At 42.6% G+C, this 66,369-nt stretch overlaps 5 long non-coding RNA genes across 9 annotated transcripts; 2 read left to right on the forward strand and 3 right to left on the reverse strand.

The window, feature by feature from the left end:
• Positions 1-13,997: 13,997 nt before the first annotated feature.
• Positions 13,998-24,303, forward strand: LOC125906518 (uncharacterized). 5 transcript variants are annotated; one of them, XR_007451894.1, is made up of 4 exons: positions 13,998-14,126; positions 14,225-14,290; positions 20,783-20,874; positions 24,252-24,303. It is a non-coding gene; the product is annotated as an uncharacterized LOC125906518 (long non-coding RNA). The 5 variants fall into 5 exon arrangements; XR_007451895.1 differs by lacking the exon at positions 14,225-14,290 and adding an exon at positions 19,272-19,337; XR_007451896.1 differs by lacking the exon at positions 14,225-14,290 and adding an exon at positions 20,647-20,712.
• On the reverse strand, positions 14,297-23,134 carry LOC125906517 (uncharacterized). The gene is made up of 3 exons (XR_007451891.1): positions 22,364-23,134; positions 20,893-22,288; positions 14,297-14,470 (listed from the first exon to the last, which is right to left on the reverse strand). It is a non-coding gene; the product is annotated as an uncharacterized LOC125906517 (long non-coding RNA).
• Positions 24,304-26,585: 2,282 nt separating the features above from the next.
• Positions 26,586-28,154, reverse strand: LOC120957724 (uncharacterized). The gene is made up of 3 exons (XR_007451899.1): positions 27,437-28,154; positions 27,279-27,342; positions 26,586-27,208 (listed from the first exon to the last, which is right to left on the reverse strand). It is a non-coding gene; the product is annotated as an uncharacterized LOC120957724 (long non-coding RNA).
• A 3,068-nt stretch (positions 28,155-31,222) lies between these two features.
• LOC125906520 (uncharacterized) lies at positions 31,223-32,693 on the reverse strand. Its single transcript, XR_007451898.1, has 2 exons — positions 32,617-32,693; positions 31,223-32,546 (listed from the first exon to the last, which is right to left on the reverse strand). It is a non-coding gene; the product is annotated as an uncharacterized LOC125906520 (long non-coding RNA).
• A 6,206-nt stretch (positions 32,694-38,899) lies between these two features.
• On the forward strand, positions 38,900-39,569 carry LOC125906519 (uncharacterized). The gene is made up of 2 exons (XR_007451897.1): positions 38,900-38,990; positions 39,069-39,569. It is a non-coding gene; the product is annotated as an uncharacterized LOC125906519 (long non-coding RNA).
• The last annotated feature ends 26,800 nt before the right edge of the window (positions 39,570-66,369 follow it).

Raw genomic sequence — 66,369 nt, forward strand, 5'->3', positions numbered from 1 at the left:
TCATACGCACGGACAGAACATTTGTGAATTTGTGTTTCGTGTTCAGTGTCCTGTGTTTTTAGCGCCATCGTTCCATCTGCCATTACGAGACTGATATGGCTAACGCTGTAAATTTGCTGTCCAGACGGCGAACCCTGGAAGAAAAAATTCAGCGAGTTATAGCATTTGCTGATAATTTTGTGCCTGAGCGGGATGAATTTAGGATTGGCTTGTTCATCTCCGACACCGAACGTGTTGCAGCAGAGTTCGATACAGTGCAGCAGTTGATCGAGGATGGAGCAGCACCCGAAGCGCGCGAAATGGAGAGCCATTTTCGCGCTACGACTGAGGACGCCTTAATGGCCGCGAGGGCCAGCCTACAAGCGTTGTCGCGGCCATCGCATAATGTTATTCCCGCCTCATCGACCATTGCTACATCTGGAGTGATGCTGCCAACCATTTCTCTTCCAGAATTTGACGGCAATGAGATGCAATGGGCGACATTTCGGGACACTTTTGAAGCACTAATCCACTGCAACGAAGAGGTGCTAACTATCCAAAAGTTCCATTATCTTCGAGCTGCGCTCAAAGGTGAAGCTGCAAAGTTGCTGGAATCGATTCCGTTGTGTGCATCTAACTACAACATTGCCTGGAAATCGTTGGTGGACAGATACGCCAACGAGTATCTACAAAAGAAGCGTCATCTACAGGCAATGTTCAACATCGGCAAGGTGACCAAGGAATCGAACGCATCGTTGCACAGGCTGGTTGACGATTTTGATCGTCACGTTAAGATGCTGCATCAGCTTGGCGAACCAACAGCGCAATGGAGCACCGTGCTAGAATATGTGTTGTGCACCAAGCTTCCCGATGAGACGCTACGGACGTGGGAAGATTATGCTTCCACCCTCAGCAGCCCGAACTACAGCATGCTAATTGAGTTCCTGCAAAGAAAAATGAGAACATTAGAATCGATTTCTATGAACCATCCGGCAACGAGAGAAGCTACTCATCCTAGTTTTGTACGGCGAGCCCCACAGCACCTTTCTTCCTGCTCAACCATGGCGAGCAGTTCAAAAGGGTGCCCGCATTGCCAGCATGATCATGCCTTAAGCAGTTGCTATAAGTTTTGCCGTCTTCCTCTGTCTGAGCGTTTTCAGATAGCTATTGAGAAGAAAGTTTGCCATAATTGCTTAAGAAAAGGTCATTTGGCAAGGAACTGCGCTTCATCGTCCCGGTGCAAACACTGTGGTGAGAGACATCACTCTCTTTTGCATCGTTCGTCTGCAGTCGGTACGGAACCGAAACTCGTGTATGCGGAAGGACAAGAATCTACAGGAAGGAATGATCGTTACCAAGCACAGTCGCTCAACGTAACTAAGCATCCTATTCGATCGGAGGAAGTGTTTTTGCTCACTGTTCGTTTGAGCATAGTTGATGCTGATGGTAAAGAGCATTCGGTACGCGCTTTGCTAGACTGTGCTTCTCAACCCAACCTCATGACAGAGAAACTTGTCAAATTGCTGCAGCTACAACGGTGTCCTTCTAACGTTAAAATATCGGGAGCTGGAAAGATATCTCGTGACGTTCGGGGATCAGTGTTTGCTGAGATACGCTCCAAGAGGCAACCATTCAGGTGTGGTGTTCAGTTCCTGGTAATGGACAAGCTGACATCCAATTTGCCTTCTGAGACTGTAAATGTCGGTCACTGGTGTATCCCAAAAGGCCTCGAGCTAGCTGATCCCGAATTCAACACATCGCAGCCGGTTGATTTGGTGATAGGTGTCAAGCACTACTATTCATTCTTCCCCAGTGCAGCCAGAGTTCATTTGGGTGATGAGTTGCCGCTATTGATTGATAGTGTGTTTGGTTGGATTGTTGCTGGTTCGGCTACGTTACAATGCCCGGAACCACAGGTAACAAGTTCAAACGCTATCTGTATGATGTCGCTGGAAGAGAGCATCGAACGATTCTGGAAGACAGATTCATTAGTGATGAAGGATGGCTACTCGCCTGAGGAACGAAGATGCGAGCAGATATTCCGTGATACAACGGCGAGAAATGAGACTGGGCGTTATACACGATTTCAGCATCAGACTGGTTGCTTCCAAGGTAAGCGCAGTACGAAGATATGATCTGTTGGAGAGGAGGTTCGCTAAAAATTCCAAGTTGAAGGAAGAGTACCATGCGTTTATGAAGGAGTATCTTGAGCTCGGGCACATGAGTTTAGTTCGGGATGGAGATGCAGTACCTGCTGAGTCGTATTATTTGCCACATCATCCTGTGTTCAAGGAGTCTAGCACCACAACGATAATCAGGGTCGTGTTCGACGGTTCTTCTAAAACCACCAGCGGGTACTCGTTGAATGATGCTTTGTGCGTGGGACCAGTGGTGCAGGACGACTTGCTAGATCAGCTTTTGCGGTTCCGCACGTATAAGGTGGCATTAGTTGGCGATATAGCAAAAATGTACCGCCAAATACTTCTTCATCCTGACGATCGACCGTTGGTGCGAATCTTGTTTCGCTTCGAGCCGCAGCAGCCGGTGCAGACCTACCAGCTGAATACTGTAACGTATGGTCTCGCACCTTCCTCCTTTCTCGCTACGCGCGCTCTTATTCAGCTGGCTGATGATGACTGGCAAACCGTGTAGCGGAAATCCATACCCACGAGCGGGCCCCGCTCTACGAAAGAATTTTTACGTCAACGACTTCATCGGTGGAGCCCAATCAGTTGAGGAAGCCACCTGCCTACGAACTGAATTGGCTGAGCTACTACAAAAGGGCGGTGTGTTAGGTCCGTTAGGCTAAGAACAAAATTGTCAACCATTGTCTTAAAAGGATTCGTAATATACTGACGCGTACGCCAAACGGTCACCTTTAAACCCTAAGCATTTTTCACTGCACTTTAACATAAAATATCACAACGTAGGGCCGATCACGAACAGGCATACTAGTTAAGGTAGAGAGAAGCGAATGGACGACCCCAATAGTCGCAAATAACCAAATCGGCCTTAACCCACTGTAAAGCCACATCAAACCCACGTGGGTTTGTGGTGGTCGATTCAGTCATTAACCAACCAAATTTTAGAACAATTGGAGCTGCCAGTTCCGATCCAATGTATTTATCTTGCCCACCGTTAACCCACCTATTTCAAAAATGCTTTGAGGAAAAGTTTGTACAAGGGTTGGCGAGGGTCAATATGCTGGACAGGATTTTAACTCCTCGATTGATAAAATTCATTCACTTACATCACTGCACTGCAACTTCAGCAATATTATTAGTCTATAAACTATGCACTGACCAGCGAAATGGAGAGATCATTCGCAAGTAAACAAAAACACATATACACATATTACACATGAATGTTTTACAACAAACCAACTTAAACACACACGTTTAATTGTTTCCTTTGCACAATTCAATAACATTTTAACACAGGTGAAACATGTTGAGCAAATAAATTGCCCGTGCATAACAACTGACTTCTGTGGCCGTGTGGCTTAATCCACCAAACTGATAGTTTTTTAGCTTTGTTTGATGGAACTGGATTTTTAGTACAAGAAATTGGTGGCGTTTTCGGTATCTTGGTTATTCATATTCATATTCAAATTTATTTGTCTACCTTTTGGTTACACAAATACTTAAATAATACTTATTACCTAATTTCCTAACCTAACAAAAATGAACAACAAATTATCTAAAATTTGAGAAATTTTTTTTTTAGAAAATTAGAATTTAAAATTTAAAAATTAAAAATTAAGGCAGCACGGGATTATGGAGGGTTCTAATGCGGGATCGGAAAGAAGATAAGGGAAGGTTGAAATCAAACATAGAATATACACAGTTAAATCGACGAATTGCACGAAGAAGGGGGTCATTACGGCCCACTGCAGTTCGGCGGGAAGGGATCACTAGGGGAGGGCGGTTTCGAAGAACACGGTTAGGGGCGTAGAAAGGGATAGAAGAAAGAAGGGAAGGAGAATCAATATTACCAAGGAGTAATGCGGCAATAAAGGTGGATTGGGCATGGGAACGGCGGTTTTCCAATAGTTCCAGGCCAAGCTGCCGACACCTGCCCTCGTAAGGAGGTATGGGGGAGGACAATCTACCCAGGATTTTACATATAGCAAACCTGGTGAACGATCGCTGCACCCGCTCGATACGTTCCACGTGGGTTCGAGCTGTAGGGGACCAGACTACTGAGCAGTACTCCAAAATCGATCTGACCAGAGAGCAGAACAGAGTCTTGAGGCACATAGGGTCGGAGAAATCGCAAGCAATTTTCTTTAGGAGACCCAATGTTTTCCGCGCCTGATTGACAACTGAGTCAATGTGGTGGCTGAAGGTGAGGCCTCTGTCAAGCAAGACACCGAGGTCTTTTACGACACAAACACGATTGACTGGTACAGAATTTAGGACGTACGAGTAAGTGATTGGAGACTGCGAACGACTAAACGAAATGACGTTACACTTATCAGGACATAATGTGAGGGAATTACTAGAACACCAAGACGAAAAACGATCAAGAATATTTTGTAGGGAAATGCAATCTCTAGGAGACGAAACTGGGAGAAAGATTTTGAGGTCGTCTGCGTAGCAGAGGAAACACTCAGGAGGGAGGGTGGTACGGACATCATTAATAAAAATTATGAACAGCAAAGGACTTAGAACACTACCTTGCGGTACGCCTGCACTACATGAAAAGGGAGTCGAAAACATATTATTAAATTTAACACTATAGGAACGATCACATAGAAAAGAACGTAACCAAGATACAAAAAGATTATTGACGTCAAGTTGTGAAATTTTATTTAGAAGTAAGGAATGAGGAATACGATCAAATGCAGATTTGAAGTCAGTATAAATAGTATCAACTTGTTTAACTGACTCTAACTGGGATGATACGAAAGAGGTGAAGGACATAAGGTTAGTTGTTGTAGAACGGTTAGGAAAAAAGCCATGTTGCTGAGGGATAATAGTAGAAGAGGTGAGTTTAAACACATAGGTATGGATAATATGCTCAAATACCTTGGTTATTGCGCATTGTACTGAGATGCCACGGTAATTGGAAATGACAGACGGGTTACCTTTTTTGTGAATGGGAACTAGCCATGCTCGCTTCCACAATAAAGGGAATGAAGACGAGGACAAGGATAGGTTAAACAATTTTACCAATAGAGGGACGAATAGAAAGGGTGACTTTTTTAAAACCGAGGCTGGTATTCCATCCGGTCCAGGGGAGAAGGATGGCTTAAGTTTTTTAAGAGCTTCAGAGACTGTATTAACATTGACAATACCCTCAGCCCAAGCGACGGAGTTTAAACCAGGCCATATGCCCTCAGACTCCGTCAGAGGTTGACTCTCCGGTCTAGACAGACCATTGGCGAAATGCTCAGCGAATAGGGAACAGGTGTCAGCAGCATTGTCCGTAGTGACCGTACCGAGCGACATGGAAGTAGGAAGGGAAGAGGGATTACGACGCTTCTTGGCATAAGACCAAAAAAAAGTTTAGGATTACGGTATAACATGCATTGAAGCCTTCCAAGATACAACCTATAACTGGCCCGATTATAAATACGAAAAGCAGAAGCAGCATATTTGAAAACTCTACGATTATACTCAGAAGGAGTTGAACCGAGTTTTTTGAGGGCACGTGTCCTATCCGCCTTTAATGACCGCAATGTAGCATCGTACCAAGGAAGGCGAGAGGAGGGTTTAGAACGAGGACAACATAAAGGGAGAGCTGCCTTAACAATATTACTAAATTGCTCCACCGCTACGTCCACAGTGGAGGGAGAATCGGTTCTAATTTCTAAAAAATTCCAATCAGAGTTGGTTATGATTTCCCTAAATTTTTCTAAGTTCATTTTCCGAAAATTCAACTCAAATTTGTTATCTCTAACATTATTACCATTATGCGGTAAAGGAACATTTACTACGAATTCCAGAGGTGGGTGATAATGATCTAATTTAACAATAGGGTCAATACTACAAGAAACTGGTGAACATGAATATGTCACTAACTCATTAACAAAAACTAAATCTAGTTGCCTCCGAAAAATATTTACGACCCCTGAAAGTTGACGCAGATTGAATTCAGCTAATCCATCTATAAAGTAGGATGAGGCAGGGTTAACGGCAAGCGGTGCGAAATAATCCTCATTTTGAGACCACGATAGTCCAGGTTGATTGAAATCACCGCATAAGACAAACAAATCCCTATCTTTCATGCGAGATTGTATTAATGTAATTGTATTGAAGAATGAGTCTAACGTGTCAGTATTCGAGCTGAGGTTTGGAGGTAAATACACACCACCAACAAAGAGTGAGTGACCGTTCAGTTTAATTTGAATCCATAAAAGTTCTAACGAGCATTGGGATACTTCAATGTGCAGCGACAAGAGCTTAGCGGAACAGGCAATGAGTACACCACCGCCGCGAGAGCAGGTACTGTTAGCGCTTGAACGATCACAACGATAGACGGTGTACTTTCGGTCACAGAAGAGGGATGAAGGAATCGAATCGTCCAGCCATGTCTCAGTTAGTATTATGACATCATAACTCGCAACTTCGAGAGAGATGCGAAGATCCGAAAGTTTGGTTTTGAGACCGCGAGTGTTTTGATAGTAAAATTTTAACGGAGATTTAGAGTGCGAGTGTGTAAGTAGTGTTGCTATTGCTGCTGTGATGATCGAGGAGGTGACGTCGAGACTGCAGTGTTGTTGGTGGAGGCAGTAATGTTGTTGTTTGTTTCCATATGAATAGATACATCAGTGTTTGTGGTGACAGGTACGTGTGTATTTGTTGGTGCTGTAGTGGTCGTGGTCAGGAGATTTGCCGACAATGTAGAAATAGGAGCATTCCTACGATCCGTGAACTCTTTGAAGACAGTTCCGATCGGCCACGATGAGCATAATAATGCTTTCTCCTTATAATCCGGCGACAAACCGACTTTAAACGAAGAGAAAGTCAGAGTGCGGACATCGCGGTTAAGTGGCACCAGCTTAAAAACGGTGACATCCTCGATGCCGATTTGCTCCTTGACGAAAGTCTCCACTTCTAAGATTGTGGCTGTCGGGCGGCAGCGCGACAGGTACAACCAGAATTTAGGCGTTTCTGGTGGTAGGAGCAATGTGGCATGAGCTGAAGTGGCGATGGGTGCGGTGCCATTTAGAAGCGGGGAGGTGGCGACAACGGACGGCGGAGAACGGTCCATTAAACGACGTTTTGCCGGGTTGCTAAGTTCGGTGGCTGGTGTTGACGAAAGAACTGGTGCTTTGGATGTCGATGTCTTGCGTTGAATGGTGAATGTAGAAGTGTGTGAAGCAGGACGAGTATCTGTGTGTTGATCGAGTGAGGATAGCATCGTGCGTTTTAGCGATTCCGCGGCAGCATCCATACGTGTTTGGAACTCAGCTGACAGCTGAGATTTGAGATCGGTGAGTGCCGCCGTTAGCTCAGCAATCATCACTGAGTGTCCGTTGCGGCGATTCTCCGAACAATTGTGGCAAAGCCACAGAATTTGAGAATCTTCTTTGATGAGATCCTTGACTGCGGCACTACTCACACCAAGACACGAACGATGAGCCCATCGCTTGCAGAAACCGTCGCAAGTGTAAGTAAGTTCCTCGGATGACGAAGCACGGGCGCAGGTCAAACAGTGATCAGCCATGACGGTTCAATAGCCTCACCGCGCCAAGGAGTATACACTTTATATAACTTATACAGGCTTCGAGCACTTGAGTATATGAACAGTTTATTGAGGTTTGCACAACTGATAATGAGAACACAGTGCAATGATAGAACCAGATCGGGATTTGCGAAAATAAGTGCACAAAACGCAAATAACGCGGAGCGAAATGAAGTACGTGCTATCAGTGTGAGTGTAAGCGAAGGAATCTATGGGGTACCAGTTAAGAACACGGGTAACAAATTTAGACTGTGCGGAGATTATAAACTAACAATTAACAAAGGGCTATTAATTGATGATTTCCCACTGCCCACCATCGATGAACTTTTTGCAAACATGAGTGAAGGAAAAAAATTCTCAAAGCTCGATTTAGCCCAAGCATACTTACAAATGGAAATCAGAGAGAAAGATCAACACCTACTAACGCTGAATAAGCACATGGGACTTTATCAACCCACTAGGCTTATGTACGGGGTAGCCTCTGCCCCAGCCATATTTCAAAGAGAAATAACTTCAACTCTACAAGGTATATCAGGAGTAACAGTATTCTTAGATGATGTTAAAATAACAGCCCCAAATGATACGGAACATTTACAAAGATTACGAGAAGTACTAAAACGGTTTAATGATCACAATATGCGAGTAAACTTAAAGAAATGCGAATTCTTAGAAGATAAGATTGAATACTGCGGCTACATGATAGACAAGAAAGGAATCCATAAATTACAAGGCAAAATAGATGCGATAGAAAATATGCCAAGACCAGAAAACAAAGAGCAAGTACGCGCACTGTTAGGTTTGGTAAATAATTACGGAAGATTCATGAAAAACCTTAGCACACACATGTACCCAATCAACAATTTACTTAAAGACGAGGTTGCTTTTGAATGGTCTCCAGACTGTGAGAAAGCTTTCGCATGGATGAAAGCAGAAATGCAATCGAAACAAGCGCTTACACATTACGATACAAAACTACCATTAATATTAGCCACGGATGCATCGCCTTACGGCGTGGGGGCAGTATTAAGTCACGTTTACGCAGATGGAAGCGAAAAACCAATACAATATGCGTTGCAAACTCTTATGTATTGGACGGCCTGTCAAATTTTTATATGGGATTTGACAGATAACGTCGGACGTGCGATTTCGTCGTCCGATAAAATCGCATGCAAAAAAGCGTTGCCACCACCCTAAGTCGCAGCGGAATATTGTAACCTCATGAAGAATCAATTTGGATAATATCCAAAGAAAATTAGATCGGATGGCGGCGGGAGTATTCGAATCTTTCACTGAAAAAGTTTTTTGTAGATAACGGCATCGTTCATTAGCAATCGGCCCCGTACTCACCGCAACAGAATGGTGTTGCTGAACGGAGGAACCGTTATGCAGTAGAATCCGTTCGTTGCATGCTGTCGGAATCTTAAATGGAAAAGAAATACTGGGGCGAAGCGATCAGCACGGCGGTTTATCTGCAGAATATTTTGCCTTCATCAACAGTGAACTGTACCCCTTTTGAACTATGGCATAAAAAGAAACCGTCATATGCACATCTCCGCATCTTCGGATCGACGGCATACGTTCACATTCCACAGGAGAAAAGGCGAAAGCTTGACATGAAATCTGAGAAACTCATATTTGTAGGTTATGGACGTAGATTATGGACGTAAAGCTTATCGTTTTTTGAATCCTATGACAGGTCGCATCACGTAAGCAGGGATGCTAAGTTTTTAGAGCTTTGTAATTTCAAGGAAGCTGTCAATCAGGTACACACAGAATCTGGTGATAATTTTCATGTGCCGCTCATTTTACCACCAACTACCGAAGAGAACAATGATTTGTTTTCAAGTTCACCACCGATATCAAATGAAAACTCAGAATCGAAGCCGTACGACAGTGCATCTGAAGAAGAAGATTACTCCAGTGATTCTCATGATGATGAAGATGTACGACGTTCTCAGCACCCAACCAAAGGAATTCCTCCGGTTCGTTTGATAGAGGAAGCGTACATAATCGGAAATGCCCTTGAAGAAGAGCGTGAACCAAGGAGTTTTAACGAAGCCATTACATGCCCAAGCCATACGCAGTGGAAAGCTGCTATGTTAGATGAATTTAAATCTCACTCGGACAATGGAAGTCGAGATGCCATCAGACCGGAAGGCAGTGGGTTGCAGATGGGTGTATAAAATAAAACGTGATTCGACAGGGAATCTGTTAAAACACAAGGCGCGACTTGTTGCTCAAGGATATTCACAGAAGTACGGTCAAGATTATGACGAGGTTTTTGCACCAGTTATGAGCTATACTACACTCCGTTTGTTGCTGGCTCTGGCTTCTAGAGACAATATGAAGCTCAAACATTTCGATGTAAAAACGGCTTACCTATTTGGCGAGCTTGATCAAGAGTTGTTCATGAAGCAGCCTCCTGGCTACGAAGAAAAAGACAAAGAACACTACGTGTGCAGACTAAACAAGAGTATATATGGGCTAAAACAGTCAGCACGTTGCTGGAATCACAAACTGGGCGGTATTCTCCAAGAAATATCTGATCTTTGCCTATATTTGAAAGGCGAAACTACTAATAAAATATACTTGGTAGTATATGTAGACGACATCGTGGTTGGCGCAAAAGATGAGAAAATCATCAATGAAGTATATGACACACTGAAAAAGAAATTCGACATGATCAACCTGGGCGACCTAAATTATTTTTTGGGTATGGAAATCAAGTACGAAGCAGGTAGATACAGCCTGAGTCTTAGCAGTTACATTGACCATGTGGTGGACAAGTTTGGCCTTCGTGATGCTAAAGGAGCAAGAACGCCTATGGATAACGGGTACATGAAAATTCAAGACAACAACGAAGCTCTATCCGATGGATCTAAATACATAAGTATTGTAAATGTACTCCTGTATATCGCTGTCTGTGCGCGCCCAGATATCGTCGTTAGTGCAGCGATATTAGGTCGGAAGGTTGAAGCTCCAACGCAAGCAGACTACGTGGCAGCTAAACGTGTCATAAGATATCTAAAATCGACACGCGATTGGTGTTTGTTATACGACAAAGCTGATAGCGGTTTAACCGGCTACACGGATGCTGAATGGGCTGGCGACACTAGTACCAGAAAATCCACTTTTGGATTTGTATTTCTTTATGGAGGAGGAGCAATTTCATGGGCCAACCGAAAGCAGACATGTGTGACTTTGTTATCAATGGAGGCAGAATACGTGGCTCTAAGCGAGGCAAGCCAAGAACTTGTCTGGCTGCGTGGTTTGCTAGAAGAGATGGACAATCCCCAAGATAAACCTACACGTATGTTAGAAGATAATCAGAGCTGCAAAACGTTTGTAGGCTCTGAAAAAACCATTCGTCGATCAAATCATATCGAAACAAGGGGACATTTTGTGAAGGATTTGTGTGACCGTGGAGTTTTGAAACTCGAATTTTGTCCAACAGAAGACATGGTAGCTGACATCTTCACAAAGCCTTTAGGAGCTACAAAGCAACGGAAGTTTTCAGGAATGTTAGGGCTATCGGAAAAACATGGCACTATCGATTGAGGAGGAGTGTTGAAACATCAACTGATTTTTGCCATAATCCTGATTGTCATAACAGAGCTGCCAACATCATCTGTTTGACAGATAAACAATGCGGTGTGACGCGCCTAAAGTGCGCATCATTTTCTTCTTCCTTTTTTCTCTCACTTTTGCTTTGAACTATCATCAGCGTTAAGACGTGAATAAACTCGATCCTATTATTTTGTATTGTGAATGCTCTGTAATCATTCATTTATTGTGCAAATACCTCTGCCCAACATTCTTTTGCCTGTACTGGTAGTGATTCAGTCTGATTGATTTGTAAGACATCAATCTTGTCTACCTCGCATATGGGTTCGTCCTTTAACGGTAAGCGAGATATGCCATCCGCATTTCCGTGGTCTTTTGAGTTTCTATATCGAATTTCAAAGTTAAATGATTCTAAAAATACTGCGTAGTGTTGCATGCGCATAGCTGAGAGTGTCGGAAGCCCTTTTTGTGGGGACCAAATCTGTGTCAATGGCTTGTTATCTGTTACTAGTATGAATTTTCGACCGTATAGATATTTGAAAAACTTTTTTATGCCAAAAATTACGGCGTACGCTTCTTTGTCAATCTGTGTATATCTTTGCTGAGTTTTTGTAAGAGTTTGCAACGCATATTGTATTGGTTTTTCGCTTCCATCTACGTAAACGTGACTTAATACTGCCCCCACGCCGTAAGGCGATGCATCCGTGGCTAATATTAATGGTAGTTTTGTATCGTAATGTGTAAGCGCTTGTTTCGATTGCATTTCTGCTTTCATCCATGCGAAAGCTTTCTCACAGTCTGGAGACCATTCAAAAGCAACCTCGTCTTTAAGTAAATTGTTGATTGGGTACATGTGTGTGCTAAGGTTTTTCATGAATCTTCCGTAATTATTTACCAAACCTAACAGTGCGCGTACTTGCTCTTTGTTTTCTGGTCTTGGCATATTTTCTATCGCATCTATTTTGCCTTGTAATTTATGGATTCCTTTCTTGTCTATCATGTAGCCGCAGTATTCAATCTTATCTTCTAAGTATTCTATATATCTACTTGGAAAATATCTATTTTATGAATTTGATCCTCTTCTTTATCCTGACTGTCACTATCCTAGCATTGCTCCACGAGATTTGCTGTCCTACTCACTCGTTTCTTATTGTTCATCCCATGTGCTTTTCCCATTTTGAAACACACGCGTTGTAAATGACCGACCTTCTTACATAACGCACACACTTTCATTTTGTGTTCGCATTTATTCGCTAAGTGGGATGAACTGCCGCATCGAAAACAATACCGCTTGATTCTTGGCGCTGGATATCATTCCATAAAGTTAACTGACTGAGCCCGTTGGGCTAAAATTTCGACACCGTCGTTGACTGTTTCCATCGAGAATGCGATTTGCTTTGCTTTCTCGGACGTTAAGTCTTTTTCGCCTTGTAACGTCGCGCGTATCATTTTGTCACGTAACCGAACACAAACTGGTTTCGCAGCCCTTTCTGTACCCCCAGGACAATCGCATGGCAATCGGATTGAACGCGCAACATTTTCCATACAATCCGCAGTGTTGCGTTTTCTTCGCGCCAACTTTGCCTGTATTTTCAATGAGCCAAGCGATTTTACCCCCTCCTACACGCATTGTATCCTAAAACACGCTTGTCGCGTCAACGTTCACCACACCTTGCGAAAACACGAGGGGGGAGGAGTGGGGTGTGTGTTTGTGTGCTTGCCTGCGTGCGTGCGTGGTTTTGTGTGTGTGTTTTTGCGTTCGCGTTCTCCTACGATCACATTGCGAAAAACACCATGGGGAGGAGCAGGTGTGTGTGTGTTTTCTTTTCTTTGTCGTTTCGCACTCTCCCGCGGGTGCATAAAAAGAAAGTAAGAAATAAAAAAAATTTGAACGGATTCGTAAGTGTGTCTGAACTCATTGCAATCCGAAAGAAAGCGAGGGGGGTCATAAAATGTAGTACACATGCATGCAACATGTATCGCGCCGCCACGACGTTTCTCGCTTTCAGCCCGATACCCAACCAGCATTATCGCGCGATTTTTATGTGTATCTATCATTTTTCTCATTCTAACATTCACAAAATTTTTCATTCTGCCTCGCTCTTCTGGGTGTTCCCAACCAGCATTATCGCGCGATTTTTATGTGTATCTATCATTTTTCTCATTCTAACATTCAAACAATTTTTCATTCTGCCTCGCTCTTCTGGGTGTTGGTCTGTATTTGCTTGCGACTTGGCTGTGTCGCATCAACGATTCGCATGTTTCATTTAGCTCATCCCTTTCCATCGTTGGAGAGAAACTCTTGCGTCTCGCTTTTCTGGGACTTGTCCAAATTCGCTTGCTACACCAATCGTTCACGCAAGCGTTCTCCTCTCGCCCGCTCTTTGTATCATTGTACAGGTACTCCCCGATATACGCTATCAATGCGTACCGGAGGCAATAGCGTATCTCGAATATACAATAGCGAAAGTCGAATTTCGAGGTTTTCAGTCAAATTATAACTAATATCCGTATAACTTTGCATGAAGTGGTAGGTTTTAGCCACTTAATTAGTTATTTGATCTAATTTCAACTGAATTTTTCAATTTTATACCATTTGAAATGGTTTTTAATATTCAACCAAAATGGAATTTATTTTGCATTTGACATTCGATTTCTAAAATTAGTACTACTTGTTCAAAGAACCGTCAAATTTAGAAAAAAAGCGTATAGCGAAATCGTGTATATCGAGTATGGCGTATATCGGGGAATACCTGTATAGGAACACGAGGAAGGCGCTGCTTCGCGTTCACATGAAAATGTGGTAGTGTGAAATCAAGTTTGCAAGCGGTAGGACGCGTCGGTGTGTGTCCGTTTTTTCTCTCGTGAAACCAGTACGGAAAAACTATTTGGTAAGTACAGTTTTTAATAAAGGGTTATATCAATCTTTATCAAACTGAATTGTATTGATAATTGTGATATAAAATCAATTTCGTTTTTTTTTAAAAAGAAATCGTAACACACGCACGAACGGAAGTGAGCACGGACCACAACAGAAGCAATATTCAATTGGTTGGTAAGTATTGTGCTTGACGTTAAATTGAACAGCTGTTGGCAAAATAGTTAATATTTCCTTCTATCCCTAGGAGTGCCGAAAACAGAACAGGAGAGGAAAGAAGGCAGGAACGATTCGATCCTCCAACGTGCTAGCGCCTGGTAGAGGAGAAGCGGCAGGAAGGTAGAGACGAACATCCAGCTCGCTAGTGCAGCACGTGGGATCAGCAAGAGGGAAGCAAGCAGGACGCGTACACACCATTCGACGAAGGCAAAGCTGGAGGAAAGGAAGAACGAGGAGAGAAGGCAGGCAAGACGGGTACGTGTGTATCCCGCACCGGTTTTAGGCAGTGTGAATTGTGTGAGTATGTAAATATGTATGTGCGAGTAAGAAGGTAAAATAAAGAGCGTAAGCATGTGCAGAATGGACAAAAGAGAGTAAGAGTCTTTGTAGGGAGAATGGAGAGAATGAAAGAAATTGAACAATAATGTAGTATACAGAAACTAGATGTATGATACACGCTGTCGCACCGTTGCAGAGACGTGCTCTTTAGTGCTGCTAATGAGCACGATTTGAGAACGTTTTGAGCCCGTTTTTTCTCATACAAAATTTTAAAATGTCGCGCGATAATGTCGGTTGGGTTGGTCTGTATTTGCTTGCGACTTGGCTGTGTCGCATCAACGATTCGCATGTTTCATTTAGCTCATCCCTTTCCATCGTTGGAGAGAAACTCTTGCGTCTCGCTTTTCTGGGACTTATTCAATTTCGCTTGCTACACCAATCGTTCACGCAAGCGTTCTCCTCTCACCCGCTCTTTGTATCATTGTACAGGTACTCCCCGATATACGCTACCAATGCGGACCAGAGGCAATAGCGTATCTCGAATGTTAGCGCAAGTCGATTTTCGAGGATTTCAGTCAAATTATAGCTAATTTTCGTATAATTTTGCATGAAGTGGTAGGTTTTAGCCACTAAATTAGTTATTTGATCTGATTTCAACTGAATAATACAATTTTATACCTTTTGAAATTGTTTTTAATATTCAACCAAAAGGATTTTTTTTGCATTTGACATTCGATGTATCAAATTAGTACAATTTACTCAAAGAACCGTCAAATTTAGAAAAAAAAGCGTATAGAGAAATCGCGTATATCGAGTATGGCGTATATCGGGGAATACCTGTATAGCCACACGAGGAAGGCGCTCCTTCGCGTTCACATGAAAATGTGGTAGTGTGAAATCAAGTTTGTAAGCGGTAGGACGCGTCGATGCGTACTCGTTTTTTCTCTAGTAAAACCACTACGAAAAAAATATTTGGTAAGTACAGCTTTTAATAAAGGGTTATATCAATCTTCATCAAACTGAATTGTATTGATAATTGTGATTTAAAATCAATTTCGTTTTTTAAAGAAATCGTAACACACGCACGCACGCGGAAGTGAGCACGGACCACGATAGAAGCAATATTCAATTGGTTGGTAAGTATTGTGCTTGGTGTTAAATTGAACAGCTGTTGGCAACATAGTTAATATTTCCCTCTATCCCTAGGAGTGCCGAAAACAACAGAACAGGAGAGGAAAGAAAGCAGGAACGACCATTCAACGCGCTAGCGCCGGAGAAGCGGCAGGGGGGCAGGAACGATCCTCCAACGTGCTAGCGCCTGATAGAGGAGAAGCGGCAGGAAGGTAGGGACGATCCTCCAGCGCGCTAGCGCAGCATGTGGGAGCAGCAAAAGGGAGGCAAGCAGGAAGAATTTTTAACGCGTGCACACCATTCGACGAAGACAACGCTGGATGAAAGGAAGAACGAGGAGAGAAGGCAGGCAAGACGTGTGTATCCCGCACCGGTTTTCGGCAGTGTGAATTGTGTGAGTATTTAAAAGTGTATGTGCGAGTAAAGAGGTAGAAATAAAGAGCGAATGTGTGGAATGGAAAATGAGAGAGAGTCTGAGTTTGTTTTGGGAGAAAGGAGAGAATAAAGAAATTGTACAATAATGTAGCATACAGAAACTACATGTATGATACACGCTGTCGCACGGTTGCAGAAACGTGCTCTTTAGTGCTGCTAATGAGCACGATTTGAGAACGTTTTGAGCCCGTTTTTTCTCATACAAAATTTTAAAATGTCGCGCGATAATGTCGGTTGGGTAGGAGCTTCTAAGGGATTATTTTAATGGGCGCCCAGATAGAGCCCGATGAGACCAAAATCGCATGGATAATGGTACCGGGGTTTTCGATGAGCCAAGCGATTTTACCCCCTCCTACACGCATTGTATCCTAAAACACGCTTGTCGCGTCAACGTTCACCACATACACACACCCCAACCGGCATTATCGCACGATTTTTATGTGTATCTATCATTTTTCTCATTCTAACATTCAGAAAATTTTTCACTCTGTCTTGCTCTTCTGGGTGTTGGTCACTTTTTGCTCGCAACTTGGCTGTGTTTCACCAACCATCCTCATGTTGCATATGGTTCTTCTCTTTCCATCGTTCGAGAGAAACTCTTGTGTCTCGCTTTTCTGGGACTTGTCCAATTTCGCTTGCTACACCAAGCGTTCACGCAAGCGATCTTCTCTCGTCCGCTCTTTGTATCATCTTGCAGGTACTCCCCGATATACGCTATTAATGCGGACCGGCAATAGCGTATCTCGAATATTAGCAAACGTCGAGTTTTCAGTCAAATTATAGCTAATTTTCGTATAATTTTGCTTGAAGTGGTAGGATTAACCACTTAATTAGTTATTTGATCTGATTCAACTGAAGATTACAATTGTACCCCTTTTGAAATGGCTTTTAATATTCGATCAAAAGGGAATTTATTTTGAATTTGATATTCGATGTGTCAAATTAGTACAATTTGCTCAAAGAACTTTCAAATTTAGAAAAAAAGCTTAAAGCGAAATCGCGTATATCGAGTATGGCGTATATCGGAGAATACCTGTATAGCCACACGAGGAAGGCGCTGCTTCGCGTTCACATGAAAATGTGGTAGTGTGAAAACAAGTTTACAAGCGGTAGGCTACGTCGATGCGTGCCCGTTTTTTTCTCTCGTGAAACCGGTACGGAAAAACTATTTGGTAAGTACAGCTTTTAATATAGGATTATATCAATCTGTATCAAACTGAATGGTATTAATAATTGGTGATATCAAATCAATTTCGTTTTCTATAGCAAATCGTAACACACGCACGAACGGAAGTGAGCACGGACCACGATAGAAATAATCAATTGGTTGGTAAGTATCATGCTTCGCGTTTAATGGAACAGCGGTTTTCAAAATAGATAATATTTCCCTCTTTCACCAGCAGTGCCAAAAACAAAAGGACAGGAGAGGCAGGAACGATCATTCAACGCGTTAGCGCCGGACGAAGGAGAAGCGGCAGGAAGGCAGGAACGATCCTCCAACGTGCTAGCGCCTGGTAGAGGAGAGGCGGCAGGAAGGTAGGGACGATCATCCAGCACGCTAGCGCAGCACCTGGGAGCAGCGAGGGGGAGGCAAGCAGGAATAATTTTTAACGCGTGCACACCATTCGACGAAGACAACGCTGGATGAAAGGAAGAACGAGGAGAGAAGGCAGGCAAGACGGGTACGTGTGTATTCCGCACCGGTTTTCGGCAGTGTGAATTGTGTGAGTATGTAAATTTGTATGTGCGAGTAAGAAGGTAAAATAAAGAGCGTAAGCATGTGCGGAATCGACAAATGAGAGAAAGAGCTTTGTAGAGAGAATGAAGCGAATGAAAGAAATTGAGAAGGGATGTAGCATACAGAAACCAAATGTATGATACACGCTGTCACACGGTTGGAAAAACCTTCTCTATACCCCGGTACCAAAATCCATGCAACTTTTCGCTAACGGATTGATTAAATGCCCAACCGGCATTATCGCGCGATTTTTATGTGTATCTATCATTTTTCTCATTCTAACATTCACAAAATTTTTCATTCTGCCTCGCTCTTCTGGGTGTTGGTCTGTATTTGCTTGCGACTTGGCTGTGTCGCATCAACGATTCGCATGTTTCATTTAGCTCATCCCTTTCCATCGTTGGAGAGAAACTCTTGCGTCTCGCTTTTCTGGGACTTGTCCAAATTCGCTTGCTACACCAAGCGTTCACGCAAGCGTTCTCCTCCCAACCAACATTATCGCGCGATTTTTATGTGTATCTATCATTTTTCTCATTCTAACATTCACAACATTTTTCATTCTGCCTCGCTCTTCTGGGTGTTGGTCTGTATTTGCTTGCGACTTGGCTGTGTCGCATCAACGATTCGCATGTTTCATTTAGCTCATCCCTTTCCATCGTTGGAGAGAAACTCTTGCGTCTCGCTTTTCTGGGACTTGTCCAATTTCGCTTGCTACACCAATCGTTCACGCAAGCGTTCTCCTCTCGCCCGCTCTTTGTATCATTGTACAGGTACTCCCCGATATACGCTATCAATGCGTACCGGAGGCAATAGCGTATCTCGAATATTCAATAGCGAAAGTCGAATTTCGAGGTTTTCAGTCAAATTATAACTAATATCCGTATAACTTTGCATGAAGTGGTAGGTTTTAGCCACTAAATTAGTTATTTGATGTAATTTCAACTGAATTTTTCAATTTTATACCATTTGAAATGGTTTTTAATATTCAACCAAAAGGGAATTTATTTTGCATTTGACATTCGATTTCTAAAATTAGTACTACTTGTTCAAAGAACCGTCAAATTTAGAAAAAAAGCGTATAGCGAAATCGTGTATATCGAGTATGGCGTATATCGGGGAATACCTGTATAGGAACACGAGGAAGGCGCTGCTTCGCGTTCACATGAAAATGTGGTAGTGTGAAATCAAGTTTGCAAGCGGTAGGACGCGTCGGTGTGTGTCCGTTTTTTCTCTCGTGAAACCAGTACGGAAAAACTATTTGGTAAGTACAGTTTTTAATAAAGGGTTATTTCAATCTTTATCAAACTGAATTGTATTGATAATTGTGATATAAAATCAATTTCGTTTTTTTTAAAGAAATCGTAACACACGCACGAACGGAAGTGAGCACGGACCACAACAGAAGCAATATTCAATTGGTTGGTAAGTATTGTGCTTGACGTTAAATTGAACAGCTGTTGGCAAAATAGTTAATATTTCCTTCTATCCCTAGGAGTGCCGAAAACAGAACAGGAGAGGAAAGAAGGCAGGAACGATCCGATCCTCCAACGTGCTAGCGCCTGGTAGAGGAGAAGCGGCAGGAAGGTAGAGACGAACATCCAGCTCGCTAGTGCAGCACGTGGGAGCAGCAAGAGGGAAGCAAGCAGGACGCGTACACACCATTCGACGAAGGCAAAGCTGGAGGAAAGGAAGAACGAGGAGAGAAGGCAGGCAAGACGGGTACGTGTGTATCCCGCACCGGTTTTTGGCAGTGTGAAATGTGAGTATTGAAAAGTGTATGTGTGAGTAGAAGTAAAGAGGTAAAATAAAGAGCGAATGTGTGGAATGGGAAAATGAAAGAGAGTCTGTGTTTGTTTTGGGAGAGAGGAGAGAATGAAAGAAATTGAACAATAATGTAGCATACAGAAACCACATGTATGATACACGCTGTCGCACCGTTGCAGAGACGTGCTCTTTAGTGCTGCTAATGAGCACGATTTGAGAACGTTTTGAGCCCGTTTTTTCTCATACAAAATTTTAAAATGTCGCGCGATAATGTTGGTTGGGCTCTCGCCCGCTCTTTGTATCATTGTACAGGTACTCCCCGATATACGCTATCAATGCGTACCGGAGGCAATAGCGTATCTCGAATATACAATAGCGAAAGTCGAATTTCGAGGTTTTCAGTCAAATTATAACTAATATCCGTATAACTTTGCATGAAGTGGTAGGTTTTAGCCACTAAACCTACCACTACCGAATGGTTAAAAACCATTTCAAATGGTATAAAATTGAAAAATTCAGTTGAAATTAGATCAAATAACTAAATCAACTAACTAACCAAATAGTTGGAAACCATTTGAAATGGTTTTTAATATTCAACCAAAAGGGAATTTATTTTGCATTTGACATTCGATTTCTAAAATTAGTACTACTTGTTCAAAGAACCGTCAAATTTAGAAAAAAAGCGTATAGCGAAATCGTGTATATCGAGTATGGCGTATATCGGGGAATACCTGTATAGCCACACGAGGAAGGCGCTGCTTCGCGTTTACATGAAAATGTGGTAGTGTGAAATCAAGTTTGCAAGCGGTAGGCCGCATCGATACGTGCCCGTTTTTTTTTCTCTCGTGAAATCAGTACGGAAAAAATTATTTGGTAAGTACAGCTTTTAATAAAGAATTTTATCAATCTTCATCAAACTGAATTGTATTGATAATTGTGATATAAAATCAATTTCGTTTTTTTAAAGAAATCGTAACACACGCACGAACGGAAGTGAGCACGGACCACAACAGAAGCAATATTCAATTGGTTGGTAAGTATTGTGCTTGACGTTAAATTGAACAGCTGTTGGCAAAATAGTTAATATTTCCTTCTATCCCTAGGAGTGCCGAAAACAGAACAGGAGAGGAAAGAAGGCAGGAACGATTCGATCCTCCAACGTGCTAGCGCCTGGTAGAGGAGAAGCGGCAGGAAGGTAGAGACGAACATCCACCTCGCTAGTGCAGCACGTGGGAGCAGCAAGAGGGAAGCAAGCAGGACGCGTACACACCATTCGACGAAGGCAAAGCTGGAGGAAAGGAAGAACGAGGAGAGAAGGCAGGCAAGACGGGTACGTGTGTATCCCGCACCGATTTTCGGCAGTGTGAATTGTGTGAGTATTTAAAAGTGTATGTGCGAGTAAAGAGGTAAAAATAAAGAGCGAATGTGTGGAATGGAAAATGAGAGAGAGTCTGAGTTTGTTTTGGGAGAAAGGAGAGAATAAAGAAATTGTACAATAATGTAGCATACAGAAACTACATGTATGATACACGCTGTCGCACGGTTGCAGAAACGTGCTCTTTAGTGCTGCTAATGAGCACGATTTGAGAACGTTTTGAGCCCATTTTTTCTCATACAAAATTTTAAAATGTCGCGCGATAATGTCGGTTGGGTGGCGCCCGATTAGACGATCCGATAGAAGCACTTTTCAGGCTTAACGGATTGAGCGAGATACACCGTCGCGGCGACACGATACATGTTGCATACATGTGTACTACATTTTAAGAGCCCCCCTCGCTTTCTTTCGGATTGCAATGAGTTCAGACACACTTAAAACTTCGTTTAACATATTTCATATTCGTTTTTTTTATTTTCACTTTCTTTTCTGAAGTACATTCTTTCATACACACATCCTCCCCCAGGTATTTTTCGAAGAAACTAAAAAAAAACTAACGCACACAACTAGATCCGCGAGAGAGTGCGAATCGGCAAAGAAAAAAAAAACATACACACACACACACACACACACACACATACACACACACTAACACCTCCTCCTCCCCTTGGTGTTTTTCGCAAAGTGATCCCGTAGAACGTGAACGCAAAAACACACACACAAAGCACGCAGGCAAGCACACACATACCTCACTCCTCCCCCCCCCACGTGTTTTCGCAAGGTGATTCCGTAGGAGATCGCCAAACAGCAAAAGCACACATACACACACATACACAGCCATGCACGTATGCAAGCACACATACACACACATACACAGCCATGCACGCATGCAAGCACACATACACACACATACACAGCCACGCACGCATGCAAGCACACACACACATACACACACACCTACCCCTCCCCCTCTCTTGGTGTTTTTCGCAAGGTGATCCCGTAGGATCTCGTTATGCGAAGCGGCAAAAACACACACAGCCACGCACGCAGGCATGCACACACATACACACACATAGACGCGCGCGCGCACGCACGCACGAACGCACGAGGGAGCGTAAAGGTTCTATACGTTGCCGGTCTCCCCCTCCCGTGTTCTCGTTCTTCGAGAAGGCTGATGTGTGCACGTTTGTGCGTGTACCTTTGCCGTCCTGTAAGCTGGAGGATTAGTTCAGCGCTGTTGAAGAAATGAAAGTTAAGAATAAGATTACTCACTCTTTTTTCGTATGCTTTGTGTGTTATCATAACTTACCTTATTGCAAACAAAATCCGGAATGAATCTCCTCGTTTCGAATATTCCGCATTCGATCACATCCTCGGCGATGCTCGACACCATCAGTGGATGAAAGCAGGAAAAGAAACAAATAAAAGCATCAGTCACCATCAACATCACTTTACTCTCACACTTTTACATCGGTCTATGAGTCTTACCTTTTCAAATTCATCAAAACAAACAGCGATGGAACCAAATCCAGAACACCAAAATCACACACGATTTCTGGAGCAAACCGACACATCCTCCCCCTCCAATTGTTTGCCACAGACTGACGTGTGTGTGAGCAGCAATGTTCTTGAAGCGGTCAGCAACGGTAAAGCACACACAAGAAGAAGCGAGACGGCTATACGAGTAGCGAATTACGCCGCCGCACACACAGCGCGCGTCATAATTTTATGCGCGAAAATCTTGAAATTTAAGTTATTGATGACAAATTGTATCGACATTTTCATACTCTGACGAACTTTTACGAAAGATATGTAAAAACTTAATGTAGTGCAATTAAATTCAGTGCAATATCATTAGCAGAAGATAATATTTTGATATTTGTTTGTAAATTCAGATCCTAAGAGCTACTACTTTTTTGAACAATAAGTGTAGAAACACAAATTTTGTCTGAGTCCAGAACAGCAACAGGGAAGATGTCGTACCCTGAGTGTGGAGATGTGTGTGTGTGTATGTGGTGAACGTTGCCGCGTCAAGCGTGCTGTAGGATACAATGCGTGTAGGAGGGGGTAAAATCGCTTGGCTCATTGAAAATACCCAACCAGCATTATCGCGCGATTTTTATGTGTATCTATCATTTTTCTCATTCTAACATTCAAACAATTTTTCATTCTGCCTCGCTCTTCTGGGTGTTGGTCTGTATTTGCTTGCGACTTGGCTGTGTCGCATCAACGATTCGCATGTTTCATTTAGCTCATCCCTTTCCATCGTTGGAGAGAAACTCTTGCGTCTCGCTTTTCTGGGACTTGTCCAAATTCGCTTGCTACACCAATCGTTCACGCAAGCGTTCTCCTCTCGCCCGCTCTTTGTATCATTGTACAGGTACTCCCCGATATACGCTATCAATGCGTACCGGAGGCAATAGCGTATCTCGAATATACAATAGCGAAAGTCGAATTTCGAGGTTTTCAGTCAAATTATAACTAATATCCGTATAACTTTGCATGAAGTGGTAGGTTTTAGCCACTTAATTAGTTATTTGATCTAATTTCAACTGAATTTTTCAATTTTATACCATTTGAAATGGTTTTTAATATTCAACCAAAATGGAATTTATTTTGCATTTGACATTCGATTTCTAAAATTAGTACTACTTGTTCAAAGAACCGTCAAATTTAGAAAAAAAGCTTATAGCGAAATCGTGTATATCGAGTATGGCGTATATCGGGGAATACCTGTATAGCCACACGAGGAAGGCGCTGCTTCGCGTTCACATGAAAATGTGGTAGTGTGAAATCAAGTTTGCAAGCGGTAGGACGCGTCGGTGTGTGTCCGTTTTTTCTCTCGTGAAACCAGTACGGAAAAACTATTTGGTAAGTACAGTTTTTAATAAAGGGTTATATCAATCTTTATCAAACTGAATTGTATTGATAATTGTGATATAAAATCAATTTCGTTTTTTTTTAAAAAGAAATCGTAACACACGCACGAACGGAAGTGAGCACGGACCACAACAGAAGCAATATTCAATTGGTTGGTAAGTATTGTGCTTGACGTTAAATTGAACAGCTGTTGGCAAAATAGTTAATATTTCCTTCTATCCCTAGGAGTGCCGAAAACAGAACAGGAGAGGAAAGAAGGCAGGAACGATCCGATCCTCCAACGTGCTAGCGCCTGGTAGAGGAGAAGAGGCAGGAAGGTAGAGACGAACATCCAGCTCGCTAGTGCAGCACGTGGGAGCAGCAAGAGGGAAGCAAGCAGGACGCGTACACACCATTCGACGAAGGCAAAGCTGGAGGAAAGGAAGAACGAGGAGAGAAGGCAGGCAAGACGGGTACGTGTGTATCCCGCACCGGTTTTTGGCAGTGTGAAATGTGAGTATTGAAAAGTGTATGTGTGAGTAGAAATAAAGAGGTAAAATAAAGAGCGAATGTGTGGAATGGGAAAATGAAAGAGAGTCTGTGTTTGTTTTGGGAGAGAGGAGAGAATGAAAGAAATTGAACAATAATGTAGCATACAGAAACCACATGTATGATACACGCTGTCGCACCGTTGCAGAAACGTGCTCTTTAGTGCTGCTAATGAGCACGATTTGAGAATGTTTTGAGCCCGTTTTTTCTCATACAAAATTGTAAAATGTCGCGCGATAATGTCGGTTGGGAATTGAGAAGGGATGTAGCATACATAAACCAAATGTATGATACACGCTGTCGCACGATTTCAAAAACCTTCTCTATAGTTCTGCTATCGAGAACGATTTGACCGCGCTATAGAGAACACTTTTTCTATACAAAAAAAAACCGCTTGCAACGTGACAATGTTGGTTGGGTTGCCATGCGATTGTCCTGGGGGTAGTTCTGCTATCGAGAACGATTTGACCGCGCTATAGAGAACACTTTTTCAATACAAAAAAAACCGGTTGTAACGTGACAATGTCGGTTGGGGTTACCCCGGTACCATTATCCATGCGATTTTGGTCTCATCGGGCTCTATCTGGGCGCCCATTAAAATAATCCCTTAGAAGCTCCTATCGGGCTGAAAGCGAGAAACGTCGTGGCGGCGCGATACATGTTGGATGCATGTGTACTACATTGTATGACCCCTCTCGCTTTCTTTCGGATTGCAATGAGTTCAGACACACTTACGAATCCGTTGTTCAAATTTTTTTTATTTCTTACTTTCTTTTTATGCACCCGCGGGAGAGTGCGAAACGACAAAGAAAAGAAAACACACACACACCTGCTCCTCCCCATGGTGTTTTTCGCAATGTGATCGTAGGAGAACGCGAACGCAAAAACACACACACAAAACCAGGCACGCACGCAGGCAAGCACACAAACACACACCCCACTCCTCTCCCCTCGTGTTTTCGCAAGGTGATTCCGTAGGAGATCGCGAAACAGCAAAAAACACACACACAACCACGCACGCACACATACACACACAGACACCTACCCCTCCCCCTCTCTTGGTGTTTTTCGCAAGGTGATCCCGTAGGATCTCGTTAACGCGAAGCCGCAAAACACACACAGCCACGCAGGCATGCACACACATACACACACACAGACGCGCGCGCGCGCGCACGCACGAACGCACGAGGAAGCGTAAATGAAGAGGTTTTATACGTTGCCAGCCTCCCCCTCCTCGTTCTCCGACAAGGCTGATGTGTGCACGTTTGTGCGTGTACCTTTGCCGTCCCTCCTCTCCTTCCTCATCCGTTGACCGTTCGTTGTAAGCTGGAGGATGAGTTCAGCGCTGTTGAAGAAATGAAAGTTAAGAATAAGATTATTCACTCTTTTTTCGTATGCTTTGTGTGTTATCATAACTTACCTTATTGCAAACAAAATTCGGAATGAAGCTCCTCGTTTAGAATATTCCGCATTCGATCACATCCTCGGCGATGCTCGACGCCATCAGTGGATGAAAGCAGGAAAAGAAATAAAGAAAAGCATCAGTCACCTTCAGCATCATCTTACTATCACACTTTTACATCGGTTGATGATTCTTACCTTTTCAAATTCACCAAAACAAACAGCGATGGAACCAAATCCAGAACACCAAAATCACACACGATTTCTGGAGCAAACCGACACGTCCTCTCCCTCCAATTGTTTGCCACAGACTGACGTGTGTGTGAGCAGCAATGTTCTTGATGCGGTGAGTAACGGTAAAGCACACACAAGAAGAAGCGAGACGGCTATACGAGTAGCGAATTACGCCGCCGCACACACAGCGCGCGTCATAATTTTATGCGCGAAAATCTTAAAATTTAAGTTATTGATGACAAATTGTATCGACTTTTTTATACTCTGGCGAACTTTTACGAAAGATATGTAAAAAGTTAATGTAGCTCAATTAAATTGAGTGCAATATCATTAACATAACATAATATTTTAATATTTGTTTGTAAATTCAGATCCTAGGAGCTACTACTTTTTTGAACAATAACTGTAGAGACACAAATTTTGTCTTAGTCCAGAACAGCAACAGGGAAGATGTCGTACCCTGAGTGTGGAGATGTCCCAACCAACATTGTCACGTTGCAAGCGGTTTTTTTTGTATAGAAAAAGTGTTCTCTATAGCGCGGTCAAATCGTTCTCGATAGCAGAACTATAGAGAAAGTTTTTGAAATCGTGCGACAGCGTGTATCATACATTTGGTTTATGTATGCTACATCCCTTCTCAATTTCTTTCATTCTCTTCATTCTCCCTACAAAGCTCTTTCTCTCATTTGTCGATTCCGTACATGCTTACGCTCTTTATTTTACCTTCTTACTCGCACATACAAATTTACATACTCACACAATTCACACTGCCGAAAACCGGTGCGGAATACACACGTACCCGTCTTGCCTGCCTTCTCTCCTCGTTCTTCCTTTCATCCAGCGTTGTCTTCGTCGAATGGTGTGTACGCGTTAAAAATTATTCCTGCTTGCCTCCCCCTCGCTGTTCCCAGGTGCTGCGCTAGCGTGCTGGATGATCGTCCCTACCTTCCTGCCGCCTCTCCTCTACCAGGCGCGTTCCTGCCTTCGCGAGCACGTTGGAGCGCGAGCACGTTGGAGGATCGTTCCTGCCTTCCTGCCGCTTCTCCTTCGTCCGGCGCTAACGCGTTGAATGATCGTTCCTGCCTCTCCTGTCCTTTTGTTTTTGGCACTGCTGGTGAAAGAGGGAAATATTATCTATTTTGAAAACCGCTGTTCCATTTAACGCGAAGCATGATACTTACCAACCAATTAATTATTTCTATCGTGGTCCGTGCTCACTTCCGTTTGTGCGTGTGTTACGATTTGCTATAGAAAACGAAATTGATTTGATATCACCAATTATTAATACCATTCAGTTTGATACAGATTGATATAATCCTTTATTAAAAGCTGTACTTACCAAATAGTTTTTCCGTACTGGTTTCACGAGAGAAAAAAACGGGCACGCATCGACGTAGCCTACCGCTTGCAAACTTGATTTCACACTACCACATTTTCATGTGAATGCGAAGCAGCGCCTTCCTCTGGTGGCTATACAGGTATTCCCCGATATACGCCATACTCGATATACGCGATTTCGCTATAAGCTTTTTTTCTAAATTTGAAAGTTCTTTGAGCAAATTGTACTAATTTGACACATCGAATATCAAATTCAAAATAAATTCCCTTTTGATCGAATATTAAAAGCCATTTCAAAAGGGGTACAATTGTAATCTTCAGTTGAATCAGATCAAATAACTAATTAAGTGGTTAATCCTACCACTTCAAGCAAAATTATACGAAAATTAGCTATAATTTGACTGAAAACTCGACGTTTGCTAATATTCGAGATACGCTATTGCCGGTCCGCATTAATAGCGTATATCGGGGAGTACCTGCAAGATGATACAAAGAGCGGACGAGAGAAGATCGCTTGCGTGAACGCTTGGTGTAGCAAGCGAAATTGGACAAGTCCCAGAAAAGCGAGACACAAGAGTTTCTCTCGAACGATGGAAAGAGAAGAACCATATGCAACATGAGGATGGTTGGTGAAACACAGCCAAGTTGCGAGCAAAAAGTGACCAACACCCAGAAGAGCAAGACAGAGTGAAAAATTTTCTGAATGTTAGAATGAGAAAAATGATAGATACACATAAAAATCGTGCGATAATGCCGGTTGGGAATCGGATTGAACGCGCAACATTTTCCATACAATCCCCCAGGACAATCGCATGGCAATCGGATTGAACGCGCAACATTTTCCATACAATCCGTAGTGTTGCGTTTTCTTCGCGCCAACTTTGTCTGTATTTTCAATGAGCCAAGCGATTTTACCCCCTCCTACACGCATTGTATCCTACAGCACGCTTGACGCGGCAACGTTCACCACATACACACACACATCTCCACACTCAGGGTACGACATCTTCCCTGTTGCTGTTCTGGACTCAGACAAAATTTGTGTTTCTACACTTATTGTTCAAAAAAGTAGTAGCTCTTAGGATCTGAATTTACAAACAAATATCAAAATGTTATGTTCTGCTAATGATATTGCACTAAATTTAATTGCACTTCATTAAGTTTTTACATATCTTTCGTAAAAGTTCGTCAGAGTATGAAAATGTCGATTCAATTTGTCATGAATAACTTGAATTTTAAGATTTTCGCGCATAAAATTATGACGCGCGCTGTCTGTGCGGCGGCGTAAGTCGCTACTCGTATAGCCGTCTCGCTTCTTCTTGTGTGTGCTTTACCGTTGCTCACCGCTTCAAGAACATTGCTGCTCACACACACGTCAGTCTGTGGCAAACAATTGGAGGGGGAGGATGTGTCGGTTTGCTCCAGAAATCGTGTGTGATTTTGGTGTTCTGGATTTGGTTCCATCGCTGTTTGTTTTGGTGAATTTGAAAAGGTAAGAATCATCAACCGATGTAAAAGTGTGAGAGTAAGATGATGCTGATGGTGACTGATGCTTTTCTTTGTTTCTTTTCCTGTTTTCATCCACTGATGGCGTCGAGCATCGCCGAGGATGTGATCGAATGCGGAATATTCTAAACGAGGAGCTTCATTCCGGATTTTGTTTGCAATAAGGTAAGTTATGATAAAACACAAAGCATACCAAAAAAGAGTGAGTAATCTTATTCTTAACTTTCATTTCTTCAACAGCGCTGAACTCATCCTCCAGCTTACAACGAACGGTCAACGGATGAGGAAGGAGAGGAGGGACGGCAAAGGTACACGCACAAAAGTGCACATCTCAGCCTTGTCGGAGAACGAGAACACGGGAGGGGGAGACCGGCAACGTAGGTTCTATACGTTCTTCATTTACGCTCCCTCGTGCGTTCGTGCGTGCGTGCACGCGCGCGTCTGTGTGTGTGTATGTATGTGCATGCCTGCGTGCGTGGCTGTGTGTGTTTTTGCCGCTTCGCTTAACGAGATCCTACGGGATCACCTTGTGAAAAACACCAAGAGAGGGGGAGGGGTAAGTGTATGTGTATGTGTGTGTATGTGTGCTTGCATGCGTACGTGGTTGTGAGTGTGTTTTTTGCTGTTTCGCGATCTCCTACGGAATCAAAAGGGGGGGGGGGGGGGAACACGAGGGGGAGGGGGAGTGAGGTGTGTGTTTGTGTGCTAGCCTGCATGCGTGCGTGGCTTTGTCTGTGTGTGTTTTTGCGTTCGCGTTCTCCTACGGGATCACCTTGCGAAAAACACCATGGGGAGGAGAAGGTGTGTGTGTGTTTTCTCTTTGTCGTTTCGCACTCTCCCGTGGGTCTCCTTGTGTGCGTTAGTTTTTTTGTTTTTCAAGAAGATAAAAAAATACTTCGAAAAATACCAGTGGGGAGGGTGTGTGTATGAATGAAAGAATGTGCTTAGAAAAAGAAAGTAGAAAATAAAAAAAATATTGAACAACGGATTCGTAAGTGTGTTTGAACTCATTGCTATCCGAAAAAAAGCGAGGGGGGGCTCTTGAAATGTAGTTCACATGTATGCAACATGTATCGTGTCGCCGCGACGGTGTATCTCGCTCAATCCGTTAAGCCTGAAAAGTGCTTCTATCGGATCGTCTAATCGGGCGCCATTTAATCAATCCGTTAGCGAAAAGTCGCATGGATTTTGGTACCGGGGATCCGCAGTGTTGCGTTTTCTTCGCGCCAACTTTGCCTGTATTTTCAATGAGCCAAGCGATTTTACCCCCTCCTACACGCATTGTATCCTACAGCACGCTTGACGCGGCAACGTTCACCACATACACACACACACATCTCCACACTCAGGGTACGACATCTTCCCTGTTGCTGTTCTGGACTCAGACAAAATTTGTGTTTCTACACTTATTGTTCAAAAAAGTAGTAGCTCTTAGGATCTGAATTTACAAACAAATATCAAAATATTATCTTCTGCTAATGATATTGCACTGAATTTAATTGCACTACATTAAGTTTTTACATATCTTTCGTAAAAGTTCGTCAGAGTATGAAAATGTCGATACAATTTGTCATCAATAACTTAAATTTCAAGATTTTCGCGCATAAAATTATGACGCGCGCTGTGTGTGCGGCGGCGTAATTCGCTACTCGTATAGCCGTCTCGCTTCTTCTTGTGTGTGCTTTACCGTTGCTGACCGCTTCAAGAACATTGCTGCTCACACACACGTCAGTCTGTGGCAAACAATTGGAGGGGGAGGATGTGTCGGTTTGCTCCAGAAATCGTGTGTGATTTTGGTGTTCTGGATTTGGTTCCATCGCTGTTTGTTTTGATGAATTTGAAAAGGTAAGACTCATAGACCGATGTAAAAGTGTGAGAGTAAAGTGATGTTGATGGTGACTGATGCTTTTATTTGTTTCTTTTCCTGCTTTCATCCACTGATGGTGTCGAGCATCGCCGAGGATGTGATCGAATGCGGAATATTCGAAACGAGGAGATTCATTCCGGATTTTGTTTGCAATAAGGTAAGTTATGATAACACACAAAGCATACGAAAAAAGAGTGAGTAATCTTATTCTTAACTTTCATTTCTTCAACAGCGCTGAACTAATCCTCCAGCTTACAGGACGGCAAAGGTACACGCACAAACGTGCACACATCAGCCTTCTCGAAGAACGAGAACACGGGAGGGGGAGACCGGCAACGTATAGAACCTTTACGCTCCCTCGTGCGTTCGTGCGTGCGTGCGCGCGCGCGTCTATGTGTGTGTATGTGTGTGCATGCCTGCGTGCGTGGCTGTGTGTGTTTTTGCCGCTTCGCATAACGAGATCCTACGGGATCACCTTGCGAAAAACACCAAGAGAGGGGGAGGGGTAGGTGTGTGTGTATGTGTGTGTGTGCTTGCATGCGTGCGTGGCTGTGTATGTGTGTGTATGTGTGCTTGCATGCGTGCATGGCTGTGTATGTGTGTGTATGTGTGCTTGCATACGTGCATGGCTGTGTATGTGTGTGTATGTGTGCTTTTGCTGTTTGGCGATCTCCTACGGAATCACCTTGCGAAAACACGTGGGGGGGGGAGGAGTGAGGTATGTGTGTGCTTGCCTGCGTGCTTTGTGTGTGTGTTTTTGCGTTCACGTTCTACGGGATCACTTTGCGAAAAACACCAAGGGGAGGAGGAGGTGTTAGTGTGTGTGTATGTGTGTGTGTGTGTGTGTGTGTGTGTATGTTTTTTTTTTCTTTGCCGATTCGCACTCTCTCGCGGATCTAGTTGTGTGCGTTAGTTTTTTTTTAGTTTCTTCGAAAAATACCTGGGGGAGGATGTGTGTATGAAAGAATGTACTTCAGAAAAGAAAGTGAAAATAAAAAAAACGAATATGAAATATGTTAAACGAAGTTTTAAGTGTGTCTGAACTCATTGCAATCCGAAAGAAAGCGAGGGGGGCTCTTAAAATGTAGTACACATGTATGCAACATGTATCGTGTCGCCGCGACGGTGTATCTCGCTCAATCCGTTAAGCCTGAAAAGTGCTTCTATCGGATCGTCTAATCGGGCGCCACCCAACCGACATTATCGCGCGACATTTTAAAATTTTGTATGAGAAAAAATGGGCTCAAAACGTTCTCAAATCGTGCTCATTAGCAGCACTAAAGAGCACGTTTCTGCAACCGTGCGACAGCGTGTATCATACATGTAGTTTCTGTATGCTACATTATTGTACAATTTCTTTATTCTCTCCTTTCTCCCAAAACAAACTCAGACTCTCTCTCATTTTCCATTCCACACATTCGCTCTTTATTTTTACCTCTTTACTCGCACATACACTTTTAAATACTCACACAATTCACACTGCCGAAAATCGGTGCGGGATACACACGTACCCGTCTTGCCTGCCTTCTCTCCTCGTTCTTCCTTTCCTCCAGCTTTGCCTTCGTCGAATGGTGTGTACGCGTCCTGCTTGCTTCCCTCTTGCTGCTCCCACGTGCTGCACTAGCGAGGTGGATGTTCGTCTCTACCTTCCTGCCGCTTCTCCTCTACCAGGCGCTAGCACGTTGGAGGATCGAATCGTTCCTGCCTTCTTTCCTCTCCTGTTCTGTTTTCGGCACTCCTAGGGATAGAAGGAAATATTAACTATTTTGCCAACAGCTGTTCAATTTAACGTCAAGCACAATACTTACCAACCAATTGAATATTGCTTCTGTTGTGGTCCGTGCTCACTTCCGTTCGTGCGTGTGTTACGATTTCTTTAAAAAAACGAAATTGATTTTATATCACAATTATCAATACAATTCAGTTTGATGAAGATTGATAAAATTCTTTATTAAAAGCTGTACTTACCAAATAATTTTTTCCGTACTGATTTCACGAGAGAAAAAAAACGGGCACGTATCGATGCGGCCTACCGCTTGCAAACTTGATTTCACACTACCACATTTTCATGTAAACGCGAAGCAGCGCCTTCCTCGTGTGGCTATACAGGTATTCCCCGATATACGCCATACTCGATATACACGATTTCGCTATACGCTTTTTTTCTAAATTTGACGGTTCTTTGAACAAGTAGTACTAATTTTAGAAATCGAATGTCAAATGCAAAATAAATTCCCTTTTGGTTGAATATTAAAAACCATTTCAAATGGTTTCCAACTATTTGGTTAGTTAGTTGATTTAGTTATTTGATCTAATTTCAACTGAATTTTTCAATTTTATACCATTTGAAATGGTTTTTAACCATTCGGTAGTGGTAGGTTTAGTGGCTAAAACCTACCACTTCATGCAAAGTTATACGGATATTAGTTATAATTTGACTGAAAACCTCGAAATTCGACTTTCGCTATTGTATATTCGAGATACGCTATTGCCTCCGGTACGCATTGATAGCGTATATCGGGGAGTACCTGTACAATGATACAAAGAGCGGGCGAGAGGAGAACGCTTGCGTGAACGCTTGGTGTAGCAAGCGAATTTGGACAAGTCCCAGAAAAGCGAGACGCAAGAGTTTCTCTCCAACGATGGAAAGGGATGAGCTAAATGAAACATGCGAATCGTTGATGCGACACAGCCAAGTCGCAAGCAAATACAGACCAACACCCAGAAGAGCGAGGCAGAATGAAAAATTTTGTGAATGTTAGAATGAGAAAAATGATAGATACACATAAAAATCGCGCGATAATGCCGGTTGGGCATTTAATCAATCCGTTAGCGAAAAGTTGCATGGATTTTGGTACCGGCCCAACCGGCATTATCGCGCGATTTTTATGTGTATCTATCATTTTTCTCTTTCTAACATTCAGAAAAATTTTCATTCTGTCTTGCTCTTCTGGGTGTTGGTCACTTTTTGCTCGCAACTTGGCTGTGTCACATCAACCATCCTCATGTTTCATATGGCTCTTCTCTTTCCATCGTTCGAGAGAAACTCTTGTGTCTCGCTTTTCTGGGACTTGTCCAATTTCGCTTGCTACACCAAGCGTTCACGCAAGCGATCTTCTCTCGTCCGCTCTTTGTATCATTGTACAGGTACTCCCCGATATACGCTATTAATGCGGACCGGAGGCATTAGCGTATCTCGAATATTAGCAAATGTCGAGTTTTCAGTCAAATTATAGCTAATTTTCATATAATTTTGCATGAAGTGGTAGGTTTTAGCCGCTAAATTAGTTATTTGATATGATTTCAACTGAATATTACAATTGTACACATTTTGAAATGGTTTTTAATATTCGACCAAAAGCGAATTTATTTTGAATTTGATATTCGATGTGTCAAATTAGTACAATTTGCTCAAAAAACTTTAAAATTTAGAAAAAAAGCTTATAGCGAAATCGCGTATATCGTGTATGGCGTATATCGGGGAATACCTGTATAGCCACCAGAGGAAGGCGCTGCTTCGCGTTCATATGAAAAAGTGGTAGTGTAAAATCAAGTTTGTAAGAAGAAGGACGCGTCGATGCGTGCTCGTTTTTTCTCTCGTGAAACCAGTACGGAAAAAAACTATTTGGTAAGTACAGCTTTTAATAAAGGATTATATCAATCTGTATCAAATTGAATGGTATTAATAATTGGTGATATCAAATCAATTTCGTTTTCTATAGCAAATCGTAACACACGCACAAACGGAAGTGAGCACGGACCACGATAGAAATAATCAATTGGTTGGTAAGTATTATGCTTCGCGTTAAATGGAACAGCGGTTTTCAAAATAGATAATATTTCGCTCTTTCACCAGCAGTGCCAAAAACAAAAGGACAGGAGAGGTAGGAACGACCATTCAACGCGTTAGCGCCGGACGAAGGAGAAGCGGCAGGAAGGCAGGAACGATCCTTCAACGTGCTAGCGCCTGGTAGAGGAGAGGCGGCAGGAAGGTAGGGACGATTATCCAGCACGCTAGCGCAGCATCTGGGAACAGCGAGGGGGAGGCAAGCAGGAAGAATTTTTAACGCGTGCACACCATTCGACGAAGCCAACGCTGGATGAAAGGAAGAACGAGGAGAGAAGGCAGGCAAGACGGGTACGTGTGTGTCCCGCAACGGGTTTTCGGCAGTGTGAAATGTGAGTATTGAAAAGTGTATGTGTGAGTAGAGGTAAAGAGGTAAAATAAAGAGCGAATGTGTGGAATGGGAAAATGAAAGAGAGTCTGTGTTTGTTTTGGGAGAGAGGAGAGAATGAAAGAAATTGAACAATAATGTAGCATACAGAAACCACATGTATGATACACGCTGTCGCACCGTTGCAGAGACGTGCTCTTTAGTGCTGCTAATGAGCACGATTTGAGAACGTTTTGAGCCCGTTTTTTCTCATACAAAATTTTAAAATGTCGCGCGATAATGTCGGTTGGGGGGGTATAGACCCAACCGACATTATCGCGCGACATTTTTAAATTTTGTATGAGAAAAAACGGGCTCAAAACGTTCTCAAATCGTGCTCATTAGCAGCACTAAAGAGCACGTTTCTGCAACGGTGCGACAGCGTGTATCATACATGTAGTTTCTGTATGCTACATTATTGTTCAATTTCTTTCATTCTCTCCTCTCTCCCAAAACAAACACAGACTCTCTCTAATTTTTCCATTCCACACATTCGCTCTTTATTTAACCTCTTTACCTCTACTCACACATACACTTTTCAATACTCACACAATTCACACTGCCGAAAACCGGTGCGGGATACACACGTACCCGTCTTGCCTGCCTTCTCTCCTCGTTCTTCCTATAATCCAGCGTTGTCTTCGTCGAATTGTGTCCACACGTTAAAAATTCTTCCTGCTTGCCTCCCTCTCGCTGCTCCCACATGCTGCGCTAGCGTGCTGGATGATCGTCCCTACCTTCCTGCCGCTTCTCCTCTACCAGGCGCTAGCACGTTGGAGGATCGGATCGTTCCTGCCTTCTTTCCTCTCCTGTTCTGTTTTCGACACTCCTAGGGATAGAAGTAAATATTAACTATTTTGCCAACAGCTGTTCAATTTAACCTCAAGCACAATACTTACCAACCAATTGAATATTGCTTCTGTTGTGGTCCGTGCTCACTTCCATTCGTGCGTGTGTTACGATTTCTTTAAAAAAACGAAATTGATTTGAAATCACCAATTATTAATACCATTCAGTTTGATACAGATTGATAAAATTCTTTATTAAAAGCTGTACTTACCAAATAATTTTTTCCGTACTGATTTCACGAGAGAAAAAAAAACGGGCACGTATCGATGCGGCCTACCGCTTGCAAACTTGATTTCACACTACCACATTTTCATGTGAACGTGAAGCAGCGCCTTCCTCGGGTGGCTATTCATGTATTCCCCGATATACGCCCCACACTCGATATACGCGATTTAGCTGTACGCTTTTTGTCTAAATTTGAAAGTTCTTTGAGCAAATTGTACAAATTTGACACATCGAATATCAAATTCAAAATAAATTCCCTTTTGGTCGAACATTAAAAACCATTTCAAAAGGTGTGCAATTGTAATCTTCAGTTGAAATCAGATCAAATAACTAATTTAGTGGTAAATCCTACCACGTCAAGCAAAATTATACGAAAATTAGCTATAATTTGACTGAAAACTCGACATTTGCTAACATTCGAGATACGCTATTGCCTCCGGTACGCATTGATAGCGTATATCGGGGAGTACCTGTACAATGATACAAAGAGCGGGCGAGAGGAGAACGCTTGCGTGAACGATTGGTGTAGCAAGCGAATTTGGACAAGTCCCAGAAAAGCGAGACGCAAGAGTTTCTCTCCAACGATGGAAAGGGATGAGCTAAATGAAACATGCGAATCGTTGATGCGACACAGCCAAGTCGCAAGCAAATACAGACCAACATCCAGAAGAGCGAGGCAGAATGAAAAATTTTGTGAATGTTAGAATGAGAAAAATGATAGATACACATAAAAATCGCGCGATAATGCTGGTTGGGGAGAAGGTTTTTCCAACCGTGTGACAGCGTGTATCATACATTTGGTTTCTGTATGCTACATCCCTTCTCAATTTCTTTCATTCGCTTCATTCTCTCTACAAAGCTCTTTCTCTCATTTGTCGATTCCGCACATGCTTACGCTCTTTATTTTACCTTCTTACTCGCACATACAAATTTACATACTCACACAATTCACACTGCCGAAAACCGGTGCGGAATACACACGTACCCGTCTTGCCTGCCTTCTCTCCTCGTTCTTCCTTTCATCCAGCGTTGTCTTCGTCGAATGGTGTGCACGCGTTAAAAATTATTCCTGCTTGCCTCCCCCTCGCTGCTCCCAGGTGCTGCGCTAGCGTGCTGGATGATCGTCCCTACCTTCCTGCCGCCTCTCCTCTACCAGGCGCTAGCACGTTGGAGGATCGTTCCTGCCTTCCTGCCGCTTCTCCTTCGTCCGGCGCTAACGCGTTGAATGATCGTTCCTGCCTCTCCTGTCCTTTTGTTTTTGGCACTGCTGGTGAAAGAGGGAAATATTATCTATTTTGAAAACCGCTGTTCCATTAAACGCGAAGCATGATACTTACCAACCAATTGATTATTTCTATCGTGGTCCGTGCTCACTTCCGTTCGTGCGTGTGTTACGATTTGCTATAGAAAACGAAATTGATTTGATATCACCAATTATTAATACCATTCAGTTTGATACAGATTGATATAATCCTATATTAAAAGCTGTACTTACCAAATAGTTTTTCCGTACCGGTTTCACGAGAGAAAAAAACGGGCACGCATCGACGTAGCCTACCGCTTGTAAACTTGTTTTCACACTACCACATTTTCATGTGAACGCGAAGCAGCGCCTTCCTCGTGTGGCTATACAGGTATTCTCCGATATACGCCATACTCGATATACGCGATTTCGCTTTAAGCTTTTTTTCTAAATTTGAAAGTTCTTTGAGCAAGTTGTACTAATTTGACACATCGAATATCAAATTCAAAATAAATTCCCTTTTGATCGAATATTAAAAACCATTTCAAAAGGTGTACAATTGTAATCTTCAGTTGAATCAGATCAAATAACTAATTAAGTGGTAAATCCTACCACTTCAAGCAAAATTATACGAAAATTAGCTATAATTTGACTGAAAACTCGACATTTGCTAATATTCGAGATACGCTATTGCCTCCGGTCCGCATTAATAGCGTATATCGGGGAGTACCTGCAAGATGATACAAAGAGCGGACGAGAGAAGATCGCTTGCGTGAACGCTTGGTGTAGCAAGCGAAATTGGACAAGTCCCAGAAAAGCGAGACACAAGAGTTTCTCTCGAACGATGGAAAGAGAAGAACCATATGCAACATGAGGATGGTTGGTGAAACACAGCCAAGTTGCGAGCAAAAAGTGACCAACACCCAGAAGAGCAAGACAGAGTGAAAATTTTTCTGAATGTTAGAATGAGAAAAATGATAGATACACATCAAAATCGCGCGATAATGCCGGTTGGGACCCGCTTGGCAAAATGTCGCGCGACATGCATGCTTGAAATCGATGCTTCCCAAGTAGCAGAGCCGAAGTTTTTCAGAGATTTTTCTGTGTGCCAAAGCGAGAGGCCCTGTCCTCTCTCTAGATTTTGGACGGCAAACCGCCGCCCGTGCAGAGGTGTGTGCGTGTGACGAAAAATTATGGATGAATAACGGGGCAAGCGGGGTTTGAAGTCTTTCGTTCGTCACACACACATGCATTTACCAGCGGATATCGCTGGACCGAGTCTACCCATCCCTCTCGATCCACCATGATTTTTCTGCTATCGCGCTCATCCGGGTGTTAGGCATCCTCAGTCTGTCCAGAACTTTCCCTGTGGAAGGATGTACTGAAGTGAGGTGCGATTTCTTGTGCAACGTACTTTGCTCATTTACGTTTTGTGCCGTGTTCCTTCTTCCTCAGTTATGGAATGATTTATCCTAGCAAATTGTTGAGGTAAGTTTCTTGCTGTGTGCTTGTGCAGGTACATTCAACTAACCCTTGGCGTCTAAAAAGTTACAGGTGTGTGCGCTATTTATCAACGACTACCTGCTGGCGTCGTCAACAATCTTCAAAGGAGCGACGGAAAGAAAACATTTTCCAGTTTTAAAATATTAAGGTAAGTTTTGATCTAATCCTCTGCGCTAAACTCTCCATAGTAATACATACTACTTACATTCATTATTGCTTCATTCAGCCCCCGGTGAGGACGTCATTACTTAACAGAAGCCGGTTCAACACGCGCAGCTCCTGTTCATGACGTCATCACGAAACTGAAGCTAGCTGAACACGCGCAGCACGGATGGTACCCCGAGCGCAGTAGGAGGAAGGAAGAACGAGAGGAGAAAGAACGGTAAATTTGGAAGGGGGAAAGCGCTCTGCCGTCTACACAGCGGGAGTATGCCAAAACACTTGTGGGAAGGGAGAGGGATATTATTCAATAAACAGCATGCATGTGTGTGTAAAGCAAATGTGAACAGCCTCATCATTTCTATAAGCAATCCGAAAAAGGGGGTGGAGCAAACACATTGGTATGCGTGAGCGGCTGAAGAAACCAGAACGTTTAGATGTGTGCGTGACGGATGGTTCGGGCGCCTGTGGCGAAGCTCTCGACAAGACTGCAAACGAGAGCTTTGTGGAGAGCTTTGTAGGGAGCTCAGATTACACAGGCCGCCGTCGGTTTTTGCGTCCTTGGGTAGATGTGTGCGTGACGGATGGTTCGGGCGCCTGTGGCGAAGCTCTCGACAAGACTGCAAACGAGAGCTTTGTGGAGAGCTTTGTAGGGAGCTCAGATTACACAGGCCGCCGTCGGTTTTTGCGTCCTTGGGGGTATTTGTATTGATGTTAGTGAAGCGCGCGTGTAAAACAGAATGCGAACTCTCATCGCAGCGCGTTTCTCCTTGCTTCCTCAAGCTTCCTCATACCCCTCGGCCTGAATCACTCAAAATTTGGGGTCTCATTGTTTGCGTGGCGGTGTTGGTTTTGCTTGAGGCGGTGTCTTTGCTGCTTCAGCACATGCCTCACAAGCGGCCACGTACTGCACTATTTCGTCGTCTAATCTTGGCCAGTACACGTAGCTTCGTGCGAGAGATTTCATACGTTCAACGCCTGGGTGGCCTCGATGTAGCTGTTCTAAACAATGCGCACGCAGATCTTCCGGTATCACTATCCAAGTGCCATAAATCCACTAAACGACCTGAAAACGGCTTCTAAACGACTCAAGTTCTCTACCTAAACGGAATATAGAAAGACTTCGTTTAGCAGACGGCAAACGACTCATGCATTCTAAAAATAGCAAAAAAAGCTGGTGGCGCCATCTGTTTGTGGGATACCCAACCAGTGGAGCTTCCTCGCTTGGAGGAGAGCTTTCTCATATCCACTGTACTGTTGTATGGTTTCGCATTGAAGTTATGCATCGCTAGAAGTAGAGCGGCGATACGATTGTTTAAATACTAAACTACAATGCAAACCACCAGCACTGAAGCAAGTGAGACTTGAGTAATGGTCGTTGATGTTGATACCCACGTATCTGACCACACGACCATATTATTCATATAGATTTTTGCTCAGAAAGTTAGAAGGCTATATAGGTCATGATAAGATGAAACTTGTCGAAACACATTGCAAGTAAATGATAGCAATATAATGATGAGTTGTAATACGCCATCTATTGATCAAACCAATGAAGCTTGTGGAGCTTTCATTTTTTTCTATAGATATTCAATTTTCCAGTCGTTTAAGCTGAATCTGTGGCGCTTAGGTAATCTTTTGCCAACGAGGATGCACCCTTCGACGGTCGACAATGCTTCTCTCCTGACGTGAAAACGTACCAACTCTGAACCAAAACTAGCATCCCGTGGCCAGCCTTCCTATATATATATAGATAGACTTTCCGCAGCAATGGGTCCGCTTGCGTACTTTTCTCCACATCTCTAAAACAAAGAGGAGAGGAATTAGAAATTGCGTTCATAGCTACTGACCTTAAATCCTCCTCTAGGTTTAGGCTGGCAATCACATATTCGGCTTCGGGCTTTGCGTGGTTCCTTATAAGTCGCGAAAGGATATCTGCATTTCCAAACATTCCGGATTGTATATATTCTATTGTGAAATCATATAACTGCATGGTGAGGGCAAATCGCTGTAGTCTGCTAGCAGTGTATATCGGAATGCCTGTCTTCGATCCAAAAATCCGGAGTAGAGAACGATGATCAGTTTGGAGTCGAAAATGAAGGCCGTACAATATCTTGTGAAATTTTGTAACCGCATAAACAAGGGCCAGACCTTCGCGGTCTATTTGGCTATAGTTGGATTCCGCCTTTGTCAGCGACTTTCAAGCGTGTTGCACAACTTTGATGCTACCGTCGGAGAACTTGTGGCTAAGAGTGGCTCCGATTCCAACGGGTGAAGCGTCTGCTGCCACTATTATTTCTGCGAATGGATCGTAATGCGTTAGTAAAAGTTCTGATGATAGTACTTCTTTAAATTTCATAAATGACGCTTCATACTCCTTTGTTCATTTGAATTGCTTCTCATCTTTTAAAAGGCTGTCGAGTGGAAATCTTAGATCCCGCATCATCGGTATGAACTTTCCATAGTAATTTATAGCTCCAAGAACAGAACGAACTCCTGCGATGTCAGTGGGTGGCGTTAAGTTTTGTATGGCGCTTATCTTTTCCGGATCAGGGTCTATTCCTCTACCATCAATTACATGCCCTAAGTATTTTATCTGACACATTCTAAAAACGCATTTACAGGGTTTTAGAGGATTATATAGACATGTTCAGCGAGTTGTAGATTCGTTCAGGCATATAATAGACTCTTTCAGCGAGATATAGAATTGTTCGGAAGTAGGCGTTGACATGTTCGGTTATATTGTAGAGCTGTCACTTTCGTACACTGGTGGACATAAAAATAGGAACTTTTTTCTGTGACCGAAAAACATAGTTCTTGTCGGAAATATTTGGTAGCCCTGAAAAGGACTGTTTAAGTGGTTGTTGGGAAGTGGTGTTGCGGTGTTCCACAGAGCGGAAACATATTCTAACGGTCAATGTGTTGACCGTTATTCGCTATCACTTCCTCACAGCGTAGGGCCATATCGCCGATGAGGTTACGGCATTCGCTTCTGTCTATGCGTTTCCACATAGCCTTGCAGCGTCTCCATAGCGAATCGGCAGAACGTGCATGCTTGTTCTTAAGCTGACGCTTGAGAGTTGACCACAGATTCTCAATCGGGTTGAGGTCTGGACTCAACGCAGGCCACGGTAGAACTTGCACATCCTCGTTTGCCAAAAAACATTTAACTAATCGCGATGATGATAGGCCGGTCTCGTAGTACAGTCGTCAACTCGTACGACTTAACAACATGCCCGTCATGGGTTCAAGCCCCAAATAGACCGTGCCGCCATACGTAGGATTGACTATCCTGCTATGGGGGGAAATCAATTAGTCACTGAAAGCCAAACCCACAAGAGGTAAAGGCAGGCCTTGACCGACAACGGTTGTTGAGCCAAAGAAGAAGAAGAAGAAGAATCGCGATGTATGCTTTGAGTCGTTATCGTGCTGAAAGATGTAATGCTCTTCGTCTCCGAATTTTTGTCGGGCGTATGGCAACATCTTACGACGTAGTATGTTTCTATACCCTTCCGAGTTCAGTGTCCCTTTGATACGGAACAAAGGACCCGGGCCGTGCCAGGAGAAGCAACCCCACACCATTACGTGGCCGCCTCCGTGCTTTAGGGTTTTTATAGTATTTTTTGGATGATACGCCTGTTTAGGAAGGCGCCAGACGTATTTAGTGCCGTCCGAACCATCCAGATTGATTCTGGACTCATCCGAAAAAAATATTTTGCTCCACCAAAAGATGGATGCAGCTAAATGCTCTTCGGCAAACCGAATGCGCGCTTCTACGTGGTGCGGCATTAGCTTACGAACCTTTCGTGGTTTACCGGCACAGAACCCACCGGCGTGTAAACTGCGCGACACCGTTTTCGCCGAAACTTGCAATCTAAGCTCCTGCTTAATACGATTGCAAGTTTTGAAAGGGTCCGCCCTGATTATCTCAACCATCTGCGCGTCAACGTCAGCCGTTGTTTTTTGCGGACGACCTGTGGATTTACCCGTAGCCTCGCTACGAATGGCGTTGTCCACAAACGTCCGCGAACGCCTTGCAGATGGTTTTGATAGGCACGTTCTCACGATACAAACCCTGAATATGTTTCCGCTCCTCTGGAGTGCAGTGCTTTCCGCGACCCATGATGAACTTGTGGAATTTTCAAATCGCAAACTTTCACCTTTGCCACTGAATGAAGAATGAAGCGCAACACGGTTTGGATCTCTTTTTATACTACCGAAAAACGCTGCCGTTACTCAAAACTCAGATAAGTAGCGCACCACAAATGCGAGTATAAAAGGCAAACAAACAGCGATTGCAAATTCAGTACGCCTCGAACGTTAGGCGAAAGAACTCCGCAGGAGCCAAAGCCTCTCTAAACCATACTAACAACAACATACGCCTTGATCTGTTGGCGATAAGAGGCCAACGAACTCCGCAGGAGCCAAAGCCTCTCTAAACCATACTAACAACAACAACAACTGTTGGCGATGACACACCTATTGCACGCAAAAAAACACACAACAATTTTTTTCCTATCTTTTTGTCCACCGGTGTATCCCTTGGACTGCAAGTTGGATCGTTCTCATCAGGAGGTAAATAAACGGTTTTCGAAAAAATGTTTTCGCTGAAAGAGTCTATTATATGCCTGAACGAATCTACAACTCGCTGAACATGTCTATATAATCCTCGAAAACCCTGTATCAGCCCGTAGTGTAAATCCGAGTTCTTCTATTCGCTTCAGTACTTGACCCAAAGTCTTATCGTGGTCTTCATCTGTCAAGCCACCGATTATAAGGTCGTCCATATAACCACAAACTCCTGACAGTCCTGCCAGCATCGTGTCGATCAACTTGTGAAATGCTGCTGGGGCAATTTTTATTCCCGGAGACAAACGGTTGTAGTGGTATAATCCCCGGTGGGTGTTGATCGTCAACGGCGGGCGATACTCTTTATCGATTTGCACCTGTAAAAAAGCATCAGAAAGGTCAATTTTGCTGAATATGCGGCATTTAGACAATTTATCAAAGATATCCTCAGCCAAAGGGAGTGGATACTCATGTGATTGTAGAAGATCGTTCAGTCCAGTAGAATAGTCACCGCATATCCTAATTTTCCCGTTCGCTTTGCGCACTACCGCTATGGAGGCAGCCCACTCAGAATAATTGACTGGCGTGATCACGTTCAAGGGTTCTAATCGATCTAGCTCCTCATCAACAGTCTTCAGCATTGCGTATGCCACCGACCGCTTGGGACGAAATATGGGTCCACTGCCTTCCTTAACTTTCATCTTTATGCTTGATTTGGTGCAAAGACCCATCCCTCGGAAAACTGTTGGAAAACGTTGCATGTCATCTGAGTTGCACTTTCCGCATCGATGCTACTACAATAATGGTCCATCGGGATAGATCCGAGTGAAAAGGACTCCACGACGTCTGCTCCTAGTAACAATAGGTTAGCATATGCGACTCGAACTACTGCCTTTTGGGTCCTAGAAGCAATGGTTAATAACGCTTCAAACTCACCCATTAGTTCAACATACTCCTGCGGGGCCGCCTTAGCTTTTACTGTAGCCCTTATCAGAGATGGCTGTCCGATATCCTTCCACAAGCTCTCGCTGATCATCGTAATATCTGATGCTGTGTCTAGCTGCAAACTAGTTGGTCTTCCGTTGATCAAGAAATGTACATACTTTCGCCTTGCTTCTACGTTGCACACATTTATGTTCACGACGAGCGTTGCCACATTTGTACCTTTTTTATTGTATCAACGCCGCTGGAATCGATTGACGACTTCACAGTGCCCTTCGCGATGCCCATACCTTCCAGAATCCACACATTCGTGGAACTATATGGACACTCACGCTTCCAATGCTGGCCACTGCACAACCAACACGCATTCAACGGCTTTTGTACTGACTTGGTGCTATAGCCACCGCTGTTCACTGCAAGGACCCGTTCTCCTGATGCGTTGGCAATTAATGCACTATCCACTTTTATATTGGTGATTCGCTGGCATTCTGTTGATAACTGCTCCAACGTCACATCATGTTTCTCCTAGAGGCTAATAACCGGTTGCGCATGTCACTATCGACTTCTTCTTTGAGCCCGCAAACAAGGATAAGGCACTTGAATTGCTCCTCGTTCATTACGGCAAACTCAAAGTCGACACAGGCACGGATTACGCGGCAAGAAAACGTGAGCAGATCTTCCCGGGGTGCTATGGTTATCAGCATGCACTTGTAACGTTAGCTGAGTAAGGATTCCGTTCTACCGAAAAGGGCCGTTAGCTTTGCAACCGTTTCGTCAAACGTTAGTTCACGAGGCGCGCAAGGTAGTATAAAACTGGTGAAACGAGCGTGTTCTGCCGTGCCCGACTTACGCCCAAGGAGCCGTACTCTCGCCCCATCGTCGAGTCGGAAAGCGTCCCTCAAAAATAAGTCCTCGTAACGCTCGTACCAGGCCTTAAATGTTGCTCCTGATTCAGCCTCGTAGCTAAATTCGCTTATGTTGCTCGCCAACGCATCAATTATAAGCTCAGGATTAGTCGGTATCAAACTAGGTTGCGAAAGCTGCGGGACGGATTGCTGTTGGTATTGCAACATTTGCGCCATAAGCTGCTGTTGCTAGTTCATTTGCTGTTGCAATAATTGCAGCATTTGCGATAGCATCCCGGCGTCTTGCCCCGAGGTCGATGCACCTTGTTGCGATGGTGCCCCGACTACATTTTGCAATGGTGGTTGAGCTGGTAACGCTACGTTGCTCTGCGATGGCTGCTGCTGCCCATTACCAAAAACTGCATTTCCACTCCAATTTTGGGATATGCGTCGATGCTCTTCCTCCTCCATCATTTCGTCCGGGTTTAGCATCCTTCTACGCTTACGCGGAATTGTACCGATTTATTTTGGCGCGATTCACACATCTCATCTCACTATATATAAAATCGAAAATCGCCGCAATGACGTGAGAGTAAACATTCAGCAAGAGAGAAAGAAAGCGGTGAGAGCAGAGCTCTCTTAGCAACGCGCGTTGATGCGAAAGGACTTGCTCCAAGCACTATTGTTAGCCCGCGGATGTTGCGGGTAATGGTTACTTAGATTTTTTGTTTGGATAAATCGATTTGAAATCACATGGTATTGGATATAATGAACAATTCTTTAAATAATTAAAGATGCAAATTAGCCACCTGATGATGAGGCCCATCTCATACCCCTTCCCATTATAAATCAAGATTATATTCAAGGCTATATTAAAAAAAAAAAACATATTTGAAAAGTATGCAAAATAGCTTAATTGTAAAATGGTTGATATTCCAATTAATTCAATCATTCATAAAGCCAACCGTACTCATTATTGGTGCTTAAGCACCTCAAATACTACATACACCGTCGTCATCAGCAGATAAGTGTTGTATATAATATCCTGTAAAACGGGTTGCTATACCCGGTACGTCGAACATGTACACTCCCTCAAATCTTCTTCTATTTGTCGTAACGTCCTACATGCCGGCCTATACAGGCTTTCGAGACTTAATTCATTACCACGTGCCCGGATATTCAATCCTTGCTGCAGGCGGTCTGTCCATTCTGGGCTTGAACCCCTGAAGGGCATGTTATTGAGTCGTTCGAGTTGACGACCACGTACCAAGGGACCGCCCCAAATCTACTACACCCTCAAATCTACTACTCCGCATTACAGGCTGAGTCGAGACAAGGAAAAAGCATGACAATAAGAAGCAGATGTAAGCGAGAGACCCTAAGCGCCCATATGCTAAAAAACCTTGATGAAATTTTGAACGAGGAAGCGGCGGGAGTATTGATGGCTTGAAAATTAAAATTGAATTTGTAACGATTTGCTCGCGGGTGGGAAGAACTCCTTATTTCAGGATGTCCTTCGGGAACAAAGCACTAAAGGAAGAGATGGTTCATTGCGCAACATGGCTGCAACATACTGCGCGTTAGGTGAGACAACCGTGCGCACTGCATTTAGCCGGATCAGCATCAACTGCAGAACGATCCACAATGAAACTATGCTTACTGTAACGTGCCCAAGAGGGCTGAAAAGACTCTGACTGTATCTATCAAGAATGATGGCGATATCTACCATGTGATGCTATCACCGTACTATGGTGCTAATTAAGAACAACCACGTTGTAATTAAGGACATGTCAAATTAAAAGCAAAATCTGAAAGATGTGGGGCTTCAAGAGTAATTAAAGTAGTTTGGCAGTAAACGTGAATTTAGTTCATTGATCTGGAAAGGCTATAACAGTGTTGAACCATTCTTTTCTATAACAGTATAGATTGGAATATTAGAACTACACCGTTGAAATAGTAATGTGAGGGAATATGTTCACTGTTGAAATTTGATGTTTTGCACAACAATAACAATTGTCTCATACACAAATACCAATTCCATTCAATACTTCAAAACCAGTTTCAGGATAATAAAATAAAATTTTGACGGCGTTTTGGAAATGACCTTTTTGAAATTTAAAAATTTCTTTTTAAAAAATTTGGAAAAAAAATTTGGGAAAATTGACATTGAAAATCTCATCAATCTAATCAATCCAAGCATCTATTACTTATTACCTAACGTAAGTCGAAAAAAAGAGTAGAAATGGAATTCGAACCATGTGCGATATCATATTTTTGTAGTTCAATCTTACATTTATGGGCATAAAAAACACAAAATGGATTGAAGCAGAAGTGAGCATTTCAAAAAATTTATGTTTTTAAGTACGCAATTGGGATTGGATCTAAACATGTTGTATATGTGTTAGCGGCACCCTAATTTTTTAATCCACTGCAAATCAATACGTTATTCAATTAACACGTCGTAGAGGTTACTACTTAGCTATGCTTTCCAAAAAATCACGCCGATAACTAAAAAATAGTAATCAAAAAATTATACATTTGTAACAACAGAGGCATGGAACGTATCAGTTCGAAAATTACAAAATTGCGTGACTTGGCTCAAAAGTATCCTCATCGATATTTAACGGTTCTGCAAAGTACAGTAAGAACTGTCCAGGAAGTTACAAGGTTAACACATTTGTGGTGTAACGCATAAGAACAAATAGGTGTTTGAGTTATGGTTGTTGCCACTGAACGTGTAGAGTTTGAAAATAATTCCAAATTTGAGAACATCCGGTAGATTTTACCGGGCCTTAACTAGTCTCACTATATATAAAATCGAAAATCGCCACAATGACGTGAGAGTAACCATTCAGTGAGAGAGAGAAAGCGGTGAGAGCAGAGCTCTCTTAGCAACGCGCGTTGCTGCGAAAGGACTTGCTCCATGCCACACTGCCAGCCCGCGGGTAATGAGGGCAATGGTTACTTAGATTTTTTGTTTACACAAACCGATTTGAAAACACATGGTATTGGATATAATGATTTTTTTCAATAATTAAAGTTGCAAATTAGCCACCTGATGATAAAGTGTCCCATCTCATACCCCTTCCCATTATAAATCAAGATATTCAAGGCAATATTAAAAAAAAACATGTTTGAAAACTATGCAAAATAGCTTAATTGTGAAATGGTTGATAGTCCATTTCATTGAATCATTAATAAAGCCAACCATACTCATTATTGGTGCTTAAGCACCTCGAATACTACATACACCGTCGTCATCGGCAGATAAGTGTGGTACATAATATCCTGTAAAACGGGTTGCTATACCCAGGACGTCGAACATGTACACTCCCTCAAATCTTCTTCTTTTTGTCGTAACGTCCTACGCGGACATGCCGGCCTATACAGGCGGTCCCCGAGATACACGGTTAATGGGGACCGAAAACGGCAACAAAATACCGCGTATCTCGAATTTCCGCGTAAGTCGAATCTAGTGGTTTCCAGCTAAAATATCAGTAATGTTCGTGTAATTTTGCAAGTAGGGGGAGGTTATAGTTACTTTATGAATTATTTGATATGATTCTTACTGAATATAACAGTTTTAAACCATTTGAAATAGTTTTTAACATTCGATCAAAACGGAAATTATTTGGCAATTTAAAATTGATGTGTCAAATCAGTACAATTTGCTCAAAGATTTGCCAAATTTAGAAAACCGCGTATCTCCGAATCCGCGTATAAGAGGTACCGTGTATCTCGGGGACCGCCTGTACAGGCTTTCGAGACTTAATTCATTACCACGTAGCCGGATATTCAATCCTAGCTACGGGCGGACGGTCCATTCTGGGTTTGAACCCATGACGGGCATGTTATTGAGTCGTTCGAGTTGATGACCACGTACCAAGGGACCACCCCAAATCTACTACTCCCTCAAATCTACTACTCCGCAATATTGGCTGAGTCGGGACAAGGACAACGCATGACAATAAGAGGCAGCTGTAGCCGAGAGACCCTAAGCGGCCATATGCTAAAAAGCCTTGCTGGAATTCCGAGCAAGAAAGCGGCGGATGTTGATGGCTTGAAAGTTAAAATTCGATATGTAACGATTTGCTCGCGGGCGGGAAAACTACCTATTTCAGGAAGTCCGTCCGGAACAAAGCACTAAAGGGAGAGATGGTTCATTGTGCAACATAACTGCAACATACTGCGCGTTAGGTGAGACAACCGTGCGCACTGCATTCAGCCGGATCAGCATCAACTGCAGAATGATCCACAATGAAACTATGCTTACTGTAACGTGCTCAAGAGAGCTGAAAAGATTCTGACTGTTTCTATCAAGAGTGATGGCGAGTTCGATTAAGAGTCATATCTACCATGTGATGCTATCACCGTACTATGGTGTTGATCAAGAACAACCACGTTATAATTAAGGACACGTCAAATTAGAAGCAAAATCTGAAAAATGTGGGGCGGCAAGAGTAAATGAAGTAGTTAATTGGTCTAGAAAGGCTATAACAGTGTTGAACCATTCTTTTCTCTAACAGTATAGATTGGAATATTAGAACTACACCTTTGGAATGGTTATATCAGGGTTATATGGTATATATGTTCACGGTTGAAATTTGATATTTGGCGCAACAATAATATTTGTTTCATACACAAATACCAATTGCATTCTTTACTTCAAAACCAGCTTCAGGATAATAAAATAAAATTTTGACGGTGTTTTTGAAAATGAACTTTATGAAATTTAAGACCGGGAAAATTTACATTGAAAATGTTCTAAGCATCTATTACTTATTATCTAACGTATGAAACATAAGTCAAAAAAAAGAGTAGAAATGGAATTCGAACCATGTGCGATATCATATTTTTATAGTTCAATCTTACATTTATGGGCACAAAAAACACAAAATGGATTGAAGCAGAAGTGAGCATTTCAAAAATTGTATGTTTTTAAGTACACTATTGAGATTGGATCCAAACATGTTGTATATGTATTAGCGGCACCCTATTTTTTAATCCACTGCACGTTATTCAATGCACACGTTGTTGAGGTTACTACTTAGCTATACTTTCCAAAAAATCACGCCGATAACTAAAAAATAATAATCAAAAAATTATACATTTGTGTCAACAGAGGCATGAAACGTATCAGTTCGATTGAAAATAAGTAGGAATGCAGCTACTGAACCTTCTATTTTATCAAAATCAAATCAAAATCAAAAAAAGATAATGTCTCGTCATATGCTCCAAGCCTTTTCACCATTAATTTCTAATGTTCAACATGGCTTTATGCCGAAACGATCGATTGAGACCAATCTAATATACTTACTTAACTTTTGCCACTCCTATATTGACAAGGGCTTACAGGTTGACGTCATTTATACTGACTTCTGCGCTGCTTTTGACAAGGTCAACCACTTTCTATTGCTATCTAAATTATCAAAGTATGGTGTTCACACAAATGTTGTTCAGTGGTTAAGAAATTATTTAACTGATCGTTGCATTAACGTTAAGATAGGAACTAGTTTATCTGCCACATTCCATAATTTATCTGGTGTTCCTCAAGGGAGTATATTAGGACCTTTACTATTTATTATATTTATTAACGATGTCGTGTTTGCTATTCCTCATGTTAAATTGTTATTATATGCTGACGATCTAAAAATGTTCCTACCTGTTAAATATTCTGACTGTGAAATGTTACAAGACTCGATAAACTATTTTTCTCCATGGTGTTTTAATAATGAAATGTTACTTAATGTTAGCAAATGTAGTTGTATAACATTCTCAAAGAAAAAAATCCTATTATTTATAGCTACAAAATCAATGAAGACAGCGTTCCACGTTTTTCTCAGGTTCGGGACTTAGGAGTTATTTTAGACAGTAAGCTTAGTTTATCTAGCCATTATCAAACTATCGTCACTAAAGCTCTTAAACTGTTAGGATTTGTCTTACGTGTCTCAGCCGACTTTAAAGATCCTTTCAGTTTAAAAACATTATACTGTTCTTTAGTCCGTCCCATCCTGGAATTTGCCAGTGTAGTTTGGTGTCCCCATCAAATCACATACATAGATAAAATTGAAAAAATTCAGAAAAAAATCACACGTGTTATGTTTCATCGTCTTCCCTGGTCAAACCAAATTCCACGTCCTTCGTATAATGTTCGGTGTTTACTATTTGGCTTAGAGACTTTACAGCATAGGAGAACTACGGCTCAGATAACTTTTATGCATAAATTATTAATTGGAGATTTTGATGCACCTGACATTTTAAATTTTATTTGCTTTTCTACTCCCTCTAGAGGTCTTAGAAGTAGAGAGCTACTAAGAAGCCCTTTTAGATCGACTGGTTTTGGTGCCAATGATCCACTGCTCAAAATGATTGATGTGTATAATAGGTTAGGGTTATCAGCAGATTTCAATCAATCCGTTAGTCAGCTGCGTCAGCATATTCAAGTTAGTTCCAGGGCCATACTTTAAACTTGTACTCTGTAAGCATTAAGTTATTTAGACATACTGCCCGATAACTTTGATTTAAAAACAAAAAAAAAATGGCCATAAAACTCGCTAATCATGATTATCATTGTTATTACTTATAAGTGATAGTAAATAAGATTCATTGGTACATTACGTGCGTAACAAATAGCCTTTTGTATATTTGTATTTATTTGCGCAGATTAAAAATTCGTCTGTTCTTTCTGGCTAAACTTTTGCTACTGCCGCGATTTACGATGGCGCCCTGTTCTTCAATCAGCTGTGCTACTTGACCCTGCCTGACCCCGCTTAGTGAACTTAGCCGAACTCCATTTATCCATTTGGCCCTATTTATGATCAGCTGGTTGTCTCATATCTTGGCGCATCTTTCCGTCCTTATCTCTCTCGACAGCGTCATCTGGGGTAACCTTTAACAATTGTCTCAATATACTCAATATACAATAACTGTCCTTGACAGCTCGTTGTTTTGATTTGTTATTTCTTTGGCTAATCCACACGAGGTCGATATCGTGCCAACAAAACGAAACATAATAAATTAACTCTGCCTCCGGTCCTATAAAAACAGTTCAATAAATAAAACAATGTAACTAAACTAAATTTCTGCTGATATGGAATATGCCTTGTATCTATTTCCTATTGTTGCCCGTGCTGTAGCCCACAGTACAGGGTGTGCGGGCTAAATTTGACATCTGGCCTTTGGGTTTATACCTCAGGGTTGAGTTGACGTATCGAAATGATTGATATGTCATTCGATTGCTAAAAGTTGTGCGAACAAGTGTAAAAAATGTCTAGCTCCGTAAATATGTGGAACCCGTCCGAATTGTACAAGCGCGTAACGTATGTTATGATGGTTCGTGCCGGCCATACGAATGCCGAAATTCGGAAGGCGGCGATGTGTTCGCTGAACACCGTAAAAACAATACGGTGGCCAATGGGCGGCCGTACGGTTGGCAGCAGGATTCTGCACCATGCCCTACGGCTGTAAAACACGCCAATGGCTCACTGCCAATTTCGACCGATACACCAGCACCGATGTTTGGCCACCCAGCTCCCCTGACTTTAATCCTATGGATAACTTTGTGTGGGGCACAGTTGAGCGGGACAGGGCGTCATGCAATACCAAAGCGGAGCTGGTAGCCAGAATAAAGGCCGTGTTTGCGGCCATCCCTAGAGGCATGGTTGTCCGGGCTTGCGCGCGGTTCCGGAAGCGGGTGCAGGCGGCCATCGACGCGGAGGGGGGGGGGGGGGTACTTCGAATAAAAATTGCGGCAAACATGGTAAGCTAAACTTTGTAGATTTTTTTTTTATTTCACATAAATTTGATAAACATTCCTTTCCTATTCCCACAGAAACTGTCAAATTTATCTCGAACACCCTAATAATGCACTTTGCCGCTCGGCTCTCTCTCTGGCCCGACCTGCTACACTCACACATCACCCGAAGACCATTGCCTGTCTTCGGTGAGTGCCGTTAGCCTTAGGCAGGCCATTGTGGTATGTGAGAGTAGCAGTGTGGGTGTGCGGGCAGTAGGAGGTTGGACGGAATAAAGAGCAGACGTGTGTTACTGTAGTTCCGGTGTTTTCGATGGAATATCACATTGGCGATCCTGCCATGATGAATAAAAGCGCTCCTAGGTTGAAGAAAATAAGGAGTGATAAAAAAAAAGGAGAGGAAGGATAAAAACAGGCGATATAAAGGATAAACCGAGTGGTAGCCTGGTGCATCTCATGGCCCCTCCAAAAAGGTGTAAGCCCGAGTGGTAGCCAAGTTCAGCTCATGGCCCCTCGAAGAATGTGTAAGCCAGAGTGGTAGCCGAGTTTAGCTCATGGCCCCTCGAAGAAAATGTATACGCGAGTGGTAGCCGAGTTCAGCTCATGGCCCCTCGAAGAATGTGTAAGCCAGAGTGGTAGCCGAGTTTAGCTCATGGCCCCTCGAAGAAAGTGTAAGCCAGAGTGGTAGCCGAGTTTAGCTCATGGCCCCTCGAAGGAAATGTATACGCGGGTGGTAGCCGAATTCAGCTCGGCTGGAAAAAAAAAAAAAACATAAAGCGGTATATCGTTTTTTTTTTGTTTCGCGTTCTTCTTCTTCTTCTTTTTCTTATTTATTTCAGCCAGCAGAACCCGGCTGACCGGTCTGGTACAGCTGCCCGATATTCAACAATAACAATTCTATGGAATACAATGGATGGTCGGTCACTGGTTTGCTTAGATGGATTCAACCGAACCCGGCTGTTGTCCGGCGTGATGGCGTGCCGTCCAAGATTTGGCAAAAACAATTCCATGGAATTCAATGCCATGGTAAACAAGTGTGATTGTATAAGTGACGATCGCACACATAGCATTGCAACGGGTGGGCTGGTGGCAACCTGAGCTATCAGGATCAGTCGCTTTTGGTGTAGCAAGCGGACAGCATCGTCACAGAACAAGCACGGAAGTGGTTTAGAAAGATGGCAGGTTGGACAGTTGAGAACAATTTGGAGTGTGCCCTGGAAGTGCGTAGTGAGAGCAAGGAAAAAGATTACAAGGGGGATTTTTTGGCCGGTTCTTGGCCGCTTAAACCATTTTCGGAAGAGCTTCCTATCCACGAGCGGAAAGCAGAGTGGGCGCGTTTTAAAGGACAATATGAGAGAATAGTGATGTGTAAAGGAAAAGTGAATTCGGAAATGAAGTTGATAGCTTTGAAAGTATTTGCTGGAAGCTATCTGCTAAACATTATAGAAATGCAGGAAAGACGAGTGAAAAGTGGTGAAGGGGACGTGTATACAGAAACAGTGAAAGGGGTAGACGATTTTTTCAACGGCATATGTGATGAGGGAAAAGAAAGGATGAAGCTGAGAGAAATGAAAATGGAAGCTGATGAAACATTTGGTGATTGGGTGTTAAGATTAGAAGCTCAAGTGAAATTCTGTGGTCTGCCAGAAGAACAGAAAACTGAAGAGTTAGTGCAAGCTGTGTTGCGACGTTCGGTTCCCCAGATTGCCGAAAAATTGTTTGAAATGGCAGATTTATTTGGGAATGAATTGGACAAATTAGTAAAGCATGGTAAACACCTTGATTTCGTAAGAATGGAAAAGAGAGAGATAGAACAAAAGCTTGCCAAAAGCACGACAAAAGAATTTACAGATAGCGATAATTATGTAGCGGCAGTGACTTCGTGGAGAACGAAAAGGGAACGATATGAGCCGTACGAACAACAACAAAACAAGAGACTATCGGGAATGCATCCAAACGGTTTTCGGAACACGTATAATAAGGGAGCAACGAAATGCTCAAAGTGTGACAAAATACATGGCTGGGGGAAGTGTGGAGCATCCAGATCAAAATGCTTCCGGTGCGGTGCCATAGGACATCTGGCAATTTGTTGCAGAACCAGATTGGGATCAAATCGATTTCCAAATGTGGTGAAGAAGCAGACCGAGGACATTAATCAGGTGGTAATAGGAGACCCCGCTGCAGAACGGTACCAAAAAAAAAAAAAAATAATAAATAAATAAATAAATAAATAAATAAATAAATAAAAAAAATTAAATAAAATAAATAAATTAAAAAAAAAAAAATAATAAAAAAATAAAATAACAACAACAACAACAAAAAAAACTTATTATCATGCTATATATGTATATGTGTATGTGTGTATGTGTGTATGTGTGTATGTATGTGTGTATGTATGTATGTGTGTATATATGTATGTATATATATATATGTATATATGTATGTATATGTGTGTATATATATATATATATATATATATATATATATATATATATATATATATATATAGCAAGCTGAAATTGCTCGCCGTCAAAAGTTCATGAGTGTGTGGGCAAAAGTGTATTTTTGATTCACTTATCTTATTTATTTCGTTTTATTTTAATTTACTTTAACAGTTTTCCGACGAACGAGGAAGGCATGCAGTAACCGACGATCCAAGGCGCATTAACTGCATGATCGGAAATGTGCCTATCATTTTCTTACTAGATACTGGGGCATCGGTGAACACTGTTACTGCTGAGAGTTGGTGGCAAATAAGGACACACGCCCAGTCGAGTGTGCGTGAATGGCAGCCACACCCTGAAACAACGCTGCGGAGTTATGCGAATAGTGCAGTTTTGGACGTAGAATGCTCATTTAAAGCAATAATATGTGCAGGTGAACTTAGAAGTTTTTTAGGAATGTTGACTTTTATTGGCCCATTTATCAGAGACTTTTCACATAAAACTAAGCCGTTGAGGGATTTGATAAAAAGAGATAAATTTAAATGGGAAGAGATGCATCAAAATACGTTTGAAGAATTGAAAAAGGTTGCTATGGAAGACCTTATCAAAAGGGGTTATTTCAATGAAAAGGATAGGATCATACTATATACTGATGCATCACCTTGGGGCTTGGGAGCAATTTTAGCCCAAGAAAAATTGAGCACGTCCGAAATGCGTATTATCGCATGTGCATCCAAAGGATTGACGGAGACGGAAAGCCGCTATCCGCAACTGCATAGGGAGGCTTTGGCCATAGTTTGGGCTATGGAACGATTTGCTTACTATCTATTAGGAAGGAAATTTTTGTTGCGATCAGATAGTGAAGCGTTGAAATTTATGATTAAACCGGCTAAACAAAAAGATATAGGAAAGAGGATTATGTCCAGGGCAGAAGGATGGTTCATCAGACTGGACCATTATGATTTTGATTTCGAACACGTTCCGGGAAACGAGAACATAGCCGATACTGCGTCTAGGCTGTGCAGATCTAAAGAGGATTACCAATTTGGGGTTGCTAAGGAGCCTCACGAACTATGTTTGGTTACTGCGTGCGTAAACCAGGTTAATGAAACACTATTGGCGTTAACCACGGAAGAAGTAGGAAAGGAATTAGAAAAAGATGTTATATTAAACAAGGTTATTGCTTGGTTAGATAAAGAGAATGAATGGCCACAAGAAATTGCAAGGTATAAAGCGTTTCAGAGGGAGCTGTATGTGGAAAACGGTTTCCTATTTAAACAAGAAAAGATGGTCCTCCCGCATATACTTAGGAACCGAGCGTTAACATTAGCTCATAGAAGCCACCCTGGCATGTCCACGATGAAAAATGTTCTGAGAACGGGACTTTGGTGGCCCGGTATGGACAAAGAGATTGAAGCTTTTGTTAGAAGCTTCCCAGAATGTCAGCTAGTGAAAACGACAAATACGGCGGTACCTATAGAATTAACGGAGCTACCGGAGAATCCATGGGATTATGTGTCAATGGATATTTCATCTACCACAGATAATGTTAAAACATTGGTGCTTACAGATAATTACTCGCGATTTCTGATAGCCGTCCCTCTAGAGCGAACGGATGCGAATAGTATACAAAAAGCATTGAACAGGATATTTTTAACATACTATGTACCTAAGAAATTAAAAGCAGATAATGGACCCCCGTTTAATGCGGTAGATTTCAAAAGATGGTTAGCAGACGTATGGGGGATAAAACTCATAAATAGCACGCCTCTAAATCCTACCGAAAATGGGTTAGTTGAGCGTGGAATGCAAGGTATAAATAAGATTGCAGCCATTGCACGGTTAGAAAAAAAATGCTGGAAACAGGCCCTTGCGGAATATGTAGCGGATTATAACTCATGGCCGCACCATGTAACTAAAATAGCACCAGCCGAACTAATGTTTGGTAGAGCTATTAGGCATAGGTTACCAAACCCAAAAACGGATACTAGACAAGCGAACGATGATGAATTACGAGACAGGGATAAAATGGCGAAATTTCAGCGCAATCAAAGAGAGGATACAAGGCGTGGAGCTAGGCCTCTTAGCATTAAACCTGGGGATACGGTTTTAGTTAGAAATCAAAAAGCAGATAAGACAGACTCATCGTACAAAAAAGAATTGCATGAGGTACTTAAAATTTGTGGTGCTGGCAGGGTAACGGTGAAGGAAAAAAAATCAGGAAAAATTTACGATCGTAATGTAAAGCACATAAAAAAATTTTTCATGCGAAAAGCGGAAGAAGGGTTGACAAGTGGTAGTAGTAGTTCGGAGGAAGTAGCAGGGCTAGTGAAAGAACGACAGGCTAGGCTGATTAAAAAACCAAAACGATTAATCGAATATTAAAGAATTTGTAGCCTTATTCCTCAAGGGGAGGATGTGGTATGTGAGAGTAGCAGTGTGGGTGTGCGGGCAGTAGGAGGTTGGACGGAATAAAGAGCAGACGTGTGTTACTGTAGTTCCGGTGTTTTCGATGGAATATCACAGCCATAACATTCATGTTTATGTTTATTTGTCAATCGATGGACAGTAGTGCCCTCTCGACCCATTCAAGCAATGTTTTACAATGAGTGTTTTACAATGGATTACAATAACCTAGAACTTAAAAATGTGCTCTATGGAACAAAATTTAACACAGAAACACGATCATTAAACTCAGTTGGACGACGCTGAATAAGACGGCGTTGAAAGCACGGCACATGAGAAAGAACGGGTTAGAGGAGTAAAATTGCGTTCTACGGTCGTCGAGGGCCAACATTGCCCGAGTCCGTAACGAGTAAGGCCCGTGTCTGTGCTCCATCGCATGCGATTTTATCGCACGTGCTGTCAAACGCTTTTTCGTATAATATTGCGATTATTTGGATGATTTTAATAATATAACGATTATGAAAAATTAAGTTGAGATTGTTCCTACAAAACACCACACATTTAGTTTGACAGATAAAATCGGATGCGGCGTCCGACGAAATCAAAAATTTTTTATTCTGTCGTACGACGAAATCGCACGTCCGACGTTATCTGTCAAATTCCATATAAAATTTTGACAGGCCTTCCGATAAAATCGCATGCGATGGAGCACAGACACGGGCCTAAATGCCGCCTGCACCCGCTTCCGGAACCGCGCGCAAGCCCGGACAACCATGTCTCTAGGGATGGCCGCAAACACGGCCTTTATTCTGGCCACCAGCTCCGCTTTGGTATTGCATGACGCCCTGTTGGTGTCCCGCTCAACTGTGCCCCACACAAAGTTATCCATATTATTAAGGTCAGGGGAGCTGGGTGGCCAAACATCGGTGCTGGTGTATCGGTCGAAATTGGCAGTGAGCCATTGTCGTGTTTTACGGCCGTATGGCATGGTGCAGAATCCTGCTGCCAAACGTACGGCCACCGTATTGTTTTTACGTTGTTCAGCGAACACATCGCCGCCTTCCGAATTTCGGCATTCGTATGGCCGGCACGAACCATCATAACACACGTTACGCGCTTCGCACAACTTTTAGCAATCGAATGACATATCAATCATTTCGATACGTCAACACAACCCTGAGGTATAAACCCAAAGGCCAGGTGTCAAATTTAGCCCACACACCCTATAGATATTCAAAATCTGAGGCCGAAAATACACGGACCGGAATTTCGCGGCCGCGGAATTCCGTCTGCTGTCAAACCCATGTACAAAGCAAAGTGGGTATAGGGACTAGGTGGGCTTATAGGTTTGGCGGGAAGGCCATATTGGACGAACGAATGACAGGAGGGGATTCGATTGTGATACGTAGTTTTTCACCTACACTACGACACATCAACCAAAACAGCCATTGGAATTCACACGCATACATCAACAAATGATCGAATCCCCTCCTGTCATTTCGTTTTCATTTTTCTACAGCACGGCTGTCAAATTGTTCGGGATAAGCCCACCTGTATAATGAACCCACTTTGGTACAAAGTGTCAACAGCAACTTTCCCGAACTGTCATATCCATACATTTTTCAGCAAGCGGAATTCCGCAGCAGCGAAATTCCGGTCCGTGTATTTTCGGCCTGATAGTTGTGGAATCTTTAGAAATGTGTGTATAACGGTTAGCCCAGAAATTTAAAAAACACGTCAATTTCTTGTCAATGACAACTTTAAACTGTAAAAATCAAAATCGTCGTATCTCGAGGGGGTCGTAACTCGGGGGACGCCTTTATTGTATTTTGTATTGGGACGCCTGAATGATTTTAATAATATAATAATTATGAAAAATTAAGTTCAGATTGGTCCTACAAAATAAAAAAAAACGTATAAAATTTTAACGATTTGTCCTACATATAAAATTTTGACAGGCCTTCATTTAAAATCGCATGCGATGGAGCACACCCATATAACCAAGATACCGCCCAAATAACCAAATCGGCCTTAACCCACTGTAAAGCCACTTCAAACCCACGTGTTTTGTGGTGGTCGATTCAGTCATTAACCAACCAAATTTTAGAACAATCGGAGCTGCCAGTTCCGATCCAATGTATTTATCTTGCCCACCCTTAACCCACCTATTTCAAAAATGCTTTGAGGAAAAGTTTGTACAAGGGTTGGCGAGGGTCAATATGCTAGACAGGATTTTAACTCCTCGATTGATAAAATTCATTCACTTACATCACTGCACTTCAACTTCAGCAATATTATTAGTCTATAAACTATGCACTGACCAGCGAAATGGAGAGATCATTCGCAAGTAAACAAACACACATATACACATATTAAACATGAATGTTTTACAACAAACCAACTTAAACACACACGTTTAATTGTTTCCTTTGCACAATTAAATCACATTTTAACACAGGTGAAACATGTTGAGCAAATAAATTGCCCGAGCATAATAACTGACTTTAACAAAATTGAAGTGGCTGCTTCTGTAGCCGTGTGGCTTAACCCACCAAACTGATAGTTTTTTAGCTTTGTTTGCTCTAACTGGATTTTTAGTACAAGAAATTGGTGGCGTTTTCAGTATCTTGGTTATATGGGCGAAAACGCCACCAATTTCTTGTACTAAAAATCAAGTTCCATCAAACAAAGCAGGTGCGATAACAGTGCGATTTGTAGCATACTAAACACCTGAATTTTGACATTTTATTTTGCAAATACAGTGAACCCTCTCTTATTTAAGAGGCGACGGGACTGTCGAATAAGAGGGGTTTTCAAATTACAGAGGTGGCAAGTGAATGAAAGGTCCATCCAAACAAGAAAGAGACAGAACATTTATTATGCAGCCTTAACTGTTGCTATAGGAAACTGCGAACAGGATTGCCAATTTGAGCATACATCATTCAATAACCATGGCAACACCATACATAAATAAGAGGGACACAGATTTCAGAGGTTTTCCAAATTAGAGGAACAAAAATGTACTGGAAATCAAGGGACTGTGCAAAATGTTCAAATAAGAGAGGTTTTTCAAATTGGAGAGGTGTCAAATAAGAGAGGGTTCACTGTATCCACAAAATTAGAACTAGTGATCTTTTCGATGAATATCACCGAAAAAAATATAATTTATGAGCAAAAATCAAAGATTATTTCATATACTATAACATCTCGAGCAGATGATACCACACGCAACCCTCGCAATGTTTAACGGGAATTGGGCATCGAGGTTTTAGAAAAAAGCACAAAACAAGGATCGACGGCAGTTGTCAAATGCGACGAATGTTGCTGGTATTTGGATATGATAAATGAATTCCCAAGTGCCACAGATTAAGCTTAAACGACTGGAAAATTGAATATCCATAGAAAAAAGAATGAAAGCTCCACAGCTTCATTGGTTTGATCAATAGATGGCGTATTACAACTCATCATTATATTTCTATCCTTTTCTTGCAATGTGTTTCGACAAGTTTCATCTTATCATGACCTATATAGCCTTCTAACTTTCCGAGCAAAAATCTATATGAATGGTCGTGTGGTCAGATACGTGGGTATCAACAATGCGAAACCATACAACAGTACAGTGGATATGAGAAAGCTCTCCTCCAAGCGAGGAAGCTCCACTGGTTGGGTATCCCACAAACAGATGGCGCCACCAGCTTTTTTGCTATTTTTAGAATGCATGAGTCGTTTGCCGTCTGCTAAACGAAGTCTTTCTATATTCCGTTTAGGTAGAGAACTTGAGTTGTTTAGAAGCCGTTTTCTGGTCGTTTAGTGGATTTATGGCACTTGGGTTGTTTTCGTTTGATAAACATTTGTTTAGCACTTAAAAATATGTATTTTGCATCCACACTCCATAAATCGGCATTTTACACGTTATAATGCTGCCTGTAAACAAATATCGACGGCTGTTGTCAAACTGAATCTCAAAATGGCAACATGCCAAACGCTAAGGAGACACCTCCTCTATATTCCACCTTGCCGTCAATCATCTCGTTGTTGCTGCCCAAGCTAGATAAGTTAGGCTGGAAATAGACGAACCGAGATCGTCGCGGTACCGCGAAATTACCCAAGTGACATTTTCGAGCAGATTGTTAGCGTTTTTCGAGTTGCTGGAAGCTTAAAGAGCAGGCTTAAAACTGGATTAAAGAGCAAGCGACCCAGGTGACAACTGTTCTACATTTTTAGCTTAAACTCCTCGTGAACAGCTCGATTTAACCCATTGCCTCATATGAACGCTTGAAAACATGGGTGTGTGAGTGAACAACGATGTGTTGAAGCGTTGAAGTTTATGTCAGAACTTCGGTAGAAGCCGGACAAACAAGAAGCTTGCAGTTTCGTCCTCGGTGTTCAAACAGCCAAAACACTGAGTAAAGAGAAATAAACGATCTATCCAGGAGCATCAGAATAGCGGAGAAACGCAGGGAAAATAACAAAACAACGTGAAAGAGTGTTTTATAATAAACTTGTTGTTTAATATGGATTGAAAAGTACGCATGTTTCGTTTTGGGCCGGTAGCTTGTGCACAACGTGATGACAATTCTCAAAATGGCACCAGAAAAAACGCTTCACACTGACGTTTCAACTGTTATAATAAGCTTAAACTCTGCAATATCGCTTGCTCTTTAAGCCAATTTTAAGCCTGCTGTTTAAGCTTCCAGCAACTCGAAAAACGCTAACAATCTGCTCGAAAATGTCACTTGGGGATATTGCAGAGTTTAAGCTTATTATAACACCCGCTGCGCAAAGCGACGGAAGGCGTTATGGCGTTCTGAGAATTTTATCATGCCTTCTTTTTCTCTCCAACGGCAAATTTGTCAAGCAGCTCGTCGAGCTACCCGTCCCTGGCTCCGCCTCGTACCCCTCGCCTGAGCACGCTGTCGAAGGTTTGAATGTGTTGGTGCGTCAGACGGCCAATCGCTGTCAGCCGTCGTCCGTGCTTTTTCCCACCATAGCGCTATCTCTTTCTCGCGTGTGGTCAATGCTCGCGAGCTGTTGTGGCGCCTAAAAATGCCGTTAACAAACATTGCGGCGATGAAGTTGTATTTTCACAAATCAAACCAAAAAAGCGCAATAAGTTCAAACACTGCAATGTAAAAATGACCAAGGAAACGCCAGCTCACTCGCAGAACCCTAATTCGCATTAACACGTTCATCCCGACGCTGATTTTAATCAACTTTCCGTTCCCCCAGCATCAAGAACGCAAGCTGATTGTGAAACCAGCATCCTGGAAAGTTCACTGGTAGTCCCTGGGACATGTCATCGTGCTGAACGTGTTAAGCATTAAGCATAACTTTGTTACCCTAAGCTTTTGCTTTCGTATGCTGTAGATTACATAGATATCCTGAGCTATCCGCGCGTGGGTGTGAGCGTGCGTGTGTGTGCAACACTTTCGCCAAATGTGTTTTCTTCCGGAATGTTATGATCCATCGGTCAAAGAAAGGAAGGTGTTCATGAAAGGCGGAAAGACGAATTGAGGCCCCTGTCAATGGTAACTGATGACCGGGAGCAGGGGGTACTGGCACACAGCTGTTGGAAGATTGAACGGTATACTTAAATTGCCGGCGGATGGGGGGGAGGGAGGGTGGCCATGGGACCCCTACGATCATCGGTCACAGGCCCTAATGGGGGAAGGGGAGATGCAAATGGTTCTCCAGCCACGGAGCCCCAACGACCATCTTTCCGGGAGCCCTTGTCGTTAATACTCTGTACACTTGTAGAGATCATCGGCGACCGCCTAGTCCGCCTACCGTTAGGTCCGCCGCTGGTTCATGACGATTTTTTTTATCGTGGAGGTCCATCCTTCCCCCTACCTGCAGCGTATGCATCGGGCAAGAGACAGTGTGGCAGTATGCAAGTTGCCCGCTGGATAGGAGCGGTCCCGCGGCACCGCTATCATTCAGCACATCTGCATGCCCGTCGTGGGTTCTAACCGCGTATGAACCGTCCGCCGTAGCAAGAGGTGACTATCCGGCTACGTGGTACTCAAGTCCTGAAAAGGCCGGCATGATCGCGTAGGCCATTACGCCAATAATAATAATTATAATAATAAGAAGAACTTAGCATAGCAGTCCACACTCGGGGAAGGTTTTTGTTTTGACTTTGGTGCTGCCGGGTCTACTGCTGTGGCGCGACAAATGCACGGAATGCAATCGACCAAAACATGAACCTTCCGATCCGAACCCATTCCAAGGCATTGCCGGTCAATCGGCGTCATGATAACTACTCCAAACCAACAAGCCACCAGATTCTGGACGGACAGGTGCAGCACCATACGCGCACCGTAATAAACAAATCCAGAATCCTCTTTTGTATGAATTCAATTCAAAATGTTGTTTCAACTTGCGTCCGCTAGCTGAATTCGAAATAAATGTGCAATATATCACACGCACGTTTGCTTAGATCGTGTGTCTTTTTAATACCCCCAACAGCAGAGCCGATCGCAAAGATGTCAATGCCAATGGTTGTGTTGTCTCTCAGGTAGCGAGATCGAAAATGCATGGACTTTGTAGCTGCTACCTCGATTCAGGCTACCTTATCGGAAGAAAGGCTGGTTCAGCTATCATGTAGCGCATCCTCATCCCTAGCGCCGGGCGGGGTGGGGAATCGCGACATGATAGAGTGAACGGTCACTTTCCCCGCGCTGTGTGTGTGCGTGTGTGTGACGAGACCCGAAAACGCGAGACAGATTTCGGCACATTAAAAAAAATATTTTATTGCCACTATACACTGTGCTACATGATGCTTAGACGGTCGCTGAAGCATCAAACATGTTCAAATTAAAAAATATTAGATTAGTGTTAGACGTTCTCGTACGCTTGTTTTAAATAGGCTTCTTCACCCTCAATTGGCAGGGGCATCGAATGGTCTCATCAGCAGCGGCACGAAATAAAATAAACCATCAATACACCGATAACACTTTGAATCCCAATCCAGCTTCTACCACAGCGTCTCAAGGTCACACACAAATTAATAAATGCTAACACCCACCACTAACAATACACAACCGCAATGGCACATATGAGTATCAACGCATACACCGCAACAGCCAATCAGCTGGCGGCGGTAGGCACGGGCAGAAGCGCAAGTAAGGCAAGGCAGGGTGAGGGAGGGAGAAGAAGCGGACGAAAAAATGGGCGCCAATATTTTTAAATTTTTTGACCGTTTTTTTTGCTCCGCCGCCATAAATAGTTCGTCCATTTCGCCAGCAGATGGCGCTAAACTTGCTCGACCCAGCGCAGGAATCGCTGAAGTCCAGCGCGGGGAACGGGCCAAAATCTGCGCTGGCCAGCGCAGATTTTGGTGCATTTTCTGCGCTGGAAACTGCTCGAATTTGCGCAGCGGGGTGAATGAATTTAATCAATCGAGAAGATAAAATCCTGTTCAGCATATTGACCTTAGCCAACCCTTGACCAAACTTTTCCTCAAAGCATTTTTGGAAAAGGTGGGTTAAGGGTGGGCAAGATAAATACATCGGATCGGAACTGGCAGCTCCGATTGTTCTAAAATTTGGTGGGTTAACGACTGAATCGACCACCACAAACCCACGTGGGTTTGAAGTGGTTTTACAGTGGGTTAAGGACGATTTGGTTATTTGGGATAAGTTGTAATACGCCATCCATTGAGCAAACCAATAGGCGAAAGGCCATGAGAGTGACAAAATGCGGACAAATTTTTCAAAACGTGAGCTTTTGTCACTTTTTTGAGCTTTTGTCAAAATTTTGTCAAAAGCCAGGAAATAAAGTTGACAAAAGTTGACAAAAGTGACAAAATTTGACGTTCGGGAAAAAGCGTAAACAAACAGCTATTTGGCGCAGTTGTGACCCATTGCTATGATAATAATGCTAAAATGCATGATTCTAATTGATTTATGTACCTATTTCGTGCTTCTTAAACAAAATATTGATCAACCTTTAAGTTGGCAACCGGATACCCGGGTATTTTTTTTAACTTTAAAGTGAAATAACTTTTGATTCATTGCTTTTATTGACCTGAAATTTTCCGTAGCCTCCCAACTTTTAATTTCTGATTTTTTGGTGCATAAGTTGTAATTTTAAACAGTCTGTAAGTATTTTATTTTGATTTTTTTAACTTTACCACGTATGTTGGCAACCAGCATACCCGGGTATTCCATACATTTTGTATGGAGAATGACGTTTCTCTTCTTCCTCTTTTCGTATTGTGCTTATTTTCGAGTCAAATTCAAGCGATCCCAAATTTCATTTTGACCGTCATTTTTATAATAAAATGAAAAAAAAACTTAATGAATAAATGAAATAGAAGAGAATATATGGTCGGCATTACTTGCTTACAGCATTAAAATATAGAAAGCATTGTTTACCTATGAAAATCGTTAATTTTTTGCATCAAAA

Source organism: Anopheles coluzzii, chromosome 2 (genome assembly GCF_943734685.1).
Source record: "Anopheles coluzzii chromosome 2, AcolN3, whole genome shotgun sequence".
NCBI lineage: Eukaryota > Metazoa > Arthropoda > Insecta > Diptera > Culicidae > Anopheles > Anopheles coluzzii.